This window comes from Rhipicephalus sanguineus, chromosome 4 (assembly GCF_013339695.2).
Source record: "Rhipicephalus sanguineus isolate Rsan-2018 chromosome 4, BIME_Rsan_1.4, whole genome shotgun sequence".
NCBI classification, from domain to species: Eukaryota; Metazoa; Arthropoda; class Arachnida; order Ixodida; family Ixodidae; genus Rhipicephalus; species Rhipicephalus sanguineus.
In genome coordinates this window covers 165,297,511-165,369,599 of record NC_051179.1, presented here as the reverse complement: position 1 = coordinate 165,369,599, position 72,089 = coordinate 165,297,511, and the positions used below count along the sequence as shown (strand labels likewise).

The following is a 72,089-nucleotide window of genomic DNA, read 5'->3' as shown; positions in this document are numbered from 1 at the left end:
CTTTATCAACTTTAGCCTATTTCGACAGCTCCTTATGCACAGCGCGCGTCTAAGATGAGTTGTTGTCATCGACACACTGCACTGGGCCTAATTTCTTAGTGTTGGAAAAAATCATTTGTTTTTCCATGAATTTTATGTACCTACACTGCTGGTTATTTTGCTTTACTGTGGTGACATACCACACGACGTGAGATTTGCAACGGCAGCTTCCTACTTTTGTGTTCGCTTGTCGGATAATGCTGCACGCCTCTGTCATTGTGTCTTGTGAATATTGAAATGGGTAGAAAATAATCTGTCTATTAGAGGGGCTATGTCATCCTAGATGTTCTCGAGTATGGTATTTTGAGCCACAAAGGCCGATGTTTCGCTGAGCATCACGGGAAAGAAGATATGGTAGTATCGAAACCGTTGCTCCTTTAGAAATCAACCTGAACTGTTGCCCAACCTCATACAGCCCCTTCTGTAGCAATGAACACCCGCTGTTGCCAAAATGGTTGGGGCAGGCACCACTAACTGAAGCTTTCGAAGAAACAATGGATAGTGCTGCTAATCTGCGCGAGAAACAACACTGGGCATCTCATATGGGTAAGTGCACCGGCTCGAAATCCCACGGTGGCAAGCTGCTACTCGTTTGTGTAGGCTTTCTTGCAGTCACGAGATAGGGAGCTTCAAAACATACAGGAATCACGCAGCTGACGTTTTTTTATTAGCGGGTCTTAGCAAGTTACGGTAATACCATAAGGAAATACGGTACAGTTTTACCGTACCGCTCCTCCTTTCTCGCTCGTTACGCTTTTACCGCTGAGAGTTCCAGTGACAGGCTCCTCGTTGACAGTGCGTCCGCGGGGAGGCAACAATGAGGCGTCGCATTACACAGTAAGCTTCTAAAAAAAGCATTTCTGGTGTTGGCGTGCCTTCACTGGAATTAGGAGCGGGAGAAGCACTACGAGCCAGAAAGGAGGAGCGCTACGGTATTACTGTAACTTGCCAGAAGACCCTACTGATTGCGGCATGTGAATACCAGTGATCTTTTGCGGGGTGGCCATTCAGGGCTAAATCTGGATACCTTCAATTGACGACCCCATCTGGTGAAAAAAAAAAAGATAAGGTTTCTCCTTGGCGACCTTCTGGCTGCTTTAAACTTCTATTTTGGTGCATTTAGTAGGCATTATTTATTATTTGCAGATAAACTACACTGTTTTCAAAATTTCTGCCGTTTTGCCGACGCGCGCATCTCCGCCGTTTGCCCCCCACCCCTCCTCTCTTTCCGCCAGCCGGCAGGTAAACTTCTGTAAGTACACAACGCAACGGGCTGCGCGCCTCCAAAGGTTCGGTGAAGAGGCATATCATGCATGATGGCAAACGCACGGTTAGCACGCTACTCACGCTGCCCGCCATTTCTGCTGAGGCTCAGGGCAAGCCTCTAATGCTGATGCGGAGAGCATGTTCTGATGTGAACTTGACAAAAGCAGAGATGCGCAAGAAATGAAGCTGGACTCTTCATTTGAGCCTGATTTCACCCCTGAAGGCGGGACTGATTGCATGGTAACACTGCTTATCTATTTCGCTCATGCGTCTTCAAGAATAGACTACTTCAACGTTTATTTTCTACTGACTTGTTTTTTTGAATGTTCGAAATATACTCTGCCTCTGGCAAGAAGTCTATCTATTCAAAAATACTAATATAGGCGCACTGCACTTATTATAATTCATTTATTCGCAGCTTACTCGTGGCTCACGAGACCATGCGAGAGGGAGAAAAAATTGTATTATTTCTATGCTTAGCATATTCAAGTAGATATACATTGTCTATTGTTCAATAATAAGAACTCTATTGATAATACCGCTGCTGTTGTGCTTTATTACAAACTTGGCTATGAAAAGATGGCGTGGCTACCCTTGGCTACAGGCTGTCCACCTAACATGGGTGGACAGCTTAAATGTCCACCCATGTTTAAAAAGGGAGAATAAAGATAGATATTAAGTCGATGCGGGTTGTTAGCCTTCGAGAAATCTCGTAGTGCTGGTTTTGTGCAAAGGAGATGTGTAGTTCGAAACGACCTCACCTTTTCGTTGTCCGCATACCCGTTCGTGCAATTCAAACCGCCCGACTCCTAGGATGACCCTCTGACGTACCACTCGCCATGCCTGCAGTGCCCGACAGCCGGCGTTGCGGCTTAGCGGAGCAAGTAGTTTTAACGGGGCACAAGCCCGGGGAAAACGGAACTTCCGTTCTTCTCTAATACAACTTCCGGGGTTTTATTTATTTTTTATTTTTTTGATGAATCATGCTGAAGTACAAATATTCCGTTTTAACCCGTGTTGTGATGAAATGCAATGTTCTTTTTTTGCCACGAGTTTTTTCCATCAGCTTCAGTACTTCGGAATAATTGTAGTGAGCCATACTACGTCGTCGGACTTGTGTTCCAGAATGTCGCACTGGTGGCGCAAATTGTGTACTACATTTATTTTAATTGCTTGGTTCCTAAAGCGCTGTTGCGCATCATACTGACGTTTTAGATGTTTCCCAGGCAGTGGCCGTTCACTCTAACATACAATTTTATTTGCTTTTAGGGTGAAAGGTGAATTACAGGCTCATCAAGAACTACCCAGGTGAAAATGATTTCCATTCCCAGCTGGGTTATGAAACAGGAAATTTTTCCAGGCTGGAAATTTTCGAGCTGGGAATGGGAACATTCCCAGCTGGAAATGGTGGCTGGAAATGGAAAAATTTCCAGCTGGAAATAATTTCCAGGTTTCATAACCCAGCTGGGAATGGAAATCATTTCCAGCTGAAAATGCTTTCCTAATTGCACTAATATTCCCAGCTACCACTTGAAAAATTGGAATAATGTATTGCAGCTAGCATGTCGAGCTCGAAGTGAAGCACCCCAGGTTTCTTTGCTCAAGTAAAAAAGCGGCCTAAGCTCTACAGCTGTGAAAATACGTTCAGGGAAATTAATAAAAGCACTATTCGCATAACAATGCAGACAAACCTAACATCTACCTTATCTGTATGTTCGTTTAGCACCTTCACCGACATCTTTGGTCAGCTCCGGTATGCAGCAAGAGAAGTCACGTATGAAAACAGAACCCTTTTATTTGACTAGTCAGGCCTGGACGTGCGGCTGCCAGCCCTGAATACGCACACTACTTTTCGAAACGCAGCTTTTTCTTGACATCTTGGATTTTTTCACTTAGTGTGCGAAGCACCTTTGTGACACAGCAGCCGTGTCCACCTTGTTCAGTTGGCCCCAGTGGGACAAGCATGCTACAAAGAAAAAAAATCTCTAAGCACACTCCAAGCACATAAGCCTCTCATGGGAAATACTGACCATATACCACGTCCAGCTTCTCAGGAGAAAGCTGTTTGCATGGCAGCCCACCTTCCCCTTGCTTCGTGGGGGCCATCTTTCCACTGATGGAGCGTTGTGCCAGAACTTCTATGCCCCAAATGAGCTGCGCCGCTTCTCGTACCAAAATAGTTGGCTTCTTATTTGAAAAAAGCTTTGCAGCTTGTACTGATGTCGTGTACACCTCGTTGCAGAGGTGGATCTGAAGAACAAAATATTTAAAAAATAGACACACATACAGGCATATGCAAACAGCAGTCTAAAGCACACTACATTTTCAGCATAGTCTTTGAAGGCTGCTTACACGCCCACCAGAAGTTTCCGAGAATGGCGGTGGGGCAGCAGGCTTCACGCTTTCAGAATCTGTTAATAAAAATATTCAAAACTTGTAATACAGAAATATAAATCTGGAGATAAAGAGGAGGCAAGCAAGTGCCTTAGGCCCAAAGTGAAAATAAAGTTGGTATAAATATTTACCTGCGGTATGCTCAGGAGCTCTGTCCTGCCGCCCGAGTTCTGTGCATGGCGCAGCAATGGCAGTGTCTATGGCTGCGTACATTTGTGAAACACAAAGGTGCAAGAAGTTTAACAAAAAAATGAGCTGTTTACAAGTGAACAATGTGGACTAGAATGGATTTTTCGTACTCAATGCATACATTTGCAATCGACAAGAAAGGTGCCGATACTGTTTATGCAACAAAAGCAGCTATATTTATTCTATGTCACCCCAACTCTGACACATTACATCCAAGGCAGTATAACAAGATCCACTTTAGATCATTTCGCAGTGCATATGGCCTGCTTTAAAACAAATGGAAATATCGCAATGCATCAAAAGTGTTTCCTCGAAATTATTGCACACTGTATTATGTGCAGAATGCTCTTTTAAGGCCATATAGAAAACCATTCACATTTACAGCTTCACCGTGGTATAAGACTTTTGTGAAGTATGCTATTGCAAGAAAAGCACAATGCAATCCGTCTATTGACCAAGCAATGTTATACTTACATTTGCTGCTCTCTTCATCACTACAATGAATGAGCCGTGGCACTGGAGAAAGTGCTGGTGAGCAGTTCGCTGCTCCTGAAAATATTGCAGCCACATTATTAGACATCAGTACATATGTGTCAATCAAGTATCTTTTTTGCTACATATTCTTCATCCAACAATTGGACATTGTAATACATGCTTACCTGGTTCATCCTTCTTTGCTTGCAGTGTTTCTTGAACTGTAAGGAGAAAGGTGCAACTGATATTCAACTACACAAATGTTAAACCTATTTTATACATCTGCAAAAAGACATGCGGGGTAAAAATCAAAATATATGGATGTCGACTCACATTGTGTCAGCTGGCCCACAATTTGACTTCTTAAAAAATTTATCTCCTCCTTCAGTGATGCAGTGAGCTTTCGCTCAGCCATGCATTGGCTTCGCCAGAAAGGTGCTTCCTGTTTGGCGCTCTTCAGTTTGCTGGCAGGTACAACGCTGTCGTCAGAGCCGGAGCTCGACTCTGTGTGCTTCCAGTTGCTAGATTTCTGTGCATTGAAAAGAGTACGAGCATACCAGGATAGAGTCCCTAATAGCTCACATTTAAATTACTGATTTCACACATATGTAAATTAAATAGAGAAGGAAAAAGGTCCATAATGCACACACACACGTGTCACTTCACATTGCAGCACACAATTTAAAATGTAAAAGAACAATATAGACAGAGCACACAGCAAAGGTAAAAACCAATTCACACCATCTTGCCTGGAGCTGCCGCAGGCTTCCTGGAGCCTTCTCGCGGGAGCTTCTGGTCACGGGGCAAGTCTCCCTCAACTGGACCATTAATTTTGTCTTTGGGAATCTGCAAAGTTCACAGCACTGCAATACATAGAGGCACAGCTAGAATGCCAGGAAAGGGCTTGTACACTACCTTTGCAGCATCGGCAACATTTTGAGACATGTGTTTGGAGTACTTTGCCAATATTTTATTGTATTGCTCCTTTTTTGTTGCCGCTACCGTCTGCTTTTGTTTATGCAGCTCCTGCAACAAAATATGCATAAGTACTTAGACCATGAAGTGTAATGTGAATCGTGTTATTACTCAAAAATTGAATTTTGAAGTTTTGCTTTATTTACCCGTCTTGCTGTTTTTGTTTTTGTCTGCGTCTGCTCCTCCTCCTCAGATTCTACATCTGAAGGATTCAACTTCGGAATCTGAGGCCGTTTGAGGGCCAATTGCTGCTGCACTTCTTTCTTTGATGCTGTAATGTAATTAATACGAATGCGCTATTACATTGGTTTCGTGGAAATTTAATTTTGTCAAACTAACGAAAATAGCATTAACATTAATGTAAACTTGCAGTTTGAAAAAGAGCCGCTATTATCAAACACATTAAATAATGATGCTGTAGTGGGCGTCACTGCTGCCATTCCTCTATAATGTTGCATTCAAACATCACTTAAAGCCAAATGTAAATTCAGAACCTTGAGGATGGCACTAACCTTAGAGATCAAGTGAAGCACATACATTTTAACAAACTTTGATGAAACTCTCAATCCGAAGTACGGTCTAATTCACTGGTGCGTAATATACATCCTGTCTAGATTTTTTAAAAATTTCACGTGTTCAAAGCAAAACACGTTTTTTACTTCAGATGAATCTATCAGCCAAGGTATAGCGCATATATTCTTAACAGAGAAAATTTTGTCGGTTCGGCAGGTCAATTTCACCAATTACTGTTGCGAAATAGCAATATGACTTCATTCCGAAGCGTACGTGACTGCATGCACTCGGGACATCGACACTAAATTTCGAAAATCATGACGATATCATCATTAAACGGGTACGTCAGTTTTACCTCAGAACACGCTAAAAAATGAAAAACGTCAGTGTCAAACCGCGTGAATAAACTTCAAGAATGAAATAACTATGGGTCGCGTGAGCATGTGAATGTATCGGAAGATGAACCATATAAAACCCACAACGTCGATCGACTTCCAATATTCAACCACCCTTCTTAGCAAAGCCAAATCTGTAATTGTCAGAAAGCTGAACACTATATAATTTGCACTGTAGTGCTATGCCTGTGAGCACTGAATTATAGTGTACTGAAAATCACGTGCGCGCCATCCTACCCAATTAGGCTAAAAAATATGCGTTGAACGTACTGAAAACTAACAAATCTTACATAACCACTCAATAACACAAGGTACTCACCGGCAAGCTTTAGAATTTGTATCACGTATTCACCACTGTTATCCTCATTGGCCTCATCGTGCCAGTGGGCCGTATACGTCGTTCTGTTGTCGAAGTCATTTACGTCCTTAGGGTTAAAATTGAGGATGTCCTTTGCTGGCATTGTGTACAATGAGCTGTTGCCGATTTCTTCCACAAAACGCACGTACGCGTACATGATTTCTTTAAATGTGTCGCGGCATCAACTGGGAAAATGCGGGCAGCCGCTACCATCCACCGCACGAGCAACCACAGGACAGAGACAGAGCCAACAAAGAAAATTTAAGCGACAAGTGACGACAGGGAGGACAGTTGGAAAACTCGCGCGAGGAGGCGGCCTGCATATAGGTCGCCCATTCCCGGTGTCGCTGGCATCGCTTTACGACTACGTCACGTGACCCTCTTCACGGCGCAGCCGGCGTCGCGAGGGCGCAAAACGATCGCAGCGCCCCCACCTTTTGGGAGACAGCGATCGGCCACGTCGCTTCCGTGGCGATCTCGTGCAGTTTTCCAACTGCTTGGACAGGGCTGACGACAGATACCACGTGCCTCATGGCTGCTCATGTGCGCGTCAAAATATAGTTTGCTTATATTAACGATGTTACACTTGAACAAGAGCAAACAAGCGCATTTAAAAAAACTTTTGTCTGCAGTATGCTTGAATAATTCTCCCGATAATTAAGTAAATCTTTAAAAGCAGTATTTAAAACAGCGCGGCCGCGGAGTAATATTTTTTTTGTTGCAGCACCAGCTGTTGTTGAACACATACCACACATACCACTGGCCACTCTCACTCGACCTCTTCGTCTGTGTTTGTGTGTGTGGCTCGTGCTATCGGTGCAGACATTGTGCAATGGGTCCACCTAAAAGGCGGAAAATGTATTTGGATCCTGGATCGAGCGATGAAATTCTAAGAACGACAATGTTGCGTCTTCACAATTCAACATGCGATAGTTCGCAGATGTCTCGTCAAACAGTCGCGAACGATGCTACGCCGGCGCCTTCATCGGGAACTTCGCAACGCGAATTGTGATCGCCAGACTCATCTAGTGACGACGACTGCGACGCAGCGCGCATTCCTCAAGCGGAGGCATCTCCGGACGTGGACTGCGACGAAGATTCGCGCGAATATTAGATGTGAGCATCTTATAGCGGAGTTCAATCCGGTGGTGGTGGTGTACTGCGCATGCGCAAGCCCTCTCCACACACCGCCTCCCCCCTTCCATCTCCCTCTCCCACCCCCTCTCCACTTCTCATTTCCCCTCGCCCTCCTCTCTCCCCTCTCCCATTTCCCTCCCCATCTCCACTTCCCCTCTCTCACCCTTCCATCTCTCCCCTCCCCCTCTCCCCTCCCCTCCACCACTTCCCCTCTCCCATTTGCCTCCCTCCCCTCCCCTCTCCATTCCCCCTCTGAAACACGGGCTCTACATGCCGAAACGCTGCTTCGCATCGCCTCAGGTACTCTTTAGCGGGAGATGGTGTGATTTTTTTTCCTTTGAAATGAAGGATGATGAGCCATCGAATGGACCTCCTCCTGGCGCCTGTGAAGATGAGAATGTGCCTGACTCTGGAACAAATGGCATGTTTTTTGAAGAATTGTCCAAACCATTTAACGATGAGGGCACGCTGACCAAGGGCGATGCGTACATGATGATATTGGACCTCGCCGTAAAGTACGGCCTCTCTTGGACAGTAATTGAGGCCATCCAGAAAACGTACGACAGCCTGTCGGGGGAAAAAAGCCTTTCCGGAAAGCAAATAACATACCTGTTTAGGAAGCTTTGTGGTGTTGATGTAAAAGACATCACGTTTCACTTTCATTGTCCACGTTGCAAATCACTACTTGCCGAGACTAATGGTGATTTAGAGGAGCGACGAAGAATTCAGGTTGAATGTCAGTCATGCCACTCGAAGTACGTTGGACGTGGCCTGATGCATTCGGGTAGCTTCTTTGTGAGCCTCCCCATCGAAAAACAGCTCGAGTCTGTTCTTTCTAACCAGACGACCAGTGCTGCTGTGATGGCCAGCTTGTCAAGGAATTCGGAAAGCACTTCGATGAGCGACATCACCGACGGCTCACAGTATCGGGCTTCGACGAACAAAGTTGGCATGGCTGCGCACGACTTGACAGTGACTGTAAATAGCGATGGCAGTCCCATTTTCAAGTCGTCTAAGTACAGTATATGGCCAGTCCAGATAACCCTTGATCAATTGCCACCATTACTGCGTTGGAAGAATGTCATGATGCCGCTACTGTGGTATGGGAATGAGCACCCCAACATGACGCTCTTACTCGAAGCTTTTGTTGTTCAGCTGCAGAAACTCAACGCAAGGGGCATAAGTTGGACATTCAACAACACCCAGATATGCTTTAACGTAAGTAAAGACGTCCACTGCAGGAATAACTGTTCTGTAGATATATTAGCTTGCCTATATATTTGTTCATCTTGCAGGTGTACTGCATCTGCTGCTGTGCAGACTCACCAGCAAGAGCGGCTATGCAGCACATGATACAGTTCAATGGCTATTACGGCTGCAGCTGGTGCTACCATCCGGGCAACAATATAGAGGGTAAGTTTGCATACAGGTGCAGTGTTCTCTAATGCCACATACATTAATTCTGCAGATCAGCATATTTTGTCTTGGTCATTACGTACAAGTTCTATCTGTCCAAATGAGTATTTTGAACATCGAATTCAATCATCACTTCTATTGAATGTGCATGTCACCTCATAATTTTCTTTTTTTATTCAATAGGCACCGTAAAGTACTGTGTAAGCGAGCCATATTCTGACCGCACAGATCAAGAAGTTGTGGATGACATGGTAGCTGCCTGCCGCAGTGGTTCCACGGTTCACGGAGTTAAGGGCCCGTCTCTTTTAATTAAGCTGCCTGGATTTAGCCCTGTATGGTCCTGGTGCCCGGACTATATGCACTGTGTATTGCTCGGTGTTAACAGACAAATAACTGAGCTATGGTTTTCAGTGTGTGGTGCAGGCTATTATTGTGGGAGACCTTCTACCATGGCTGTCATTAATGCTAGGCTTTGCTCCATCAAAATTCCCGAGTGCATCAGCCGTCAGCCAAGAGCACTGACCGTTCGTAAGTATTGGAAAGCTTCATAGTGGCAGTATTGGTTGCTGTACTACAGTGTGCCATGGCTCACTGATGTACTGCCTAATGACTACCTGAAACATTGGGGACTTCTTGTAGAAGGAATATATCTGCTCCTAAATGACGTGGTGTCACCCTCATACATTAAACGCAGTGCTCAGCTTCTCATAGAGTTTGTGGTTGGTGTTGAGTACCTCTACGGTAAAAAGAATATGACATATAACATGCACCGAGTTACTTCACATCCCAAAGTCGGTAGTCCTCTTTGGCCATCTGTGGGCACACTCTTGTTTCAGTATTGAAACAAACATGGGCAAGCTGCTGCGACTTGTTACCTTTTCTAATGGAGTAGCCCTGCAAATTGCCACGCGGCTGCTGCTGCACAGCAGTCTATTTGATCTCAAGGCATCCGCAACTGACTATGCATTGTCATTGATGGAAGAGAAGCCTAAAAAAATCTCGGACAAAATTGTATCCTCTGTAGAAAGGGTGAAGCAGTACACAGTAGTATACTTCATGCACACTCACAGTTTCAGGGGCACGAAGCAATTGAATATAGGCGTGTAATTAGTGGTGCCATCATCACTTCAGAGAAGTACTCGAGGCACACAAGGATCAATAGCACAGCCCTGATCTTGCCTGATGGTACTTATGCTAAAGCAAAAAGGATATTTCGCTCAAGAGGAGTCTGGCGAGCACTTCTACATTCTTTCAAATGTGTACTCAGTCACTGCTTTGACGCCGACTGAACACATAAAGATTGCAAGGCAAGGAGAGGAAAGATTGTTTGAGATTGATAAGCGTGCCCTCCCTTGTGTATATTTTGCTTTCAGCAGTCATGAATTCTTTTGTAAATTCGTGAACAGTTATGAATGGTCGTAGTTAAACCGACCTAGGAAGAGAAATTCTGCCTTGAGAGTTAACGTGCAACGAAAGTTAGTGCTTAGTGCTTTTTAAATATTGTTTTCTGTTCTTCTCTGAATACGTACGCTGCCATACCATAAAAGATAAAAACAATTAAAGGTGTCTTTATGCTTCAATAATCCACACCTGAATCATCTGTAAATATAGGGCTCTGGTATTGCAAATACATTGCACGGAATATATTAAAGCACCTAGAAAACCTTGGGTAAACTTTAGGCAGTGACAGAACCGAGCCAATTCTTAGGGCTCTTAAAAAGTGTGAGAGAGCTTCATTAAAAGGGGCTGCACTTTAATAATAGAAAAGGAATTTTGGCCATAGACTGAAAGTTGTAAAGCTTTATCGAGGGATGGTATACTGCGAGAATTATTCAATTTGATTCATTATTGCTGGGAGGGTGGATAAACGGAAATGTTCTGTCCCTGGGCTGCCTGAAGATGAGTATTACTGCTGACATCTGCAAGCTTTCACTTTGTTCTTCAGTTTGTTACATATACTGTTGGCGAATTTTGAAGTGGTCATGGAATGATTTATATACTGTGTACTGGTATGAACACGAAGAGTAATTAGCAATAGAAAAATTTTGATTAGTATAGGGTATTATGTAGTTATATTTTCCACAAGGTTTCATTTTTATTGGTCCAGCACCAACTTGAAGTATTCTAAAGCACAACGAGTTTGTACTGCTAGTGTAATATATGTTTATATAGAATACTTTTTCAGATGTCATTTTCCTCGTTGTGTGATTAAGGGCTTTTCTTATTTTGAATGATATCTCACAGTCAGTTTCTTAGTTTTCTTTTTCATTTTTCAAGGAGAACACACTAACAGAACTGAGAAAAGACAACAGACAGGAAGGGCGCTCTTTGACAATGTAAAGTCTGCCTTTGGTACTACGAACTTTATCGTTTGCACAGGGTTGTCCAAATGGATGAATGTGAACAGGTCCTCTGTTGCGAGTGCCTTTAGGCGACGCGAAATTATTACACTGGTATTCCTCTTCCACCTTTCCCTTCGTGCAGCAATGGCTCGGACAAAGTGACTTGTGATTTATTGTGGTGAAAACGTTATACCCGTCCCCTTTTCATGACTTGACTGCCTTGCAGAGAGCGCCCTTATTGAAGTTCTCTTCCACAGCTGAAGCAGCTGTTCCATTGCACGTCATCTTTGGGAGAACAGTGAACTTCTTTAGTGCTTACATTAGTACTAGGTCAGACTTGCTGGTGCCTTTATGCTTAAACGTTTGGACAGTCTAGTGCAAACTTATTTGGGAGCGCTGAGAGAAAACTCCGCTTTGTCAGAGTTGCTTGTCTCCCTGCACCACTCATGCATTCCCCTTTGCAAGATTTCAGTGACACTTCCCCAACATTTTGCTACTCTGAAACAGTTTCTTCTTGGTATATATACTCATGCGAATGTTCCCAGGGTCTTTTACTATATATTTGTGCTTTACGGTAAAACATTTCTCCAATGTGTGTTGATTTTGTTCAAGAAATGTTGTGCAACTCATTCATCATGATTTCTATATCCTGCAGAGCTGTAAATAGACTGGCCATTGTAACATACCCATTTGTCAGATGACGTAGATTGACAATGCTTTTATTCTGCTTGTAGGTAGGACAAAACAATGTGAAACTGAATAAAATTTTGTTCTGAAATCGCACATGCATTTTCTTAATCTCAAGGTATATAATCTGCATTTATATGGTAATTCTGCACTGAAATGCATGCACTTGATTAAATTAAATTTCTTTGTCATTCCATTAAGTTTAATTTTCATATAGCCATGCACATAAGCAAAATGTCAAGCTTAAATTATGAATGCACCAATTGTTAAATACAATCTTACACTCCGCGTATGCAGAGCTTTCCTTGCGGAACTGTGTGCACTACAGTACTCCCCGCTAAAACAGGAAAATTTTCTGTTGATTGAGCTGCTTATTTTGAAGCTGAAACTGAGAAATTTTCTGGCTGCAAATGACTTCCCAGCAGGAAATGATTTTCCACTTGGGAATAATTTCCATTCCCAGCTGGAAACTTAATTTCCAGTTGGGAATAATTTCCATTTTCCTATGGGAATGATTTTCCAGTTGGGAATCATTTCCATTACCAGCCGGAAATATCATTCCCAGCTGGGAATCGTTTCCATTCCCAGCCGGAAATACCATTCCCCGCTGGGAAATTAACTTCCCAGCTGGGAAATTCGATTTCCAGCTGGAAATTCGATTTCCAGCTGGAAATTAACTTTCCAGCTGGAAATCGAAAATTCCCAGTCTGGAGAGCTATTACCAGCTGAAAACCTGGCTGGAAAACCTATTTCCAGCTGGAAATTCAGATCCCATTTTCACGTGGGTAATTGAACCGAGTGCATTTTATTCGCACTGGCCTCTGGTTAGTCGCGCAATGTTATTTTGATTTCCGCCTTAACTAAATCATCAGTTATGCTTAACTACCCAACTTTTCATTATTGGCCGGCGAGCAATAGTATGAGTACGGAGTTGTGCAGCACCGTCCAGAACCACCGACTGAATTGTTTCCTCTATGATGCGCCTCGCGTAGTCCTTTTATAATAATAACTGTTTGGTTTTTACGTCCCAAAACCACAATACCATTATGAGGGACGCCCTGGTGGAGAGCTCCGCGAATTTCGAACACTTGGGGCTGTTTAACGTGCAAGCACACAGGCCTCCAGCTTTTCGCCTCCATCGAAAAGCGGCCGCCCCTGCCGGGATTCGATCCCGCGACCTTCGGGTCAGCAGTCGAACACCATAACTGAATGCGTTGGGGGGCTAGTTGGTAAGAATCCATAGTGCTTTTTAGCGCAAAAAAAAACGACACCACAACTTCCTTCTTGTGGTGTCGTTTTTTTTTTGCGCTAAAAAATCAATATGAGCACTATAACCACTAGACCACCGCGGCGGGTCGTATTCCTTCTTGTTGCCGCGTTTCAAAGAAATGCCACGAAATACGAAAAAAAAAATAAAGCAGGTTAGCACTAGTGGTGCCAAGCCTGAAGCAAGTGCGGAGCTAGGCATGCTTCTTTGTTTCTCTTCGATTTTTCTTTCTTTCCTCCTCTCTTTCTTTCTTTCCCTCTTTTGCAATTTTTTCTTACTTTTCTCTTCTCTTTACTTCTGCTTATTTATATTTTCTGCCTATCTTTCCCTTCTTCTCTCTTTCTATTTCTTGCTTGCTCTTTTTTTCTATTTTTATTCGTGATTTTGCCTGCATTACGCCTAGCGACGACAGCATACGACAGCCCAGGCCCCTAAAGTGCTCCTCACTTAATATAATTATCAAGGCGCTCGAAGAACAAGATGAAGAAGATTTATCCTTGGCGCGAGCGCGCGCTTAATATCCTACAGATGGCTGTGCTATACGTGGTTTTGTATGCGTTACGCCAAGCGATGACAGCATACGACAGCCCGGGCCCCTAATGTCCGCCGCAAGTAAAACAAAAACAAATAATAAACGCCAGGCCTGCGCGGTAAGTGCAGCACAGTCACAGCGAAAGCTGAAAGAGCGGCATTTCTAGAGACCGTTATAAACTATTTTGGGGCGACTAATACAAGTACAACAGCAAGGTACCCACAACGCCATAAATCATAATTTTTGTCAAGTTGGGAAGCACCCACTACGCCACTACTCGTCATGCTGCGGAGAAGTGAAGTACCAGCTACACATCTGTAAGGAATTATGTGCAGTTTTTTGAGGCGACCGCGGCTGACGATGAAGAATTATGGCTGAGCCCTTTGTTGTGAGTTGGAAGCTTTAAACGACCCAGTAGTTACGTAATTCGCATTGTGTGATGCGCGGTCGTTATTTCACTCTCCCACCACGCTATATGACATACGTTAACGTGATAAAGAGAGAGAGAGAAGGAAGCAACTTTATTGATATCCTGAGGAAATTCATCATGGGAGCCTTACTGGGCTTCCTTGGCAACCAATAGAAGTGTACTTGCCAGAAACCCACTAGACTATAAATCATCATAATTTTTGTGAAGAAGGAAAGCAGCCACTATGCCATTTTTCGTCATCCAGCGGTGAACCGCGGTACCCGCTAAACGCCTTTAAGGCGTTATGTGCACTTTGCTGATGCTGTGCCTTGATGACGATGAAAAATTATGTCAGAGCTCTTTCTAATGGGTTAGAAGCATTCAACAATCCACTCGTTGCGATTCGCATTGTGTGACGTCTGGTTGTTACTTTTCTATCCACGCCATATTACATATGTTAATGTGGTTCCTTCCCCACACATGAAGCATGCATATGGTTTTCTTGCAAAGCGGTCTCAAGCACTGGCATGACTGTGGTAGAATAGTGGGCTCCCAAGTAGAAGGGCCTAGGTGCGAACCCCTTTCCATGTTGGATACTTTTTTCTTATTTCGTTGTTTTTTCGTAATTCGCGTGATAGCGGTTACGTACACCTGTGGCGGCAGCGGCGGACAACTACGGCGCCAAAAACGATCGTTCTTGTGATCTCATAACAGCTTTCACTGTAAAAAAAGCCACGCGACTCAGCGCTGGCGCACTGTTCTCATGCTGCTCTGAAGCTTAGAATCGATGAAGAGGCGTGTCGCCTACAGCGTAACTGTGGCCACGGCGAAATAGCAGAGTGTTTTGATGGTGGCCGCTATCGGGGCCTTCAACTTTTATGGATGACAGCGCAAAGGCATGCTGCTGGCTGAGCGCTGCCGAGGCGATAGAGCGCGCATGAAACGCTGCAGGCGACCGGATTCACCGAACGCAGGTTTGAGGGCAGCACAATAGCAGTGGACCAGCACTCAGTCGGGTGGCTTTTGTAGCGTTAGCTACACTGGCCTAGCTGAGCCAGTTTTGCGTGGCTCCTCAAGTGCCGTGATGTGCATGCACGAGGATCAGTCATGTCACGCACCGGAGCCGGCACCTCCCGCGCACTCCGCCGCCGCCGCGCGCGACTCGCCGCCGCCGGTCTGCGCTTTCCAGAGGAGTGACGTCGTAGCCGTGGCAGACGTATTGGCGCCGGCGCGCGCGCAGCTGTTCGCCTTCGCTGTGCAGTCGCCCTCTCACACTGCGCTGGAGCCGCTCGCTTGATTTCGCCTCTGACTGGCGTTTGCCCGTGTGGTATGGCCATCGAGAAGGAGGGCGCAAATGCTGCTCAGTGGCGCAGAAGGATGGAGAAGCTCAACTCATCGGATCCCGAAGTAGTTGCCTGGAAAAATAAATATACATGTGCCACATAATACATTTACCGTGTGTGTGTCATTGGAGCAACAGTAAGCATGATAACCAAGCAAGTTAATCCTAGACAATCACGCAAGCTAAGAATAATTAGCTGAACCTTTGCTAATGCTACGTTATGCTGGCATAGCCGATTTAAGCCACTGCAACAATTTCTTATATAAGTCGCGGGCTTTTTTCAACGCGAAAAAAAAAAGGAATAGGTGAGGTTTACCCTGGAGGGAACAATTCAAGGGGTAGCTTTTGAAGGTGCTCTACAGCTCGACGTTCACGCTTTTTAGTCCTCAGCCAACAATGTCGAATGTTGGGGAATTCAACATAAATAATCACTAGCTAAGGGGAAAATTAAAAAAAGTCACCGTTTCGCCGCAAGGGCGAAGCAATGAATGCGATAGCAAGAAACTAATGCTATACGAAGTGAGGCTCGCCAATCGATACTCTCAGTTTGAACAGCACTCCTGTTTGCAAAGGCGGCCGAAGCAGCGAAGGAAACTATAGCGCGCTTCAAGTGTGACGCTTGATAGTGAGCTGTGACACTTGATAGTTCGCGCTCATCTTCTCTTTGTTCGTTTAGCGGCGTCCCTTGAGCTCGAGTGACTTTCGTACTCTCCGTAACATGAGCGCGGACGTCACGGTGAAAGCTTGAAACATCCCTTTTCCCCTCAGCACGAGAGAACCGCGGGAGCAGACAGCGCAAGGGCAAGGTTCTCCCTGCGCAATTATAAGAAGCGAGCGAGCGAGCGAGCGAGCGAGCCGACGACTTTTAAATGCGCCCGTCGCGCTCCTAGCGCCATCTCGCTGGTAATGAATAAACGCTCATAAGCGCCTACCGTCTCTGAGTCCGTCCCACGGTAAAGGGTGTGTATATAACGCTCGACGTTAGCTACGTGGAGGATCTGCGTTTCGTGGCGTAGTGTTTAGCGCCACTCGCTGCGGAGGAAGAGGTCCCTGGTTCGATTCCCCGCTTCGGAAGCATTTTTCTGGATTATTTTTTTGGGGGGGGGGTTTATATTTATACAAACTTATACATATACGCTGCATGACGGCGGCGACGGCGACGGCAAAATTCAGCCGAGACTGTCCATATAATCGCTATCGCAATAAAAAAATGCCTTACTTAGGCCTGTGCGAATAGTACGCATTTGGTCCAATTCGCTTCCCACGCGCCTTTCATTTCGAAAGTCGTGGCCCAAGTTACTTGGTACAAGCCTGTAACCAACCTCTAACGTTTCGCGTCCATCCAGAATCACTTGTAACTAATTGGTCATGCTTAAATCAAAACATTCAATGCGCATATAGGGTCCAATAAATTAAGGTGCTGTATCTGACTTTTCTCTGAAACTGTTTCTTTTCCAGATAGTGTATTGACGAAACTACAAAGATATCACCTAACTTTGCGCTGCGTTCATTTACGCTGCTAATAATTGTTGGTGTTTAACATCCCAAAACCACAATACGATTAAGAGGGACGCCATTTAGGCTGCTGAAAGAAGTCGAAATATCACTGCCTCTGTCGGCAGTATGTGTGTCCTTTTTTCTCCTGGCTATCCTTACTCTCAGATGTGCAGTTATCTTCAGTACGAAAATTTCGGTGATATTTAGTTTGCAAAAAAAAAAAAAACGTTTGGCTCAGCCCACGCTTGTGATTATTTATTCACAAAATGGGTTTCACACTGCGCCGCAGAAAAAAGCAGCTCATGTGGCTGCGACCTCTTTGCCGTTAGTATAGCTTTCTGAAAAAAAAGAGAAAAAGAAATATCTCTCCTGCACTGCGTTAGTAATGGCTGCGCGTCACGCGGCAGCTGTCTGTTGCCCTATAATCCCTTGTACGTGTATGCTGGAGTTCGTTCTCCGCAGCTGGCGCCTGGGACAGACAGCCTCAATTCGTGAACGTTGTCTGCTTTTTCTATTCGCATAGGTGTGGCGCAGTGCTGCTCTGACTGCGCTTAACTTCGGCCCAGAAAGGGGGTATTTCAGCCCCGATTGAAAAGTATAGAAATTGAATGCTCTACTGAACACAGTATATTTAAGTCTTTCTGGCCTGACATTAGAACGAGATAGTCTCTCTCTCTCTCTCTCGTATAAAAATTTCTGCTCATCCCACGCGTTGTGGGAATCGGTATCATGCGAAGCAGTCAGCGAATACTTCGATACTGTACTTTATGGCTTTGAGCCAAGCGTTCCGGGGTGGATCAACGTGTATTTGTAAGTGTAGTAGCTAGGTGCAAATGGTGGGCTTACAGGCACGTCGACAACACTGGCGTTAAAGGGTAACTTATGATGCGACGTAACGTCAGCCCTCTCGTTAGAGTACATAAGTCAGTAATATCGGAACTAAGTGCACTTCATGGTGCAGTGACGTGAATATCACACGTAACTTTCGTTAATGTATTCCACCGGAATCGAGCAATGTTTTAACATAGCTTGCTGAATCATAGGAATACAAATGTAATGTTTATCAGACTGATATAAAAGCGGCGCCAACACTGGAACCACAGATGCCAATCTGATATGACGCCTGTATCGTAGGAGTACATATGTAGTGTTTACTGCTTTCTTGTAAAATGAGACAGCACCACAAACACAACTGACATTGCACCGACATAGCGCGTGCGTAGGGTGTCTTTCCAACGCAGTTTATAGACGTGGCGTGGCCCTGTGGTAGAATACCTGATTGCCACACAGAATGTCTGGGTTCGATTCCTGCTGGGATTTTAATTCTTATTATTTCCAATCGTCGGGTCAACGCTGTCGATGTCGGTTGTTTTTAACGCTCTCTCCTTTAAATTACCGAGCACAAGAGGGCTGCAACCTTTCACGAATACTGGATGCTTTTTTTTAAGCAATCCAGATTTTTAAATAAAAATGCTATGGCAGTCACGCTCCAGTCGTTTTCGCACACGTACTCTGTGTCGCGACGCAAATACTTTGACGCAAGTAAAGTAACATTCACGAAACTTTTCAAAGAAGATTCATTAACAACCTTAATAATTGACTTGAGGGCATTCATTTAAATTACAAAGTTGTAGTGCGTACCAATTTATGACATTGCCATATTTTTTTTAGATATCACGAAAGTTGCACGTAATTCGATATATGCATCATCGAGCTTTGAGGGCGAAATCGAAACTGATTGCGCCCTGCGCGCAAAACACGCGGCCTCTCTGTTACGCAGGACCATCAAGTCAGTGAAACTGGGCTAACGTTTTTCATCTGGTGTAGCGAGGAATGACCCAGGGCGATTTCAGGGGCGCCTGGAGCAGTGTGTGTATGTGAGTGATTGCGAGCGGTTGTGAGGGAACGACGTCCTTATATAATTTGAGTAGCGTATACATAGTTGACTTACCAGGCATATTCACTATACTGGCGTCTTAAAGGGCTAGTAAACAGGCTCTGAATATTTGTTTACACCCCTCAAACAAGCTCGCTAATTCGTACAGTAGACCACGGCGATTCCATCTTCCGAATATTACAGCGCTGCGCGCCGCGCAGATCCTTCATTTCGGAAAACAATTCCTGGGCCTATCCAATCCTCCTCGTATGCGTAGTGGTGAAATCTTGCCCATGGGAAACATTACGCACCACTGAGCTTATGGATCTGTCATTTGCACTACGAAACAGCGCCTTGGCCCTGCGGTGATGCAGTTTTGGCCGCGCAGTCCGCATTTTCCATAGAGTTTCATACAATAACCTCGATAGGAAACTGGCGCTGCGATCGTTCAACCACCATGGGAATGATGGAAAGTACAGGCGTCGGAATGGATTTCCTTAGCCAGCGAACTGTCTACGGATCTTTTTCTACAGTTTCAGTTTCGTTCTTTGCGAGGCGTGGGCAGTGGGGCGCGTTGCAAAGCACTCAAGCAGTGCCTTTGTTGTTCGAAGAGGCTGAAGACCGCTAGGTTTCTTGGTCTCCTGCCACGTTGTAGCTTTACAGGTTGTATTTGACAGTTTTAGCAAAGCGTCGTGCCCTCCCCGCTGCGCATAGATGTAGCGTCCCATGCCAGTGCAGGAAATCGCATAGAGTTGACGTTTTGTGACAAGCGCTACTGGTCAAAACTCTTCCAAATCGACTGCAAAACGACGTCGAAGCTAAGTAGACGCACCGTGAAGCTCCTCTGAATTGACTTCACAACAAAACGAGAGATGCGTTGGAGGCAGGCCACTTGGACAGACGCATCTGGCATCGCAGCAGATGATACGTGAAGTGTTTCTCACTCAGTACGCTACTGTTATTTCCTTAAAAAGGTAATGCGTACTTTCAAGGGAAAGACAAGTGCGTTTGTTTTAAGTGTTGTGAAGAAAATATTTCTATTATATTGTGATGCCAAATCTGGAACACAGTTGCAGAGCAATGCATACCCTGGTGGTTGGATTTGTCCAGGTTTCAATTCCATCTCACGGTCACGCAAACTTTCTGCAATAAGGTTTACGCACAAAATAATGAAGGACGTTTTAATCACAAATAACTTTATATCGCTTTGTTTTACGCACGGCAAACAAGCGTCGCGAATCTCAAGAACATAATCCATCCAAAGCAAATCCCAAGCCTGTACTTCCCATCATTCCCATGGTGGTTGAAGCGCCGCTCAAGGAACCCACGTAGACACTAGCGCCAGATTCCCCTCAAGGTATTATTGTAGGAAACTCTGGCATTTTCATTTTCCTGTGCTGCCCTCTGCCGTCTTGTAGAGCGCGCGACTACCGGGACAAGTGGTACTGCCAGAACGAAAGCCTCTGAGATGAAGAGGCCTCTCGCTACTTTACCGCTAGGGAAGGGTGCATACCTCACCAGTGCCCCGTACCGCGCTTCCTCCTCGCGCCACTACGACACGTGCGCACGCCTTACTTAATCGTTGGCTGCGCGCTGATGACGTAATCGCTGACGTCGTGTTACGTTATCAAAGTGGGCGTAGTCGAGACGGAGGGCTACGCCTACGCCTCTCCGCTGCGAGAGAAGGGCGGAAAGTACGAGCGAGAAACCGAAACTAGCCAACGCGGGTCGTTCTCTACCTTTCACCTTCCTTAATTCAGCACTTACTCGCAGAGTTCTTGCGGCAGCATGTTCACCTTGTACAAGTGCGCAGCACCATCCCACCCCAACGCCCCGCCCTGTTCTTGGCGACCCTTAATACAAGAAACCTATTGCATGCACTGAAGTCTACGACCTCTGTGAGCACCATGGAAGCACCGCCGAATGCTGCTGTATTCTCGCGATACTTCACACTCAGTTCACGTATACGAACAAAAAGATATCTTTTAATACAGTGACGAGTATTATAACTTCTGGTTGTTCGGGGTTGTGTGAGCGAGGCAGCCTTCGAATAACTCGCATAAAGCGGAAATATCTTGTTTAAGCAGTTATGTAATAAGTGCTTAAACAGCCTTCGAAAAGCCAATCATCATTTTTTTTTCTTTCCTGTTTCTTTGAGATTGTGGGGGAGTATATATATGCGGACTGGAATAAGAAAACTTATTTAGTTGCTAGTCAGTGCCGTGGTTGTGTCCCTTCTTCATCCCGTCTTTTAGAGCTGTTTTCTAATGTTCATCATGAACTAACCAGCCCAAATGCGTACCCTACTGCAGTTATCTCGCCCGTATTCGCAATACCCACGAACTATAGGTGGCGCGCCGTGCAATTCAAGATGGCGCCCGGAGGAGGTTCAACCCGTTTGTTAGCATAGGAACAGATCGGACGTGCCGTCGTATGGCCCGTGCCACTTTCACCGGATGAAGTCGTGAGCCGCACTGAAATGGATATGAGACCAGAATACTTTCCCAAACCCTGGAAAGTGCTAAGTACTCGCCACCTAATTATTTGCTGCGGTGTGAAAGGTTACATTTCAACTCCGTTACCGTGCATTAACGATGCTTTGCGAAATCTTGTGCGTGCTACAGAAAACTACATGAACTAGATTTGATGTATGAACTGAACGGCACTCCGAGGTAGTACGTACCGAGCCTAACTTGCGGATTTGCCGCAGTAGTAGGCCTCCAGCGAGTAGCGCTCTCGCTGCTGCACGGGACCACGTGTTTAACGTGATCATGGTTTGCAAACATACTACGCCGTCGCCATTACTTGCGCAGTCAGGAAAGCGGAGTTACTTCTTCAACGGAACACAAGCATTTAACATCCCGTTCAGTAGCGCATGTGTAACAGCCATGCTCAGACTCTAGCCGTGTGCAATTTACTTCACTCTCATGTTGCAGGTTCGATCAGCACGATCGAAACATGAATATTGTCACGGGGTCGTGACGTCGACTAAGGTAGCAGTCAGCGTGTCCGAGATGAAACTTTATTTGGCCGAACTTGTGGCCGGGAAACTGAAAGTCAAGCGACAGCAGTACACACCGTACACTGATAGCGGCGAACAGAGCGTCGGCTGTCGATAAAACTGCTCATGGCTGGGACGTGGCATCTTTTATACATCACGCATCGAACTTTCCAGTCTTATCAGTGGTGGATGCGCAAGCTCTGGAATAATCTAGACTATCGGCGTCCTGCGAGCAATCTTAACAAAGTGATCTACTACAATCGCGAAGCTTCTCGAACCCTGCTGCGTGGTCAGCGTCGAGCCTTGGTAACCGTCCTTGCTTGTCCAAACCCGAATACATCAGAAATAACACAAGAAGCGGGCGTGACAATATCGAAAAGAATGCACACGTATGCTTTTCGCATCGTCGAAGAAATCGACGTTGCGAAAAATTCGTCGAAAAACAATGCCGTTCGGAAGGTACCGGTAAGGTACAGGAGAAGTTAGCCCAAAGGCGTGTATTGTGGCCGTCACTGCACGTTTCATCGCTCTAACCATTTCCCTTCGCTGGTCGAGCTCGAGCGTGTTGGCGCAGCATGTGGCGCTCCACAATATCCGCAGTAACTGCGCTACATGCAATGCACAAGAAAAACTATGTTTTTATTGTCATCTCGCTCAATGATATTATACATTGAATACAATCAAAGTGACTTACGAGCGTGAAAGAACATTAACGCACGAGGGGACGTGAAGTGCAACTCGCTCCTCGTGAGTTAGCAGCTGATCGTTCATCGTAGCTCACTCTCGGTGCTTGCACAGCCTCCTACGTCCAGTGAAAAATCTTCGTCGTCAAGATGGTTTCTTTCAACATCACTGCTGAAAGCAATTTGAAGAATTTTCTCCGCCGAACGACTTCGATCACTTCGCGTCACCATGTTTACAATTGGAGAGACGTCTGGGCGCAGAGCACATTTCGCCCTTAAACCGGTCAACAAGCAAATCGCTTGCAGTGTGCTGCCACCTGTCAACAAACGTACAAAAAAACAAGCGGTGCAGCGCTGGCTGGGAAATCAACACTGGTGAAGGACGGTGTTGAGAGCATTCTCTCCACAAAAGGCGTGGAGCGGACGCGTCCTCGAAAACTGAAACGTCGCTGGCACGATTCATAACAGCGCTTTCCTGGCAAAGGATAGACGCCTTATAATGTATTACCAACTTGAGATTGCTCACTTATAGAAGAGCACATCGCGAGCCCGTGCTACCTCCCGCGTGCAATGTTATGAAAATTCATGCGCCACAAAAACACCGAAGAATGCTCTGTGCAAGTAAAACAGCGTGGGTTTCAACTGAATATGTCAGACGATAACATTTAACTAACATACGTGGATACAGAATACCTCGCGAAGCTGAAATGTATACGCTGTGGGCTACCATTGAAAGTGCCAGTGCTGGGCAGTATCGAAGATACATGTATCTTAGATACTATCTTAGATACACTTTGGGTATCTTGTATCTGTATCGCGATACGTCTCGAAAGACGAGTATCTGTATCTGTATTTCCGATACATTCGATAATGTATCGTGTATTTTAAGATACAAGATACTTCTATCGCAACACAGCCGTGCGAAACAATAATCGCTAGCCAAACTTCGCTTCTCAAGGTGGTACTGGTGCCACTAAGCGATCTGAATAAGTCTAAGGGCAGTGACGTTATTTTTACGCCAGATTCGTCCAGTGAGGGTAGATCAGGAAGACAAGCACGCGGACGTCTACGCCCCAGCCCACGTACCTTTTGTTTTCTCGATTTCTTTTCTTTTTAGTTGCTCCAATGCCGCTACACTTGCTCATAGCCACTGTCCTGCGTCGCGTACTCCACTGCGTGCGGCGTCTATCGCGCAAATTCTGATGTTGTTACAGTGTCGTTATTGCAGATTCTTTTGCGCCTTGATCAGTAACGAAATGTGATGCGTGCAAGAATGGGGTTGCTTTGCGTCGCATGGATTTTACATATTAGCGATTTAAAAGATCTCGAGGATATAAGTTTGACTTGCATGCAATGAATTAACTTATATGCAAATAAGATCCTAACAACTTTAGCACCACAGGTACTGATGCTAGACCTAATAGAGCAAGCGTTTAGCTAACAGAAAATATCTTGGCGTACGGTATTTTTCACTTCTACCTGCATTTATTCAAAGAATTCATGAAATCATAATTTGATTATGAGCACAAGGCACAAGTGATTTCTTAAGCTGTAATTTTGCGTCACATACATTACCTAGGTCACTGCACGGTTTTTCCGGTCTGGTCACTGCAGTATGTCTTTTGTAACGCGCTCCCCAAAAAAAAAGATTGCTGGTTTTATTCTTCTGTCTGCTTTATTTCAACTACTGTTTACACATTTACACGTTGCCAAGGCGATTTTGAAAACAAATATATTATTATGTGGGCGTGCCTTGAGTATACAGTACAAAATATTCTACTTACCGCTTAAGAAAATAGCGAAATTGAGTTTGCATTATAAAAATGGAAGAGCCATCTTAAAGATGTTAGGAAGGGGATTCGAGAAACGTTGTTTTACTCATGAGCGTCCCAACGAGCCGTTTCAGGCTATTTTCCATAGGCACTGAATATCACATTGTCCCAACCAAGCCCTTAGCCGGGGGGGGGCGGGGGGCGGCTAAGGGCTTGGTTGAGACCCCCCCCCCCCCCGAAATTTTGGTGAAGTAGGTGGTTATACCGAAATAAATAATGAAATAGGTGTTTTGCTCAAATAGTCAAGGTTTTCAGCAAGTGCCACCTCCCCCCCCCCCCCCGAAAAAATTTTTCGCTACGGGCCTGGTCTCAACAGGTAAGTTGACGATACTTCGTGATCATAACTGTTAAGGGCGCCGTCTGTATCGTGTTTCTGTACTCATTCAATGTAAATGTTTGATAAACAACCACCTCTCTATTTAGTTATATTTGTTTTCCAGCTTTAGGCCTTCTTAAATATTTTTCTTATTACTAATCGCTACGTAAGGAGGCTATAAGCGGCAATAGCGCGAATAGCGGCGGTGTCCTGCGATGCTTCGTGCAGCTACGCAATACGTCTGAGACATTTATGTGTTGCACATATTCTCTCGTTCAAGAAAAATTGCTAAAAATTTGCACGTTAGTGAGTATATCAACAAAGAATCCCTTACGCCAGTAGCTAAGTGGAACATGGAAATTCATTGCAGGTTTACGTCATCTACATATACAACAGGGCTCTCAAACTCAGCTTATAGCCGGCGGGCCGCAGTCGCGAAATTTAGCTCCAAAGGTCCGGGGACAGTGAAGATGGTGGGGTCGGAGAGAGTTTGAACAAAATGACCTTGCCACTTGAAAGCAGGGTGTCGGAACGGAACGAAAACCGAAAACGAAAAACGAAAAAAAAAACGATATTTTGGACCGGAACGAAAACGTAACCGAAACTTTATCTATTATTTCGTTCCGGAGTGAAAACGAAATTTTTTCAATCGTATTTCGGTTCACGAGAAAACTTCGCAATCCGGAGCAACTGAACTCGTGCAATGTGAGCATATCTCAGGGTACGGTATTCGCGCGTACCTCAGGCTGGAATTCCGAAGCAAAGATATGTTGAAATTGTGCGAAAAACGAAAACAGTGGCAACCAGAGATGTTTATATTAACGCAAGTGGATTTTTGCGCGCCTGTCACCAGGCCAACGTAGAGAGGACATTGTCGGCGCTGAAGTTTGTTACAGCGAAAGCTGTTATGAGATCACAACAGCTGATTTTGGCGCCATAGTGGTCCACCGCCGCCGGTGTCCGTGACCGCTATCGCGTGATATAAAAAAATAAACGAGAAACAAATTTCTAGGATCGGATGGCATTTCAACTCGCGCCCTCTGCGTGGCAGTCGGGTCTTCTACCACAGTGCCACGCTGGTGCTTCTATGCTTGCGAGGAGCGCTTGACAAGCGTGAGTGCTGACGAGCAGTGCGGCCCAGTGTTCCCTATTCGATGCAAAGGAACAAGGTGCCCGAGCGGTGCACTGTTCCAACTAATACCAGCTGATCTAGAGGGTCTTATTCCTCATTAACCAAATCTTATTTTTCTCCATATTCACAACCGCTCCAGACGCGTGGCAAAACTGCTTAGTCTTCTTGAATATTAGTTTTGTCAGCATAAAAATAAGCTACGTCGTCATTTTAGCATTAAGACATTTAAGCATAAACAATAATAAAACACCACCATTCGTTCAAACATGCTGACCATGCAAATACTATAGGTAGCGGGAGAACTGCCCCTATGACAATTAGTAGGGTGGTTGTACTGCACGAGATATGTAACCAAGCTACTATCCCTCGACCTTGGTAACCTGTTTTGCGTGCTCTTGCAGTTCTTAATGCATCTGATGACATCAGCTTTATGGGGCGTTCATTCTTAACTCAATAAAAGTATCAAGATGCCTTTCCTACGTGGAAGAATTACATTGATGGAATTGAACTGCCTGGCCATTCCCGGAGTGCGAATGGGCTAAGTTTTGTCATTCCGAGGAATTGAAAGGAATCGAATTGCGGGAAGTTATAATTCCCCGCAATCGAATTGAAATAGAATGGAGGCGCCCATTCCGCCACACTGCTTCCCCCCCACTGCAGTGCTCAGCCATAATTCTTTATCATCTTCAGTCACAGAGCAAAGTGCACATAATGCCTTACATATGTGTAGCGTGTACCACGAGACTCCGAAGAATGACGAAAAATGGCATAGTGGGAACTCCTCTACTTCAGAAGAATTGGGATGATTTATGGCGTAGTGGGTACCTTGCATGTGTACTTGTATTATTGCCCCAAGAGACTCCCCAGCGGGCTCTACAAAGTCCGCTCTTCCAGCTTTCGTTGTGACTGTGCTGCGTGTTCCGCGCAGGCCTGGCGATCTCTTTATCAGAACAGCGGTCTCGCACATCAGAGAGTACACTCAATGACGTGCTGCTTCTGAGATCGTGCTCACTCCCTTGACACAAAGCACTGAGCCCACTAAAAAATTCGTATTTGTCTTTTGAGAAAATAAATACTATGACTTTGAAATTAATACTGGTTTGTGCTAGTTGGTAAGAATTCGTGCTACAGTGACTTCCGCTCCTCTGCAGAAAGTGTTTTACTCTTGTCCCACTTTCTTAAAAGAAGGGCAAGAAACTACATCACAAATCCAATGTTTTTTATGATTACCTTAACTTCAAATTTGTGCATAAAAAAACAGTCACGAACCGTTACGGAACGTTTTTTTTTTCGTTTCGGAACAGAAACGGAACGGAACTTTTTGCGGTGGAACGAAACTAAAACCGAAACAAAAAACATTTCGTTCCGACACCCTGCTTGAAAGGAGGCCTTTGACATATCTCATATATAGGTCATTTCTGAAGGGGATTTTGAGTCTGGATTCCAGAAACAACGATACGGATGTACATAACGAGCGAAATCTGGACGCGGATTGAAATATAGAGTTTTTGTTCCACGGTTATGTTTCAGCACATGGTGACCACGTGTTCCTCACGAAAGAAATGCTTGAGACCACTAATGTCTGTGTAGCTCACTAACATACTTATTTAGAAAACAAAAACAAATGGAACGGAGACGGTCATGTGTGCCCGCCGGGCCGCTAGCGAACGGTCGCAAGCCCCGTATACACCATGCGTTCCCCGCGCCACTCCCCCCTCCTCCCCCCCCCCCCTTAAGGAAGAAAAAAAGTCGCTATTAGAGTTGTTGCTGCTGTGCACCTGTCCGGATATACGGTATTGTGCAAACTGTCTTTTACGACAAGGTAAAAGTCCACACCGGTATTTGCGCCGTCGTGCGAAAGCTTCTTATTGACGTTATTGTGATTACATGGCAACCCGCTAGCTTGTCGGCAAGTTGAGCAGCGACTCCCATCAATTGCAAAAATGACAGGCAAGAACCGCTGTCAGCGAAGTGTATAAAGAGTTGTCCTGTGAACAAGCTAAACAAGCCCCAATAAGTTGTTTTAGAAGGAAACTAATGTACTTTGAGCAAGAAGGGCAAAACTTTTGAGATACTAACAGACATTTCATGCAAGTGAAACTAAATAGGTCACAGTTCAGAAATTTTCAAGGAGACATCTTTGTGTATAGGCGTTTGCTGCTACATTGTATGGATCTATAATAACAAATTGAGAAGTATCGAAGTATCTTAAGATACAATTGCCAAGTATCGTATCGGATACAATTAGTGCGGCAGTATCTTGTATCTGTATCTCCAATACTTTTTGCCTGAGTATCTTGTATCGTATCGCGATACAATTTCAAAGTATCTTTGCCCAGCCCTGGAAAGTGCGAGTTGCCACGTATTTTCACGAAAACTTGGCGTCTCGCAAGAACAGATCAGATTTCTCGTGTCACGGAGGGCCCGGTTTTTTCACTGTCAGGGAATATGCAAAGTTGTAGTGTTCTTGTCTTGCCAGCTTGTTAACACTGTGGCTAGCACAGTCGAACAAGGGAGCGACTGCGCAGTGCTGCCACTTTGTCATCTACTAAACCTATCACTAGAACGTTATCACTAGAACGACATAACGTCTTCGCTGACTAACTTCTCATTGACTGACTCTCCGTCGCCGCGCGCTTGCATTGCCTCTATCGGCTCGCGCCTGTGTTCGGGAAGAGGGAAGGTGCGTATAATTCGTCTGTGCGTAGCACAGCGAAAGCTAGGGAAAGGGCGAGATCCTCTCACCGATTCGTCTGCGGAATCAGACGGCGCCGCTGGCGCTGCTTTGCTTTCTCGAATATCCCGATCTTTCGCGTGCGTTGGCTGTGTCGGTCGCGTCTTCTGCGGAGAGGGTAAAGGGCGCGCTCTCGGCGCCTTTTTATACTTGTTTTTTCGATTGCGCGCGCTCTGTCGCGCACGAACCGTCGGCGCCAGGCTTTCATGCCCTCGTTCGAAATCGGCGACGTGCGCTTAGTTAAGCGCTCGTTCTTGACAAACATCGTGCATAAGTCCACTTTCGTAAAGGCCCGCGCCTTTCCTGCAGCTGCCAGTGCAGAATTAGTTGGCTGGCACCCGCTCGAAGGCAAAATAGCAGCCGCGAACTTCATCCATCTCCTCACACGAAAGCTGTGCAAAGCGCTGTCTGCTCGGCTTCCCGCACGTACTGTCGGCGGTGCCCGCTAGGTGGCTATCAGTGGCGCCTCTATAGGTGGTCCACAAGGCGTATAGCAGCATATAAATGTTACGCGCTTTCTTGTTCTCGGAGCTCCCATGATAGAAGTTGCGAAACTCTCCACAGGATAGGTGTATCATAGTTCAAATAATCCAGTGGCCGAAATCGACGAGGTCTGCTGATTCTGGTGTCATCTGTACGCGGAAACAAACTAATAAATGGTATTTTTGTGTGTCGTGGTGCGCAAGCATTCAAGCGTTGCCGCTTTGGTGAAGCGAGCAGTGTGTCTACGCTTGCGGCTTGCATTTTGCAGATGACAGCAGTAGAACTCTTTGACCTTTCTTGAGAGCACTTCTGATCCTTGTCGCAACAACTCGTGCACTGACAACTCGCGCAATGACAGCTAAGACTGCATCGATCGTAGATATGGGGTGTGTTCTCTGTCGACGCTCCCAGGGGCATGTCAATTTGCAGTAATGCGCAAATTAGTTCTTCGGCATGTCCGCGTTTCGGAACGGAGCCCCAAAACTGGTATGATTGAACAACTCTGGTTCTATACTACTTCTGCTACTCTTAGTCACCGCAGATCAGCTGCAGCCATGATGGTATCTGCACTGCCTGCAGCGATTGAGCACATCCTGAGTCTGGGTCTGAGTCGTTATTTTAGACATGCATGCACAAGCACATGGCTGAGGAAAAGAGAAAAAAAACGCTCAACAGCGGCTGCAAGATGCTCCCTACCCCCGCATGTACGAAGACACAGAACAGAAATACCATAGACTAATGATGTTGCACAAAAAACTCAGAAAGAGCAACAAAAACACGCGGTGCACCATAAAATGAGCATTCAAACCAATACAATGTATGTCAGGATATATTCAATACAAGTTACACCCCACCAAAAAACCCAAAAAACAACAACTAACAAACTAATATAGTTGCATGGCGATGCACATTAAACGAAATAAGTTTCGAAGAGAAATATAAGAAAGCTCAAGGATAGATGTGCGAGATAAGCCATACTATTTAATCAGAGAAGGCAAGGTATAGTTTAGTATTTGAAAACCGTAGTTAGCACGTGTATGAAGGACAGACCAGTACTCGCGGTGTCTTGTAGAGTAGTAGTGAATGTTGGTGTGGAGGTTGGTGACATCAGATAAAAATAATATGCCGCGTTCACTCTGTGATTTCTACAGTGGTAAAGGGTCATGATGGTACATGTTGTATAAGCGCACGATACGACAGTTTATAAACAGTGGTTCAAAGTGCATTCTCTAATACACGTCAGCAATCGCTCTAAGCGGCAAACAGTACGTGGTACAATGTAAGCTCTGTTTTTATTGCGAATAGATGCTGACGTTTTCTCAAAATGCCAACTATACGAGCAAGCTTACTTTGAAGATGCCCTGTGTGAGCATTCCAAAACATGAATTCATTGAAATAGACTGCTCGCATTTTAACGGTGCTGGTAATTTCTACGGCGTTTCCTCCTAAGCGAAGAGTTTGATTTTTTTCTCTGAAAAATGTGGCATTACTTTTATTAGAGTTAATAAGGTTGAGAATTTTTAAGAGAGCAACTTATGTAACCCGATATTGGCATGTTTCAATTATTCTTCAGCATTAGTACCTGATAAAAATAAGCTGCTGTCTTTTGTGTATATAACATATTGAATACCAGTGTCGATTTCTATCCGGTCATTAATAAATATAAGGAACAGGACAGGACCAAGCAGGCTACCTTGAGGAACGCCATGTGTGACTGTGTCGCACGACAAGTGGTAGTTGTCGATAGCAACATACTGAATACGATCGCGCAAGTAACTGGATATTAGATAGAACAAAATGCTTTCCACATCATAAGGAGGAAGTTTTAAAAGAAGGCTTTTATGGTTAATTCTGTCAAACGATTTCGACAGATCTAAAAATATTCCTAAGTCATTCGCTTGTTTTCTGAATTATGACGGTATTCGTAGAACGTAGCCCGGTGAACCACGTGCATGGTGAACCACAGCGCAACTACCGAGGCGAAGACGAAAAGAATAAGGACCAACAAGCACCTTGTTCTTTCTTCTTAAAGTGGCGCTGTTGTTCATCATACTGATTAATAGCCCGTATTTTTCAAACATTTTTACATGCGCACATAAATAACTTGCATAACCCCGTATTCAAAAAATTGGTAATACGGATATGTGCGAATAGTTACCGAAGATTTCCTTAGCACCGCCTTTATGAAGAAGGATCACTTTGCCATTTTTTTTTTCATTTATGACGGGAAAATACGGAGGGACAAGGTATAAATAATAATCGTAGACAGGCAAGCTCAGTTTAGGGCTACCTTCTACGAATATCGAGTGACGTTGCACTCTCTAAAAAACGTAACGTCTGCGCAGAAAAGCTTGACGAGGCCATCACAGGTGTAATATACTAAACGTGTGAACGTCATAACAACGTTGTACTGAAGCTGTTGGCCTACTGTTGTAGGTGAGGCAGCTACCATGCTTCATGTGTTCACAGAGTTGATCAATATTCCATCCTCCAAAAACAGGTTTTCAGAAGGAGATGGTGTGACTCTCTGTTGTGACTGATGTGTCTTCACTGACATTCAGCATGTATAAATTCCTATTGTGCGAGGTCATTCTAAGCCGTCGTACACGTAAATGCCACCATCAACAAAGACCCAGTGGAACATGTTTCGATCGAAATAAAATCTTTCAGGGTTACATTTAGAGCCGCTTACTGGGTATCACCACTAAGGTGTGTTTCCATGTTTACAAAGAACGTTTTTCTTTGCATGGCTGCTGATCGCCACAATGTCGACGGTCATCATCAGTTAAGTAACGCTGGAATTTTCGTGTTCTTTAAAGACAGAGCAATGTGATTACCATCACGAAAGGCGCCTCCAACTAGAGCATTTAAAAGCTCTAGCACATTTTTTCCTGCAAGATAGGCAGTATGGGTATCGTCAAGAGAACATGCTGTATAAATGCTTCGTTCTGTTCTTTGTTTCCCCGCTGTACTGTTCTGTTACCACAGTGCAAGCACATGCACCGGTGTTACTGCAAGCTGAAGACAATACGCATCCTACGCATTCCAGTAAAGAGACCGATTCACAATCCATAAACAAAAGTGTAGGTAAGGTAGACCTAGTTAATGTGGCAGTAATTGTGCTTCTTATAGGTTACTCTGCGAACAAGGCCCAGGAACCTTCATATTCTATTCTAAAAAACAGTTTGCATTTGTTGCTGTACGGCATCACAACTGCCCCTAAACATTGCTGGACCAGAATAGTGGAAGGTGAGCAAGACGGATGCCCATGGCAGCTGTTTCTCCTTTCTCTTTTTTTTTCTCTCTTTCTTACTGTCTATGCAAAGATGTATCGCAGACAGAGCAGCCGGTTGGTCGTTTATATTGTTTGGATCACTATAAACCGAGGCTCACATATATATTCCCGGAGAAAAGTAGGTTCCCTGTTCTTGAGGCTCCCGAGGCTGCATGCGCAGTAGCACAAGAATGAACTCGCTCGCAATACTTATCTTGTGCTGACATCTTATGTGTTATCGTATCAAGTTAAAACAAACGTAAGTTCTCGGAAACTGCTTTTATGCTTCGAAACTTATTTCGCAGAACTCAGCTGTTCGAGTAATGTGGCTATGCAGATATTCTCACATGTCTTTGCCTCGTCTATTCACCTGAGTTCCCCTCATCAACCTCCCCACCTATGCTCCGTTCATTTTCCAAGTCTTTTCGGTTACTGCAATCGCACAGTAAGGATATATACACAAAAACTAAGCAGACGGTCAATGGCCCAGTGGCAGTTGGTTAAAAAAGTGATGCAGCAATGCAAGCGTTGTCACTTAATATGAAACAAGTCTAAACCAAAAACAAAATTGCGGAAAGAGGTTAAAATGTGCATCGCTATCATCAGCTTAGTTTAATGTGAATAGTTGCGAACATTCAAGCGACCCTGATGAAGATAGTTCCACTCTCGAAACTGTTGGTTCAGTAATTTATTTTGTTCAATAGAAGTCGGACCTTTTCACCAAAGTATAATCACCAAAAGCTTCTTTTTTCCACGGAGATCGTCGGAGCAATCTCCCAGTAATACGACAGTGCAAAAAAATCACAGCATATCCACGGAGTGAATGATCATAAGTGGGCGAAGCTGCGGAGGTTCATCGGTAAACCGTGAATCTTCCGTGAATTCTGCCCAGTACATCATCACCGACGTGAGATCGGGCGCGTATATACTAAAGGTTCGATGAGTTATGACGACTTGCAGGTTACTTTAATTTTACATGTACGCTGTGAATTTTCATTGTTTAGACAACCATTGCTTTAGAAAACATCTGGCGTCTTTCTTTAAGCAGCTGGTGTCTTTTTCATTTGGTTTAGAAGCATCTGGGTTCTTTCGTTTTGCTTTTAGAAAACATCTGGCGTCTTTTCGTTGGTTTATTTCATCAATCAACGGCGTTTTGAACAAAATTTTTATGTTTAATCACGCACAGGAGAAAATCTCACCAGGCACTACCTTGGAGGTAAACAATGGCTGCCTAATCGGAATGAGAGACAGACGAAGTCGGCTTTTAGATAACACTTGCACTTCTACTTCTACTAACGTTTCCTACTGGAACATGCCAATGGCTGCTAATGGGGAATGAGAGACAGAAGAATTCGGCTTTTAGTTAAGGCGCACGCTGCGAATTTTTTATTGTTGAACAACGCACAGGAGAAATCTCCCACCGGCACCACATTGGAGGTCAAGATCTGGTACTAGCGTTACGACTGGTTACGCACTACGACTACGGCAACTACGAGGGACGAACGGGTGCCGCCTTAAGGAGCTTCGCCCCTAAAAACTAATCTAATACGTAAACACAACGTGTAATAATGTATTTTCTTGAAGATGAGACGCGGAGACGATGACTTGACTCTGCGCTGGCGAAGTCCTCTTCACAGCGGCCGGGCATCACGCGTGAACCCGAAATAAATGCAACTCCGTCGCAGTGTGCTAATATAGAATAAGTGAAGCAATGACACTTATTCTGCCGCTATCGATTGTTATCAAAATCTCTGGTGTTCCCCTTTGTGGTGCGACACCGATGCTGTCATGTTCACCAAAACCGAATCACTTGCTTTTACAGCGAAAGCTGTTATGAGATCATTTCACCGGCCGTTTTTGGTGCCGTAGTTGTCCGCCGCCGCGCCTGCCGCCGCCGCCGCTGCCGCCGCCGCCGGTGTCCGTAACCAGTATCGCTCGAAATAAAAAAAAAAACTAAATAAGAAAAAAATTCCAGGATGGAACGAGGTTCGAACCTGGGCCCTCTGCGTGGGAGCCCAGTATTCAACCTCTGAGCCATGCCGGTTGATCTGAAACTGCTTTGCGAAAAGGTCCTATACAGGCTTCATGTCGGGAAAGGAACCACATTAGCATATGCAATATAGCGTGGTAAAAGAGTAGAATAAACATTAAGCGTCGCACAACGCGAATTCTGTAACCAGGCGTCACACAATGCGAATTGCGCAGCGAGTAGGTTGTTGAATGCTTCACACCCATTACAAAGAGCTCTGCCATAATTCTTCATCGTCATCACGCACAGCATCAACAAAGTGCGCATAATGCCTTACATGCGTTTAGCAGGTACCACGGCTGTCTGTAGAATGACGAAAAATGGCACAGTGCCTACTGCCCTACTTCTCAAAAATTACAATGATTTATAGCGTAGTGGGTTCCTCGCAAGTGTACTTCTGTTGGTTGCCAAGGAAGCCGATAAGGCTCCCATGATCCATTTCCTCAGGGTCTCAATAAGTCAATTCTCTCCCTCTCTCGCTCTACGTTTCTCCGGTTAACGTATGTTATAAAGCGTGGTGGGACAGTTAAATAACGACCGGGCGTCACACAATATGCATACGTAACTAGTGGGTCGCTTAGAGCTTCCAACCCATTACAAAGGGCGCAACCATAATTGTTCATCGTCATCAACCGCCGCATCAACAAACTGCACATAATCGCTTACATATGGTACCTCGCTTCTCCGCAAACAACGAATAATGTCGTGCTGGGTGCTTCCCAACTTCCCAAAAATTACGCTTCTTGGCGTAGTGGGTACGTTGCTAATGTACCTGTATTAGTAGCCACAGGAGAGTTTATAACGGGCTCTAGAAATGCCGCTCTTCCAGCTTTCGCTGTGACTGTGCTGCGCTTTCCGCGCAGGCCTGGCGTTTTTTTTTTTATTCGCTACGAGGAACGCGCAACCGCGGCACGCCGCAAAATCGAAACCGCTACGGTCTAAAATCGCATGAAAGCCAGGTGACATTACGACACGTCCGCTTATAGTGTTTAGGCTCTCTGATTTTTCTCTTCTGCGACATCGCACACGCATATGTCGGAAGATTCGAGCAAGACCAAGTACGGCGTCATGAACTTCGGTAGCCGCTATGCACAGGTCCAATATCAGCCTTTTCTTTTAACACGAAAGTGTTTTATGCCGGGGTCCACCAAGACTTCAGTGACGTATTTCCGTCACGGGAAGGACGTAGAAAAAATATACGCGATCAGATGGCAAAGAAAAAGAGTACCGTCAACCGGCATCGAACCCACGACCGCACCTTCAGCAACAACAGATGCCCGGCACGCTATCCACTGCGCCACGGTCACAGACTCTAGAGGCTTTACAAACGCGTCTTTTATATCTACCCTCTCTCCCGGTCGGCGGGGTGGTGTTGCTCTCTGGGAGCAGTAAAAAATCACAGCATATCCACGGAGTAAATGATGATGAGTGGGCGAAGCTGCGGAGGTTCATCGGTAAACCGTGAATCTTCCGTGAATTCTGTCCAGTACATCATCACCGACGTGAGATCGGGCGCGTTTATACTAAAGGTTCGATGAGGTATGACGACTTGCAGCTCACTTTAATTTTACATGTAGGCTGTGAATTTTCATTGTTTATAAAACCATTGCTTTAGAAAACATCTGGCGTCTTTCGTTAAGCAGCTGGCGTCTTTTCGTTTTGCTTTAGAAACATCTGGCGTTTTTTCGTTTTGCTTTTACAAAACATCTGGCGTCTTTCGTTGGTTTATTTCATCAATCAACGGCGTTTTGAACAAAATTTTTATTGTTTAATCACGCACAGGAGAAATCTCACCAGGCACTACCTTGGAGGTAAACAATGGCTGCTAATGGGAATGAGAGGCAGAAGAAGTCGGCTTTTAGCTAACACTTACACTACTACTTGTACTAACGTTTCCTACTGGAACATGCCAATGGCAGCTAATGGGGAATGAGAGACAGAAGATTTCTGCTTTTAGTTAACGCGCATGCTGCGAAGTTTTTATTGTTCAACAACGCACAGGAAAAAATCTCCCACCGGCACCACCTTGGAGGTCAAAGCTTAAGGACTGGTTACGCACTACGACTACTACGACTACGACTACGAGGGACGAACGGGTCCCGCCTTAAGGAGCTTTGCCCCTAATAAATTCGTCATTACTGTGGCCTCCGCGATTAGCACCTGCAACGCGTTACACGTCCCTCCCATTCGGCGCGTTTTCAATTGAAGTTCAATTTTGTCGATGCCTTAACACACCGCGAGGTGGTGACCTTAGCCAAGCGTCGTAAAAGCGTCGGCCTCGCTCATAGCTCTGCGACGCGCGCCTGCCTCTCATAGCTGTTACACCCCGTTCCCCGCTCACGCGCTCGCCCCTAGAAAAATCGCGGCCGGTCTACCGGGGTGGCACGACGCGCTTTGCGTTTCCCTCTTGTCCGGCCGTGGTGTTCAATCACATTTTAACATGCCGCTGGATGGCGATCAAGTTCTGCGTCCAATATGCGACGCTCTTCTGGCTATCACACCTAGTTCTCTGATTACGCTTTCACCGCTAACTACTACAAGTACCACAAGGGTTTGTTTAATCATTTAGCAGGGACGTTAGTCGTCGGGATGGAGATGTACCACCAATCATCAATGTGGGCACATCTACGTTAAACGGTGTTATAGCTACCAGACATCAATATACATTGTGCAAGCTCTCTTGTATCAATGTACAGTAAACATTCTGTTACTTCTGTAAGGGCACGCTTTAATTTCGTGTTATTCCGATTCCTATGACGGAGGGATCAACCATGTTTTTTTTTTTTTTTTTGAAGTTGGCTTTATTCCTGAACATCCGCATAATATGTTCTCTATCTCGCTGATAGAGATCGCTTGTATCTACAATCTTGTTGGCAACGTGCGTTTCCTGAAGTATCGCCAACAAGATAAGTAACAGCTCGTCGTGTAGTGCTGCTGCCTCTACGGCTAGCATGATTACTACTTAAGACGCGGCGGTAACAGAAACGTCATATCGGGCGCTGACGCACCACATGCGCGGCCCGGCATATTCGAATACATATACAGTCGAACTCTCTCATAACAATAGCGGTTTTAGCAGTATATCCGTTATAAGATCTAGAACCTGCTGCAGCGCAAACTTTTGCATAATTTCTATGGCGATATCACCCGCGTACTTCAAGGCCGGCACGCCGCTTTACCGGTTATAACAATACATTTTGGCTGCTGAGTGTCCGTGCCGAAAGGTAATGCAACGAGAAATGTTTGGAAAGAAATAAAACAAAAACAGAAATTGAAGCTGCTGCACCTCCGCCCACCACCCCAACGGCCACCGCACACGCGTACAACCGACATATGCCGTAGTGTTCTCGGTATCCCCAGCCATGCGCTCCTCTCCCATCACCCTTCCACCCTTCTGAAAATCAATTGGCTACTCCGCTTCATGCCGAGGTATATATATAATATATATATATATATATATATATATTATATATATATATATATATATATATATATATATATATATATATATATATATATATTAATTGTACTGAATATGAATGACAGACGCTCGCTGTTACGGAAGACGACGACGCCGATCGGTGGCCGTGGGTTGTCGCTCGCGCACGCGGCTCGCCAGTAGCCAGACCTGCCTGATAAAGAGCCTTCGCAAAGCACGTCTGACCTTTTCCTTGACCGTACAACACCCCTATTTTCAAGTGGTGGAGGTGCGGGGTTCCCGTCAACCTGGAACTTCGCAATCGGACGCTACCATCGCCTTTCACCATGGACTGCTCCTGGCCCTTCGCAAGCTTGCCGCAACCACGACAGTCTTCTGTACGGGTGTGCCTCGGCAACGCGACCACCCGTCTTTCGCTGGAACGGACGAGCACGACGTGGAGGATTGGATCGTCGAGTATGAAATAGTAAGCGCTTCCAACAAATGGGACGACTGCGACAAGCTAACGAACGTGCGCTTTTACCTCGCTGATGTGGCCAGCCTCTGGTTTAAAAAACCATGAGGGTGAAATCACCACTGGTCGACGTTTAAGACAACCATCGCGGCGGTCTTCGGTCGTCCCGCCGTGCGCCGGCTTCGCGCGGAACAGCGTCTGCGTAGTCGAGTCCAGCGCAGGGACGAGACCTTTACAAGCTACATCGAGGATGTCTTGTCTCTTTGCAGCGCGTCGACCCATCTCCTCGCCGAAATCGACAAAATCAAACACAATCATGAAAGGAGTGGACGACGATACGTTCCAGATGCTCGTCGCTCGAATCCTCAGACTGTCGCTGACGTGGTCCAGCTCTGTCAGTCATATGACGAGTTGCGAAAGCAGCGCGTCTCGACGCGCCGTGCCAGCCGAAGATCTAGCTGAGGTTTCCGCCCTTTTCAACGACGTCGCCGCTGACCATGCCGTTTTACTGCCGCATATAAAGCAGTTCATCCGCGAGGAAGTTGCGCGTCAACTTTCCCTTGTCACCCGAACACCTGAGCCAGTAACATCATTAGACCCACGTCTACGCCAGGTCATTGAGACACAAGTAGCGCAGGCACTACCGCCATCGCCGCCTACCAACTACAACCGCTGACGTACGCTGCCGTCGTTTCCAGACCACCAGCCCCACCTGTTTTCTGGCACCTACCGGGACACCGGGTACTTCTGCACTACGACGCCGCCCACACGCATGGCACCCCTTCCTACCTCGACCACCGGACCTTCTGCCGTTAGCCCATGGCGTACCTTCGACAATCGGCCGATATGTTTTGCGTGCGGTTTTGTGGGGCATATAGCACGCTACTGTCGCCGTCGCAACCTGCAGCCTCAGGACGGTGGGGAATTCCCACAAATCAAGCTGCTCAGTTTCCCCCACGACCTTCTTCTCCTCTCGCCGACTCGTTTTTCCCCGCACGACGCCCTTTCGACCCCCGCCGGACATCATCGCCCCGTCGCCGATCCGTTTCCCCGATGCATCGCCCGCCCTAGCCCCGCACGAGAGGAAAACTGACAGCCGCAGTTTCCGGAGGCAAGAACTGCGTTGTCGTCGAACTTTTCAAGACCTCCTCTTTATTCCCGCCCAACGAAATCGATATAGAAGTAGAAGGTGTCGCCGTACGTGCACTTGTCGGACACAGGCGCTGTCGTTTCTGTAATTAGTGAAAAACTGTGCCGCAATTTGAGAAAAGTCACAACGCCTCTTACCAATCTTGCCCTGCGTCCGGCGACCCTCGCATTACATATCACCGACGGCTCAGTGCACAGCTCGCGTTGTTATTCAAGATGTTGGTATGCCGTCAAGTTTGTCGTTCTTCCTCGCTCATCCTACGACGTCATACTAGGATGGATTTCCTTTCTGCCCATCAGGCCCTCGTCGGACTGCGCTCGTGGCTGAACTGACATTGACGACTCCGTGCCCCGACCTCGACGACCGCAGTGCGCCTAAAGTATTTGCCGCAGCCGACGTCCACATCGCGCCTTTGTCCGCCGTTCTAGTGCCTGTGTTTTCGCCTGCTGCCACTAATTCGACCCTATTGTTTCAACCACTCTATAGCTATTGCGCGCCGTCGAACCTTCCTCCTCCCATTTGCCGTCATCGCCTTTCCATGGTTCGCGGCCCTTTACGCGTGCAACGTCTCTGCTTGCCCGTATATCCTACTACGTGGCGAGTGTCTGGGGACCCTCGAGACCTTGGATTGCATTTCGAAGGACCCAATTCTTCCAGACAAGCCATCGCTACCGACTGTGCCATTACACCTGCAACTGACACCGAAGTTCCTATGGACGTGTTTCGCAAATCTATCGGACTCCCACCTCAGCCTGGGCAGCAGGAACAGCTGGTCAAGCTCCTCCAGCGTTTTCGAGCCTCCTTCGACCACGACCAGCGTTCCTTAGGTCGAGCGTCAGCTGTTGTTCACCGTATTGATACCGGTCAACAGGCACCATTGCGGCAGCGTCCATACCGCGTGTCAACTGCCGAACGCCGTGTCATCAGTGACCAGGTCGATGACATGCTCAAACGTGGCATAGTCCAACCATCCAGCAGTCCCTGGGCCTCTCCAGTTGTGCTGGTGAAAAAGAAGGACGGATCCATCAGATTCTGCGTGGATTACCGGCGTCTCAACCGAATATATATGCCAGAATATATATATATATATATATATATATATATATATATATATATATAATATATATTATATATATATATATATTCTACGTTTGTTAGGCTGGCTGTTCTATTCTAGCTGCCCGCTTCGTCTTCTTGTTCGCCATCGTGCGTGTGCCCAAGCCCGTTGCCGCTCGTCGTCTTTGCACTCGGCCTCTATGCGCATGGTGTATTTCTGAAGGTAAAACACATTGCGGCGCTTCAGTTTTTTCTTCCACGGACACAATACTTAATCCGCGACACATGCACGGGCCAAGCTGCTTCTCTTCCTCTTGTGTTCGCCGTGTTCTCCGCCCAGGCGTTCGGTAATAGTGAAGGTAATTTGAACTTCGCGCATAGTTTTCTTTGAAGAGGACGGTATACGTGGTTGCATTTACACTTGATCGCCGATTTTGACATTGCGGTGGCCGACGGCGGCAGCGCTCGAGATGTCGCTTTTGCGCTCTGCTGTGCAAGCACCATGTTCTTGCGCCTCTGTGTTCGTATGTAGCGGCAATGTGTCCCTCGCGCAATAGATTGCCAAACTTGCACAGAGGTGTCCATGGAGAGTGTAGCGCCAAGTTTTCGTAGCTGGCCGTAGAGGTGTTGAGAGGTTCTTGTTGAACGCTTTGATGCCGAGTTAACTGGGCAAGCAGCTGCTTTGAGATGTTTTATCCAATCGGCCTCAGCGGGCTCGTTGTTGTTGGATTGCATCCCAATGGCTTGAATCCATGCTGGTGAAGTCTTGCGTTGCCTTTTCCCAGGAAAGATTTAATGACCAGATTGAGCACCTACAGGTAAATGCGTTTCTCAGCTGAAATTCCACAGCGGTGCCCAAGACCATCCTCCAGAAACTGAAGAGGAAAAAAGACAGCTCAGCGTGTTCCTGGAGCTAAAAGGCCTGAATTGGTGCGGTAGGTGCACAAAGTGTCGAACAAAAAAAAACACGGCAGAGCAGTAGAATATACCTATCGTTTTCTCTGCGCCGCATAAATTGGCCGGGTCTCGCCCACGCATGTTGTGACCGCCGAGGAAACCGGCATGACGAAAGGAAAATGCACTGCGTTACCTCACATGCGCAGCCTTTGTGTGCGAGATTTCGCTCATTTGTGGAAAGGCTTATGTCGGATAAACTGGTCGATGTGTCAGTGATCGGGCACGGTGACAGAAGCGATATGTTTTTGATAATGCATCATTTAATTTTTCAACGCGGGAGTGCAACGCTCGAAGGTGTTGCACAACCCGCTGAGGTGTCTCGCGGAGAAGATGTAAGAGATATAGATCACATTTGTGAAGCATCGTGTTGCGTGTTCGTAGCGCCGTGGGTAGAGCACCCGGTTCATATCTCCGAGGACCGAGAACCGTCGGTTCGATACCCAGGTCATCCCCGCCAACGAAACTTTTAGGAGCTGTCTCGCCAGGTTTTCAAGCTGGGGCAAAGTCCCGCGCCGTAAGCGTAACCTTAGTTCCAGAGGCGACCGCTACAGGCGCAGCTCGCGCGAAGAGAAGTCTTCTTCCTCTTGTTCTTCGAGTGCCTTGATGATGCTATTAACGCACGGAAAACCATACATAGCATAGTGAACTGTAGCATGCGACGCTCGCTCCTCTCTGGCAGTGCGTTTCGATTCTAATAACATGAACGAAGAAGAAAAAGTTGCGGAGCGGAGGCCTCGAAAGGCAGCAGCATCAAGGGCTCGCCGCCAAGACCCTGCGGTGAGAGCTCGCGAGGCCGCAGAGAGAAGTTAGCGTCGTGCGCACCCCGAGATACAAGCCCGCGATGCCGAAGCAGCACGGAAGCGGCGGCAAGAGAACCTCGAAGAGGTACGGGCGTGGGATGCAACGGCCAAGCGCCGAAAGCGGTCGCTACCTGAAGTTGGTGGCGTCGACGCACGCTTGCAGCGCGATTTCCTCGACCGCACGTTCGGCCACAGCTGCATGGTCTGCGAACGCTTGTGGTTCGACAACAACGCTACTATAACAACGTGCGACGTCTTTATATGACAGCAGAGGAATTGTACGGAGCATTCACGGTTTACCCGATTATCTCCGAGCCAGCTCATCAATCATTATGCACTTCGTGGATATGGGGTGATTTTTTTCCTTCTAGTTTTCTTTGTTATCTGTTCGTATGCATTTTACCAACATTATTTTTGTAGCGAAAATGATATCAGTGATGTCTTGGTGGGCCCCGCCATGAAACACTTTCTTGTTTAAGAAAAAAAAAACACATTGCTGTTGGTGGGGCAAGAACCCAGAACATTCGAATCAAGCGTAACTGCAAGCACGGCTAATTTCAAATCATGCGTAATTCAAAGGTTCTGAGTTCAATCCCCATCAACGGCAATGTGCTTTAACAGGGGAGCTGTTTAAGCTTGGCAAACGCCCTGTTCTCCTCAACAGAGTAACTATCGTCGTCATGAACGGCCTTGCGCGTGCAACGCCATAACTCGACCGGCGCGCGCTACCTTCGTCCTGTTCTTCATCTTCTACTTCGCTCCCCTAACACGTGTGCCCGGCGCTCGTATTCCCACTGCGGCGATTTGTCCGGCGTGGGATGCAATAACTCGGCTGTGCGAGAGAACGAGTACAGAGAGTGAGAGAAAGAAAGAAAGAGAGATAGAAAGGCACAGAGAGAAACACAGATAAAGAAATGGAAGGAGGCGAAAAACGTACAGAGACAGACACAGAAATAGACATAGAAAGGCAGGGATTCAAAGAAAGAGACAAAAGGGAAGACGAAGCGAGAAATAGTGAGAGAGAAAGAAAGGGAAGAAACAGGAAAACGATAGAGCCATAAAGAAATAGATAGAAAGCGAAAAAAATACAGGGAAGAAAAGACAAAGAAACAGAAGCAACAGAGAGAGAGAGAGAGAGAGGGATATAAAGACAGGAAGATAGTCAGAGAAAAATAAAGACGAGAAAGGCCGGTCAGATCCGCTTCTGGTTCCAGCCTTGCGCCACTAATGCATGCTGCGACAAATTTTTTTGTCCACTTTAATTAGCTTCCACTTCTGTCGTGATTACTAATCTGCAGTTAAAAAAAATTGTGGGCGGTTTGCACTAAGTCATGCGAAGTCTGGCACAACAAAGCACGGACCCGTCGTCGCTCGTACTCTCCGTCGACCGACGTGTACAGCTTCAATATGCGCGGTTTCTTCCTTGGGAGTACGCAGCCAGACTATGCACTATGGAGCGGAGGTTGCGCGCGATGTCTCCGTCGGTGGGCGTGGCCTACCTACTGCGCATGCGTGGCTTGGCCATGCGGGGCAGTACCTGCTCGCTAGACGACGCGATGCTTGTTTTCTCTTTCTTTCTATATTTTCTTTCTTTACTTCTTTCTCTCTGTTTCGTTGTTTTCTCTGTTTCTTTTTTCTGCGTTTCTTTCTTTCTATTTCTCTCTTTCTTATTCTTTCTGTGCTACGTTTTACTCTCTCCCCTCCTCCTTTTGCTCCTCTTCAATAACCATCTGTCCTCCTCACGCTCACTTCTTTTTCCGACCCCCTTGCTACACTATACTATACAAGGATATGCTATGCTCTGCTAGCGTGCTTGGATAGCCGAGCGGTTAGCACGCTCGCCTTCGCATCGAGGATAGGCAGGTTCAAATCCCGCTTCGTGAAAAATTTTTTTTCGGGAAGAGTCTTCTCTTTCTCTTCCTTTATGTTTTTCTTTCCATCCCTCTATTTAGTTCTTCCTTTATTTCTCTCTCTCTCTCCCTGTACTCGTTCTCACGTAGCCGCACAGTGGCACATACCCGTTAAGATGCTGATAGTTTTCTGCGATCAGCTCACAAGGAATGATTTGCTAAACATCTTCGATGTTAAACTACATATAATGAGCCCTATGCTTTCATTGGTTTGAGTGTCTGTTGAATTCAGTAGGTTGTAGCTTTGTAATAGTACGTGTGCGTCTTCACTTTAATACAGAAGCTCTGATGTCGTAAGGATAAGGCGGCATTCGGGAACTGCTGGTTCATTATTTCTCATACCTACCCACATTGTGCAGACCCACCATGGGGGAGGAAATGAGCCTACAAATTTTTATGGAGACTTTACGGATTATATGCGCAAAGTGCAACACCAGGCTCGCAAGCAACACAACTATTACAGAAGACTCCACGGCGTTCCTGACCTGAAAGAGAGCGAAGAGGTAAGTTTGCCTAGTGGAGGCGACATCAAGTGGCCTTTACTAGCATGTAGAAGTTGAGTGTGACCATGATCAGATTCAAAGGAATATTCCACAGTGATGTCGACATCATATCAGCTCTGTTCTGTGTAGAAAATCATGTATTGTCTAGTGAAAGAAAATAATAAGAACAGACATGAAGACGTGAACCTCACAAATTTTCTCCGTGCCTCATTTCATCGATCCGTTATCCCTTACTGCCAAATATAAGCAGTTAAAAACGCAGAAGCCCTTGCCCGATCTTGAAAATGGGGACAAGCGAAGCTTTGCGTGCGCGTGCCTCACGGTGCTCCTTCTCTTTCTTTCCTTCATTCTTTCTCTCTCTCTTTATTTCCTTCCATCACGCTTACTTTCTTTCCTCCTGTCTTTCTTTCTCTCCCCTTTCTTTCTTTCCATCGCATTGCACAATGTTCCCTCCAAAGTGTTTCCCTCCTCCGTTGCGGGAATTGGACCGTCATTCGCGTGTTTAGCAGCAGGCCAGTTAAGTTGCTACAGGCAAGAAGTACGGTCACGCGTTCATATTCAGGCAACAATGAAGTGTGACAATGTGGAGTGAGGAGACCCGTCGATAGCACATGGGACTGTCGTATCAGAAACGACTGATGGCCGACAAACCCACGATTCAGAGAGGGTCAATTAATGGAAAACGGCGCATACAAGTACGCATATGACCGGCACCCCTTCGAGGGCCGCGTTCCTTCTGACACCTGTGAAAGCAGGACACCCTGAGAGCATTCAAGAGGCTGAGTTTCACCATGCCGCGCTTCGCCACCTTGGAGTGGGCTGAAGAGAAGAACAGAAATGGCTTCTTAGCTCTGGGGTCGTGTGCCCAGCATACATGATAGGCCGTGAAGTACAGTCGGACATATAGAAACCTGCTTTCACAGGTGTGAGAACAGTTTGCGTGTCAGGTGGACCGCCTTGAGAAGGCTGGTTATCCACAGCATGTCCTTGCTTCTGTTGCTGGTCAGCTTCTCAAAGATACCAAGCGCTCTCACCGTAATGAAACCCGAGACAAGGGTGAGAATAGACCTAAGGTGGCAGTGGTCCCCTACTTACACCAAAAGCTAGTGAATGCGAGCCAGTTGGTAAGAACTTACATTAAGTTTCGCACAACCTTAATAAGATAAGGCAGGGCGCTGGCGTGGAAGTTGTCTTTTCCGCGCCCCGGAAGCTGGATAAACTGCGCATGCTAGCGTCCTCCGCTAACAAAAGAAAAGACGGCTGCCAGATCAATGACAGGGATTCGTTCGTACAGTGTGCCGACAACGTGGTGTACGTCATCCCACTGTCATGCGGGAAGAAGTTATGTCGGCCAAATGTCAAGATGCCTCAATATACGCCTACGTGAAGACCGGTGGAATGTGCGGAGCGGCAACTCCGGACATTTGAGCGCGCATTGTAAGGGGTGTAGGTGCCTGCCTGCCTACAATCAAACTGAGGTACTGTACAAAAACAAAAATGTGCTCACTAGAGAAATCGTAGAGGCTGCTCGCATTGCAAGTTTGAGGGAGGAATGCATTAGCATGCCTTCCATTGACTTGCAGAAAAAAGAAGTCGATTATCTTTCGCATGCGCATGCTCATGCAAGATAAAGTCGTCTGGACTTTATTTTTATTTATTTCGTCATTGCAATATGCGCAATTTATCACTACATATATGTGCCTTTTCTGAATAAAAAATCAGTCGAAAGTCAGCGCTTGTCCGCGTCAGCTCTGTTTTCGTGCATTCGTGTTTATTCCCGCGCTGTTGAAATTTCCTTCACGATGCCAATAGTCGTCCGATCCGATGAGGGCACTTATCTCTTCTGGTTGCCATGTATTCGGTTGAAATCTGTCAGCTGCGTTGTACCCCCCTTCGACAAGCTGCTGCAAAATGTTGGAGCCGAGTGGTGGACTTGTTACAGCGCATATTTCAGGAATGGTTAATGGTTCAAAGATTATCGCTGATTCGTCGAACTGGTTGCGGAGTCGCACAATTCCACTCTGGATGCTGATACGTCGTTGTGACTTGGACACTCCCAAGGGGACGAGGGAGAACTCTTATTTACCTATGACCGTGCACTTAAGAATCTTTGCCACGTCTGCACGAATGTATGTGCGCTGACTGCCGCTGTCCAACAGTATCCGCACATGGAGTCGTCGATCTCCGGACTCTGCCCAAACTCGGCCTGTCTGCAACAATACAGAAGCAGATTCGACGCGACTACTCTGGGCGGCTGTGACGGTTTGCATGTTTGGCGGCGGTGGTTCATGAAACGACGGGGATCCAGCGTTTGGCTGCGGATCTTCGGCTGGACTCGATAACTCGCAGAGAATCGGAGAATCGTCAGGTGGCGCCGTTGGCAGATACCACTCTTGAGGGTGATGAATTTCCTGCACACTCTGGCGATGTGACTGCGTGTTCCACTGCGGAAGCAGCAATTGGCGTACTGAAGCCTTGCCCGGTTCTCCACAGCCGATACGTTGGCGTTGCAGACAGCGATCATATGATCCTTTCTCTGACATAGCGGGCACGCTGCTCTGACAGGCAAGGTACACCCAGTTAGGGCTGACGCTGATGGTACATGTTCCACGCCACGCATTTCTTCAGATGTGTGGGTCCTGGGTTCGTCTTGCAGTACACGACGCGATTGCAGCCGGCTCTCCTCGCGGATTTCCATTTGGATGCGGAGGGAGGTTAATATCTCCTTGGCTAGCCGCGTTCTGTCTAAAGGAGTTTCAGCGCTGCTGGATGCGCACTTCGTTTCCTTGGTGTTCTGCCTGTACATGATGGCGAAATCATATAAGGGCACTGTTTAACACCACGGTATACTGGTCTGGTGAAGCTCCAAGTTCTTCCAAGGCACTGACGTGGAACTGGACGTTGTCGTGAAGAATACGGAGCTTCAGGACCTCCGATGGGCTTTTCACGGGGCTTAGCGTGAGGAGATGATCGACATGCTCGTTCACAAGCAGATCCCGGCGTCCAAAGCGATCCGTGAGAATTTTGATCGCGAGGTCGTAGTTTTGCTCGGCTAAGCGGATGCCTTCCATATCCCGCTTAACGCTGCCAGTTAAGCAAATGACGGTGTACTTAAACTTTTCAATGCGCGGCAGCTAGGTTGTCATGTGGTAGTGGCGTCGAAATGGTCCCAAAAAGACTGCGATCCGCGCAGGCTGCCATCACAAGTTGGTATCTGGAGCTTCGGTAGTTGAACTGAACGCTGACGGTGCTCGCTCACCTGGCTTGCTGCGTCACCGGAGTGCGGAGATCCGAGGTTGCTTGGCCCGGGTTCAGTTACTCGAGCTTGCGTTGTGACTGTCCTCTCACGTTCTTGTAGCCGCACCCTGGCGCATGACACTGCGTAGAGAATCTTCGTTATATTCGTGCGCCGTTTCTACTTCTTCGTCTAGTTTTTCTTCGTCCGTGGTCGCAAGGATGACGTCGTCGCGCCTCGATAGTGCTGCCTCCTTGCCTTGAGGTAGTCCATGCGACCGTTAATCTGAGAAGTGTCGGGGTCCGGTTGCTGCATCAGGTCCGTTAAAAGTGTCAGCGCTCTCGTGACGCCAGCCCTGAGTGCACCACGCTTCTTGCGCAGCTGGTCTGAATTCGCCATGGCCGTGACGTGTAGGCGTCTCTCGAGGGGCAGTCCCTGGTTTCGCGCACGAAGAAATGTTTTATTGCCAACGTTGCGGCCGGGGACCGGCCTTCGTCGGGGCATACATGTGTGCCTCTATGCACGTATGCACAGATGAAAGTCCCCGGCCGAAACGTTGACTATAAAGCATAGTTTTTCGTTTGTTCGACCGCTTGTGTGCGTGCGCGCGCTTGTGTGTGTGTGTGTGTTTGTGTGTGTGTGTGTGTGTGTGTGTGTGTGTGTGTGTGTGTGTGTGTGTGTGTGTGTGTGTGTGTGTGTGTGTGTGTGTGTGTGTGTGTGTGTGTGTGTGTGTGTGTGTGTGTGTGCGCACACATTCTAGTTGATGCGTGCATGGCTATATATGACCTTAGTTTTTTCTCTTCCCAGTTGAACAGGTATGCTCAAGCGTGGGCTGAACGGTTAGCCAAGACGGGACAGTTCAAGCATAGGAGTAAGTCGCCTTACGGTGAGAACATCTATATGAGCTACAATAGCAACCCTAACTTCAAGCTTAACGGTGAGTCAGTTATCTATGTCTTGTTCTTATAGAATTAAAAAAAATTAAATGTTTGCCTCTGATGAAAAATTCACTAATATAACTTTAGTGACATTATATGTCGCTTGCACCGAAATATTTTATTTTGCGAAACGTGTTCCATGTGTTTCAAAGACTTCCTGTGTCGTATGTGTCCGCACTGCATGAATGTGTCCGTTGTCTACAGCACACCGGTGGAACGGATAATACCAGGTAGCAAACAATAACCTAGTGGTGGGGAGGTAATGCAGAGTCAAACACAAAAACAAATTTGTCCTATTTGCTGAGAAAGTTTTCTAGAGGACTTCCCCTAACTTGCAGCAAACAATAAACATTAAACGATCAAGCAGGTATGATAGAACGGCTTCGCAAGCACCGACATGCACATCAACAAATGTCGGTAGCTGGTAATCGTGTTGCCATTAGCAAGCGATGGCGACTCGCACTTATATTCCTCGACGAAAGGAAGATAGCACGCGGCGTTAAAAAGGATGTGAAAAATATAAAAAAAGCCCTTACATTATCGCAGCAGAAGGCCAACGTATTAGCGCACACTTATTGTAGCTTACATAATTAGAAATTGGATTCCTTTAGGACACTGCACTGTAGCCTCTATTCTGTGTAACTGGTTTAGTCGAGCATCGGAAAGGATGTATTGTCAATATCTACGCCTTTCTCATTTTGCCTGCTCTTCAATTTCTTGTACTCTCCCACCTCATGGTAGCTTTAGTATAAGACGTCGCCCGATACCAAAAAAAAAGCATCCAACACGAGGCAATACTATGACTGTGGTCTTCCGACACTGTGCTTCCAGTCTGCGTTATTGAAGTCGTGCCAACACACTTTGGACTACAACTTGAAGTTACAGATTTGTTGCAGCCGGCTTCCCTCTGGCGGTCTTCACCAGTGTGTTTCCTTTGCTCCGAATCCCGATGCCGTGCAGAAGAAAAGACCATTGGTTCTGCCTTACATGTTCAAGATTGCCCAAGTTTGAAAAAAAAAAGGTTACGAACAGGCATGACGTTCCAATGGTTTTCTCGGCAATGAACAAGCTCTCGAAGCTTTGTACCGGCATTTCTCCGCAAAAAGCAAGCCTTGGTGCGGAAAGAAGCACGCCAGATCCGTTCTTCGTTGCATGGTGGGCGTTGTTTCCTAAATTCCGCTGAGCAGTAACAAATCGTGCAGAGACCTGACCACCCGCTGCGTTAATGATAACCTAAGGCGGAATGTATCCTCAATTAAGATTGGTGTGGCTTCACATTTGCCCTATCCTGTCTTATCTCATTTTTAACATAGCAAATAGTTCTTTCCGAGTCGATAGCAGAAAACTAACATCATCTTAACGGGTATGTGCCACTGTGCGGCTACCTGAGAACGAGTACAGAGAGAGACAGAAAGAAAGAAAGAAACAAAGACGGAAAGAAAGATATGACGACAGAAAATATTGCCGATAAAAAGATGCCTTATCAGGTGGGATTCGAACCCGCGTACCCTAGACCCAAAGGCAAGCGTCCTAACCACTCGGCTATCCAGGCAGCCTAGCAAAGACTAGCATATCATAGCATTGTACAGTATAGTGTATCAAGGGAGTGGGACAGGGAAGTGGGCGTAAGGAGGAGAGATGTAATGGTGAAGAGGAGGGAAAGGAGAAGCGGAGAGAGTAAAGCGTAGCACAGCAAAATTGAGAGAGAGATAGAGAAAGAAAGACAGAAAGAAAAATAAAAGCAGAGAGAACATCAACGAAAGAGAGATAAAGAAGTAGAGAGAGGGAAACAACATAGAAGAAAGTTTCATAGAAAGAAAGAAACATAGTAAGTGTTGTCGGTATCCTCTGTGTGTCCCTGTTTTATTTTGCGCCTTCCCTTCTTTACTCTCAAGATAGAAAGAAAGAGGAAGCAAGCATCGCGTCATTTAGCGACCAGATACCGCACCACCTGGCCAAGCCGCGCATGCGCAGTACCTAGGCCTCGCCCACCGACGAAGACATCGCTAGCAACCTCCGCTTTATAGTAATATTAATAATTGCTCGGGTTTAACGTCCCAAAACTACGATATGGCTGTGAGAGACGCTGTAGTGGAGGGCTCCGGAAATTGCGACCACCTGGGGTTCTTTAACTTGTTTATCATTTAGGTACACAGACCTCAAGCATTTCCGCCTCCATTAGAAAATGCGACCGCAGTGGCCGGGATTCGCTTCCGTGACCTTCGGGTCAGCAGTCGAGCACCATAGCCACTAGGCCACCGCAGCGGGTGCATGGCCTGGGTGAACACTCCCGAGGAGGAAGCCGCGCATCTCGAAGCTAGACGAGCGGCGACGGGTCCGTGCTTCGCTATGCTAAGCTTTGCGCAACTTAGTGCAAGCTGCCCGCAATTTTTTAGGGGCGAAGCTCCTTAAGGCGGCACCCGTTCGTCCCTCGTAGTCGTAGTAGTGCGTAACCAGTCGTAACGCTAGTACCAGATCTTGACCTCCAAGGTGGTGCCGGTGGGAGATTTTTCCTGTCCGTTGTTGAACAATAAAAAATTCGCAGCGTGCGCGTAACTAAAACCCGAATTCTTCTGTGTCTCATTCCCCGTTAGCAGCCATTGGCATGTTCCAGTAGGAAACGTTAGTAGAAGTAGAAGTGTAAGTGTTAGCTGAAAGCCGACTTCTTCTGTCTCTCATTCCCATTAGCAGCCATTGTTTACCTCCAAGGTAGTGCCTGGTGAGATTTCTCCTGTGCGTGATTAAACAATAAAAATTTTGTTCAAAACGCCGTTACTTGATGAAATAAACCAACGAAAAACGTCAGATGTTTTCTAAAAGCAAAACGAAAGAACGCCAGATGTTTCTAAAGCAAAACGGAAAGATGCCAGCTGCTTAACGAAAGACGCCAGATGTTTTCTAAAGCAATGGTTTTCTAAACAATGAAAATTCACAGCGTACATGCAAAATTAAAGTGAGCTGCAAGTCGTCATAACTCTCATCGAACCTTTAGTATAAACGCGCCCGATCTCACGTCGGTGATGATGTACTGGGCAGAATTCACGGTAGATTCACGGTTTACCGATGAACCTCCGCAGCTTCGCCCACTCATCATCATTCACTCCGTGGATATGCTGTGATTTTTTGTCTTGTTGTCAGTTTGCGCCGTAAATATTTCGTTAAGCAATGCCTGTTCCTCATTTGTTCCTGTGCCGACGGTTTTCGGGTTCGAAGGCTTATGTGCGCGCTCAAGATGATGTTCTGCTGGGCCAGTTCGTGCAACATACTGGAAAAGCATGAGCGGAAAAACAGCAAGAACAGAAAGGAATTGACAGGAGAGACGCTCAACTTACAGCGGTCGTTTATTATTACAGTTGAAACCCGCAATAACGAAATCGGCGGGGAAAGCAGAAAATTTCGCTCTTGCGGGAATTTCGTTGGCGCGAGAATGCAGCAGAAACGACATGAAACTTACAAAAAACACATTTTATTTCCAAAAGTCAGTAAGCTTGCTTTGGCAGGCCTTACCATGCAGCATTTTCATGCATCGCGATCGGGAATCTCGTTTTCCAGGGCACAAAGTTCTCCCCATGCACTGGTCAGTGACGGCGGCACCGCGCTGTCACCAGAACCATCATCAAGTGCGCCTACAGGCGAACCTTCTTCCGGCTCTGCTGGTTCAGCGCGGAATCGTGGACAGCGAGCTGCACGCAACGCCGAATCCTTCGAGAATTTCAATTTTTTTCCAGCCCTTTTCCACCTCACTGATGATTGCAACCTTATCTTCCAGCGTCATGAACTTCTGCTTTTTCGTTGGAGGCGGCATCTTCGCAGGAAGCGAAATCGGACGAAGCAGTCGCAACACACAGGTTCACGTTGCACCAAGCGACCAAACAGACGCTCCACAAATGGCTCTACACACGCGACCATGTCCGCGCAAAGCCGACAAAGCCAAGCACAGAGCCAAGCCAACGAACGAAACTCCATGAGCAATATGGATTTGGCTACGTAGTCCGCGATAACGAGAAGGTGTTTCGGGAAGCCATCATCATCATGATTGTTGCCAGCTTTGTTTGTTTTTTTGTAAACAATGATGACGGCTGCTTCTCAAGTGCGCTGTAGCGATAGTTTTGCACAATTTAAGTGTAGCATGACTGCATATCAGCAGCTTTAGAATGTAGTTGATGTTGCGAGAGTAGATTATTTGCGCACTCGTGTTTCAAAAATTTCGTTAATGAGGGACTTCGGTATGAATATCTTTCGTAGTCGCGAGTGACGAAATGCATTGACTCCTATGGACGGTCGCCGGTGCTCCGGAAATATTTCGTTGCGGTGACAATTTCGTTCCCTAGGGATTTCGTTATTGCGGGTTTCAAGTGTAATAGCAATATCTGTGGTTTCACGTGGCAAAACCAAGATATGATTATGGGGCACGCCGTAGTGGGCAGCTCCGGAAATATTGAAAGTCTGGTGTTCTTTAACGTGCACTGACATCTCACAGTACACGGGAGTCAAGCATTTCGCCTCCATCGGTTGTTTATTGCCAATTATTTCACAAATGTACGGATTCGCGCATGTGCAGCCAAACTTATCGCGTTGGTCCAACATGGCTGACAATAAAACTTGTCGATCACAACTGATTACTGCCCACTACTTTACAATTTAAAAAGCCTATTTATTTATCTGTCCGCGCTACTGAGGCAGCACTGATGCACGTGATTGAGTACACACTAACCTTTCCAGCTTCAGCAGTCTCCCTGGCCAATTTGTGTTCAGACTTGCTAAGTACATCTGTGCTACTAAACTAAAAATTGCAGCGCGTTGTTTGCAGTGCAAAGTGAAGTACTTTCCAATAAACATCACTTTTAAGTTGAGCGTCCTGTCACGACAATTCCTTACTGTTTTTGTTTTTACTAAGTTCATGCTTGTACAATGTGCGTGTGTGCGTAGGTGTCATTTGTATTAAAGCAAAATAACAATGAATGAATCAATATTTCAATGCACTGCATAGCCAGTGCTTTAAAAGATGCCATAATATACCCATCCTAACTTAGATATGGCACGTGCTTGCCTGATCATTGCTTTTCACCATTATCGTGATGTGTGATGTTATACTACTCCTTTTTTTATTGCAGGAAAGGCTCCCGTTGATTCATGGTACAGCGAGATCCAGTACCACAACTATAACAACAACAATTTCAATCCAAAAACAGGGCACTTCACACAAGTCATCTGGAGAGGCAGCCGCTGGCTAGGCACTGGCGTCGCGAAGTCACCAGACGGCAAAATATTTGTCGTGTCCAATTACAAGCCGCGTGGAAACATGATGGGTCACTTTAGGGAAAACGTTCCGAGGCCCTCATCTGGTGGAGGAACGCAACAACGAAAACTTGGCTAAATGAAATTGCAAAGACGTCAAATGTAGCAAAGGGAGACGTCACTGAAGGACCGTGGTTTTGGTAATAATGATTCGAACATGTAAATTAGCATTTGCTGTAAATGTGTCTACTGTTTGGATGAAACGTTTCGTGTCATTTTACTCTGTCTGGCGTCGTCGAACACTCGCCTTATAGCAGACATACTATATATTGGAATCGCACAGTGTGTCGCTTCCCCTCACAGCGAAGGGAAAGGCTGCAGTGTCAAACCAAGAGACAGGTTCGTTGAATGATCTAAGACGTTGTATTGCGCACCCTTCCATTCCAGCCATGGGAAGTACATAGGCCACACGTGCCGGTGTACCAACCAGACACATACGGGCGTATATATGACCGACATAATCTGGAACCTTCGCCGCTGCTACAAAAATTGAAATAAGGATATAAACGTAAATATTCTAATCAACAAAAAAGAATAAGAAGCGGCATAACAAAAATATCACGCCTGCGCGGACATGCAGCACAGTCCCGGTTAAAGCTAGAGGAGCGGCTTTTCCAGAGCCCCTTGTAAACACTCTTGGGCGACTGCAGCAAGTACAACCTCAAGGTACCCACTACGCCATAAAACATCATAACTTTGCTATCTATGGCCACTATGTCATCATTCATCATGTTGCTGAGAAAAGAGATACCCACTGTGCGTCTTTAAGATACTATGTGCACTTTGTTTGTTGATGCTGTGGCTGATGACGACGCAGAATTATGGCTGAGCCCTTTTGTAATGGGCGGGTAGGTTTAAACCGTTTTGTCGTTATGCAATTAGAATTACGTGACGCCTAGTGTTATTTTTAATCTTCTATTGCGCTATATTACATTTATTGACGTGATTCCGTGCCCGAGATTATGCCGGTACAGAGTCTTTTTACGAAGGAGTTCCAAGCACCATTATTGCTTTGTGGTGGAATACTCGACTGCCACGCTGCCTTGCAGTTGCTAATACTTCTTCGGAAAAGGCATTTCCAGTATAGCTGAGTAGGAGGTAAAGTAGCCAACGCTAACGATCCTGGGAAGCGCTGGTTTAATTAGCCTGGCAACGTGTCGAGCAGCGCAAGGCTGTGGGGGCAAATACAGACAATCTGGATTTTCCTGTTGTATAATGAACGCCCTTGCTGTGACTCGAAGATTATCGCCATGTCATGGCAAGCGCGCTTAAGTATAGTCCGGGGCAAATATAGGTGCTTGAAATGACGTTGCCTTCTATACAATCTTGTTCATAAGAAAGAGCAAGAATATGCATTTCCTCATTATTAAAGACGATAGTCTTTCTTGGGATACTTAAAAGCAGAAATTTTGGTCTGTCTTTCTGTTTGTCGGCACGTCCCTCGATTCAGCCACTCGACCAAAGTTGAACCACTTGTCCAAGGGCCAGCCATCTTGAACGGCTGACTAGGTTCATACTTGTGTACATTGTTGATCAAAAAACAAACATTACGTATATCTGAGGCGCAACCTCACTAGGTAAGTATTAGGTGGTGTGTTCCTTTAATAGAAAATGCATACATACGTAATTCTAAAGACCCTAGTTACTTAAGCTGCGCTGTAAATGCGACTGCGCTGAAACTTGCCTTCCTCCGTGCCCTCCGCACGAGCTCATTGTTGTGTATCGGTTTCGGTTCTGTATTGCACTGTACGAATTCCATGGGGCGCCGCTCTGGCATTCCTGTTTTACCCAGGCGAAGTGTAAATAAAAGAGTGTGTGGAGAGTACTCGTTGAGTGCGGACGTTTCTTCTGCTTCAGTGCTTCGCGCCAAACCGCGTGTTCGGGCTGGCTGGCGTCCCCGCCGGTCGCGTTGGTCACCGCCGAGCTTCGCCTGCTGCTGCGCCGGGACTACCAGCCCGCAACACAGCACTCATGTTTCCTGACGTATTGCCAGATGGCGTCCATATCTCACGCAGCGCCCCTTCTATCGCCTTTAGACGACATTTGCAGCGAAGCACGCAGATACGCGACCAATTTTTAAAATAAGCTTTTTGATGTTTCCTTTATTCAGTGAAAACGCATTCGATTAACGGCAGTAGTGACAAGCTGTCAGTGATTACAAATAAATAATCAAACGCTATTCTTTACGTACAGGTATGGTCGCCTGTGGCTTTACTTAAAACCGCATACCGCCCCTAGCGATAGCGAGGATGGGCCTTCGTAGGGAAACTCGAAGCCAGTCAGTGAATTCGAGGCTCTGTGAAGGTGGGTGAACAGCGGAGCTAACGAACGCCCTCCCGTCTCTGCTCACGACGCCGTTCTACATAGGGGAGACCCACGCCGTGGGAGGCGCTGCGGAGCTGGGCGCTGTCAGTCAATGTGGGGAGAAAACTTGGCCGCGTATCTGCGTGCTTCGCTGCAAATGTCGTCTACAGACGATAGAAGAGGCGCTGCGTGAGGTATGAACGCCATCTGGCAATACGTCGGGAAACATGAGTGCTGTGTTGCGGGCTGGTAGTCCACGGGCAGCAGCGGGCGAAGACCGGCGGTGACCAACGCGACCGGCGGGGACGCCAGCCAGCCCGAACACGCGGCTTGGCGCGGAAGCGCTGAAGCAGAAGAAACGTTCGCACTCAACGAGTACTCTCCACACACTCTTTACACGTCGCCTGGGTAAAACAGGAATGCCAGAGCGGCGCCCCATGGCATTCGTACAGTGCAATACAGAACCGAAACCGAAACAGAACAATGAGCTCGTGCAGAGGGCACGGAGGAAGGCAAGTTTCACCGCAGTCGCATTTTCAGCGCAGCTTAAGAAACTAGGGTCTTTAGAATTACGCATGTATGCATTTTCTAATACGCCCTTACGTGTTCTGATACGTCCGATCGTGTCTCCCTGCGTACGGCAGGGAGACACGATCTCTCCAATGTTATTCACCGCGTGTTTACAGGAGGTTTTCAGGTCCCTAGATTGGGAAGAGTTAGGGATAAGAGTTAATGGAGAGTATCTCAGTAACCTACCATTCGCTGATGACATTGCATTGATGAGTAACGCGGGAGACGAATTACAGCTCATGATTACTGAACTAGATACGGAAAGTAGAAGAGTAGGTCTGAAAATTAATATTCATAAAACTAAAGTAATGCGGAACAATCTTGGCAGAGAACAGCGCTTTGCGATAGGTGGCGAGACACTGGAAGTTGTAAATGAGTACGTCTACTTAGGACAGGTAGTAACCGCGGAGCCGAACCATGAGAGTGAAATACCTAGAAGAATAAGGATGGGATGGGGCTCATTCGGCAAGCATTATCAAATCATGAATGGTAATCTACCACTATCCCTCAAGAGGAAGGTATATAACAGCGGCATCTTACCGGTACTTACCTACGGAGCAGAAACCTGTAGACTTACAAAGAGGGTTCAACTTAAACTGAGGACGACGCAGCGAGCGATGGAAAGGAAAATGATACGTGTAACCTTAAGAGACAGGAAGAGAGCAGACTGGGTCAGGGAACAAACGGGGGTTAAGGACATCATAGTTGAAATCAAGAAGAAGAAATGGGTATGGGCCGGCCACGTAGCACGTCGGCAGGATAACCGGTGGTCATTAAGGGTAACTGACTGGATTCCAAGGGATGGCAAACGCGTGAGGGGGAGACAAAAAATTAGGTGGGTAGATGAGATTAAGAAGTTTGCAGGTATAACGTGGCAGCAGAAAGCACAGGACCGGGTTGATTGGCGGAACATGGGAGAGGCCTTTGCCCTGCAGTGGGCGTAGACAGGCTGATGATGATGATGATGATGTTGGGCCTCAGATATGCGTAACGTTTGCTTTTTGATCGACACTGTACACAAGTATGAACGTAGTCAGCCGTTCAAGATGGCTGGCCCTTGGGCAAGTGGTTCAACTTTGGCCGAGTGGCTGAATTGAATGACATACCGACAAACAGAAAGACAGACTTCAAAGTGTCCGAGGTAACTGTTTCGTTCAAGTGACCAGATCAGTTCCGGAGCCACGTCGAGTTGACGTCGACCCCCCGCCCCCCCGCCCCTCCCGGGGTGCAAACCTTCGCCCCAGAAAATCCCGTGGCCGCCCCCCCCCCCCCTGCGCGCGCGCACAACCGCACCTGGGTTTGGGGCCCTCCAGCCCGGAGACCCCCCCCCCATGCCAGGACAAGCAAGGATCCCGGACCACACCAGCTGCCCCGGAGCCCCCTAACGCGACCCCTGGTGCCACCAGCTGCTGCGGGGCCCCCTGCCTCGGCTGAGCCGCCTCGTGTACGAGTGTGCAGAGTGATCTGCACGTGACTAGTTCCACCAGCCACGCCCCCCGGTCCCGCCGGCTACCTGCCAGCGCGACACGCAGCAACGCCCACCAGTCGTGACTAACCAAAGCAACCTCCCGGTGAGGGAGAACTGTTTTTTGTTTAACGCCCCCGATGGGGGGGACGTCTCTATAGACGATCTATTAGACGCAGTTGTGGAGACGACTGGCGACGACAGCGTGCTCGTCTTGCAACACATGGGGGGCTCAAAGTTCCTCGTGTGCACTAGAAATGCAAACCAGGCTACGAGGTTAATGGTAGCGGAGGGCTTCAAGGTGCACCGCGAGCACGTTGCAGTCGAGGCCGTCGGCCCCGCGGTACCTTTTGTTAACGTCTACCGGTTTCCGGCTTATTTGCCAGACGACGTCCTGGTCAACGCCCTCGGGCAATATGGCAAAGTTAAAAGTGTCTCCTTTGCAACTGTTTCAAACCGGCAAAATAAATTAAACGGGGTCAGAGTTGTGAGTATGGAGATGTGTAAGCCAGTTCCCAATTTCACGACCATCGCAGGCCAGCGTGTCATGTGCGAGTATCGCGGGATGCGCCGCGTATGCGCTAGGTGCAGCGAACCGGGGCACATGGCCACGGCCTGCTGGGCGGCTTATTGCAAGCGATGCGGGGGTATTCGGTCACGACACCGAAGGGTGCACCGAGGAATGCAAACGGTGCGGCGGGCGACATGGCATGCGCGAGTGTTTTCGCAAGCGCTCATACGTCGCTGCAGAGCGAGGCTTCCCGTCAGAGATCAGAAACATCACCATTACGAGTCAGCCTAGTACCTCCCGATTGCCTACGGGGGCAGCCTTGACGTCGGGGCTCCAAGTGTTGATGCCAAGGTCACGCCCCCCCCCACGCCAACGAACGTCCCGGATCACTGGGAGCATGAGGAACTTCGCGAGAGGGAACACGCCCGCGGCGCCTCCACGTCCCCCGCACCCATGGCAGTACCCCCCGAAGTTGTCGACGAAATGAGCAACACAAGCTCTGAGGGTGACCAGGGAGAGTCGAGCGGGCTCGAATCCGGCTCCCCGGAATCGTCGAGCGACTCGTGGGACCCATCACAGACGGAAAGTGCGGAACAAGAAGTACCTGGAACCCTACAGAGCCCTGTCACCGACGAGCCTGCGTTTCCGGGACTCGATGCGGAGAACTTCCCGCCGCTGTTATCTGAGCCCACTTCCCCCCTAACCCGGAGGAGTTGCCCATCGTGAGGTGCGGCCGTTATGTGTTACCCGATCCCGAACATGGGCCGCCAGACCCGAGCTCCTCCGCCGAGAAGCAACCACCAGGCTCAACTTTATCCGCCCCTACTCCCGCTAACGCCCCTGCAGCACAGCCCGGGCCCGTTAGACGCGACCGGTCGCGTTCAATGTCTCCGTTAAGAGGAGGAAATGAGCCAGCTGGAGCGGAGCCGAGCCACCCTTCGAGCCGCGACAACAAACACCGCCGGCCTAAAATGCATGTTTCTAGCAGCGACAGTGACGCCCCTCCCACCGCGAAGTCACAGAAACTGGATACGCCTCCTTCGGGGAAAGGGCACACGCCGCCAAGTGCTGGCGGTAAACGTAACTGACACATCGACTACGTAACGCGGCTGGCTTTTCGCCCCCCTCCCTCTGGATGCCTCATCCTGCCCCCTCCCTGCTCCTCGGCTGCCAGTTGCGGCTTCCCCCCCCCCCCCCCTCCGTTACCCGTGAGGCGAGCTAGTGTCTACATGCTTTCCCTGCTGCCTGTCGCCCCGCCTGCGCCTTAATCCTTGGTCCCCCCCCCCGGCCCCCCCACGTCACGAGGCACCAAGCCATGTCGTTCCTCAAGTTCGCCACTTGGAACGTCCGCGGCTTTCGAGACAGAGCCAAACAGCGAGACGTCCTCGTCTTTGCCCAGGCGCAGGGTATCGATGTCTTGTTCATTCAGGAAACCAACTTTCGGACCCCGCTGGACGTCTCAAGGTTCCGTGGCGAGTTCCAAGTGGACGCTTTCTTTTCTTTGACAACTGCCAGGGCCTGCGGCGTGGGGGTCTTCTTCGTAACGGGCCGCTTCCGACAGAAGGCATTCTGCACCTTCGACGCAAACGGCAGGATGCTAATGCTCGACATGTACGTTAACGGGAAACGGTTCCGCTTCGTCAATGTTTACGCCCCGGTAACGAGGACGAACACCAACAACTTTTTCCAGGATTTACATCAATCCCTCTCAGAGCCCCTCCCGCACGTGCTACTGGGAGATTTCAATTGCGTGATCGACTCGCAGCGGGACGTGAGGGGCCCTGGCCGAGGCAGTACAACTTACCAGGCCAAAGAACTCGTAAAGGTATTGCGCCACCTTTGCCTGTCTGATGTCTGGCTTCAAGTCCACGGCGATCTCTTTGTCCCGACACGCTCCTCTCAGATTTCATCGAGTAGAATAGATCGGACGTATCTGCCCGACTTTCTCCTCCCCTCGGTAGTAGCGTGCGAGGTCCTTTCCCCCTCGGCCGACCTTGCAGGTAGATCAGACCACCTACCACTCGCTACTACGCTGAGCGGTTTCCCCGGACCCTGCAGTGATGGCCAAGGCTGGCGTCTTGACTCGGCGCTGCTGCAAGACGACGACAGCATCAAGCATATCAGAGAGCGGCTACAGGAGTCTGTGACGAACGCCCAGGACATGACCCCGCTTTCCTGTGAGGCACTGAAAGAGGAGTGGAGGAGGATTCTCCAAGAAGAAGGCAGGGCCAGAAAGCACCGCATAACCACCAAGATGAACGAGATTTTACGCAGAATCCGCATTGTTAAGGGGGCGGAGTCGCTCACGGCTTGCACACGAAGCTACCTCAACTCCCTCGAGGTCGAATACGCCCGCTTACTACAACGGCGTGCGCTGAGACCACCTAAGGAGCGGGACAAGCCAGCCATTCCCATTGCCGCGGACCCCAACGAAGCGAACTGGAACGGCAGCGTACGTATCACTCGGGTGAAGCGCCCGGGCGGCTCATCTGCAACCGATCTGGACGGAATCAGCTTAGTTTTTCGCGACTACTTCGCTGCCCTATTCCGGGACACTGACCTCGACCGCGGTACAGACGAAAAACAGCTAATAGAAGAGGTCTGCCGGAACCTCGTACGACTGGAGGGGGAGGAGAGAGCTTCGCTTGGCGGCGAGGCGACAGCCGAGGAAGTGTCAGTTGCCATCACGAGCATGCCTCCAAATTCCGCCCCTGGCACAGACGGAAACACCGCGAACTTTTACGCAACGTTTTTGGACGTTCTAGAGGGCACGCTGCTGGCAATGGTAAACATGGTGGTCGCGCGACATGCGAAACCAAAGTCTTTTGGTGAAGGGAGGATCGTCCTCTTACTGAAAGAGACAGCCCCGCAGGAGGAGCCGTCGGCGTGGCGCCCCATTACATTATTGAATGTTGACTACAAGATAGTAGCCTCCCTACTAAACAACCGCCTTAAGCTCCCCCTGCCGTCCATCGTCGTGCCTCGTCAGTCCTGCGCGGTCCCGGGCCGCTCCATGTTTGCCAACTTAACGGTGACAAGAGACGCATTCGAGTACATGACATTGAAATCCCTGCCAGGACACTTCGTTTCTCTGGACCAGGCGAAGGCCTTTGATCGCGTCAGACACAGGTATATGTTCGAGGTGCTACGCCAATTCGGCCTTCCGGAGTGCTTCGTCGACCTCGTCTCTAAGCTCTACAGCGATTTAACATGCCACGTCGTCGTAAACGGTACCCCAACACCTAACTTCGACTATGAGCGAGGAATTCGTCAAGGGTGCCCACTAGGACCCACCCTCTCATTCTCTCACGCGAGCCGTTGCTGGCTAACATCGAGAGAAACGAGAGCAGTAGAGGCTTTCCACTGACGGGGGAGGCCGTGGTCAAAGTCCTCGCCTACGCGGGCGATGTTTCGTTGTTTGTCAGGGACCCGGCAAGTCTACAGGCATTTTGGACGACGTTTGCATCTTATGCTGAGGCCTTGGGTGCAGAATTGAACATGAGAAAAAGCAAGGCCCTACCGTTCGGCGCATTCGCCCGAGGAGCCTTAGGCAACCTTGAAGTCGTCGACGCCGTCAAGGTTCTTGGCATTTACTTTTGCTGCGGCGGAGTGGCGGAGACAACTTGGCAGCGGGCGCTGGAGCGGGCACAAGCGGCAATTACACGACTAAGCCTCGAAGACCTCACATTACGAGAAAAGGCCCTGGCAGTGAAGACTACCATCTGCGCCTTCGCCTACTACGCAAGCCGAATAGCCGTGATGCCAACCAAAATGGCGACCCAGCTGTCGAAAATGATCCGGTCCTTCCTCTGGGAAGGCAAACCTGCGCCAGTCCGACGCACCCTCTTACAACTTCCAGAGAGCGAGGGAGGCCTTCGGCCTCTCCCATGTTTTAACCACAAGCAAAGTGTTCGCCTTGAAAACTACAAGGGCCCTCTACCACGCAAGCGACTACGTGGGGAGAGGCTTAATGCGTTATTGGTGTAGCACAAACGCAGCCTTCCTGAACGCGGACCGACCCCTCGCCCCACTCGCGGAATCACCCTCGTCATTCTACAAGTCTGCCGCAAACACGATGCGAATGCTCGAAAAAGAGGCTCCGGATTGCGACGTTGACGAGGTCCCGCCGGCTCGCATTGCGGAAGAAATCGCGCGACATCAAATCACCCCAGACGAATGCAGGATGTCGCGCAACTGGAAAACAAAAGCGTCAAAGGACTGTCGAGGAATTCCCAGATCCGCGCACGACTTCGTGTGGCGGAATAAACTGGGACGTCCTCCCAACACGCCAACGGCTGCACAAGTTTGGCATCGTGCCTTCGCCTCGCTGCTCCAACTGCCGCGGCAATGAAACGTTGACGCACGCACTGTTTGATTGCCCCGCAGCCAAGCCGGTTTGGCGACTGGTTGCAAGGGATTTTAAAATCCGTTCTCTGCCGGAGCTCAAAAGAAACAGGGGCGCCTTCGCCAAACTGGTAGTCGCCTGCACCATATTCACAATCTGGAAAAGACGTTGTCTCGCCGAAGCGAGACGTAAACCGGTGCGAGCGGCCTTCCCGGCTGTGTCCCGAGTGCGTGGAATGCGGTGGCAGCACCTATCAGAGCAATTGGAGTCCAGCGGCGAAGAGAAATTTCTCCGCCGCTGGCACACAAGATTTTTCCTTTTGCAAGAAGGCAAGCTACGCCTACCCATTACCCCGTTTTAAAGGTTACTAGTGTGTTCTATGTAGAGTTGTTAATTTCGCTTGCTTTATTTTACTATAATTACATGATATATTACTTTTGTATAATGAGTAATGTAGACTGTATTTATGTACCTTGCATTGTTGTATTAGTGCATAATCTGTCACTACGGTGCACACTGATCTTTGTATAATGTTTGAGTTTCCGGGGCCCGGCACGGGCCACACGCACTCGAGCAAAAGTGTAAACGCGTATTAACGCTCCACGCGTGACCAGAAGAATTATTGTCGCAGAAGACTCATGTAAATAGTTCCTTTTTCTGAGAGCTTATAGGAAAAACAAACTTCTCTTTGAGACCGAAATTTCTTCGTTTAAGTATATGAAGAAAGACTATCGTCTTTAAAACTCGTTACTCGAGTGTTGACCCCTCCACTGTCCCCTTCAAGCTGCCTTGAAAACGCGTTGCTTTGCTCGCACGCTGCACGTGTTCTGCACGTATTTTTGAGAATTTCGCGTCGCGCGCGGTTAGGATGTACACGATTCTGTCCGCGTGGCAGCAATTTGGTGAATAGTCAGCGCCTGCTCAGCCATGTAACAGATGCGGAGCAAGTGATAACAGACGACGCCGTCCTCGTCAGAGCGAAGTGCATTTCGCAAGTGAAGGACGACGCTGTTTACGACGTGGAGTTAGCACAATGTTCTGTACGTTCATAATTATATACCTGTTTTATTTGGGTTGCTGTGTGTACTACACCCTCCCTATATTTGTTACTGGATGCATGGCTAAGGCCGCTTCTCGTGCTTTAGGTTAAGCGGCCCTGGCGCTGTGACTGCTATTAGTTGGGATACCTTAATTTACTAGCAACCATTCGAGTTATCGCGTGGTACGCAACACTCCAAAAAGAAACGGTCTATTTTGAGCTTCTTTCTTTCCCGCAACAATAATTGGCATCTATCTCGCGTGTCCTTCCTTGCATTATCGCCGTTCTCATAGCCGGTACTCCGAATTCACGAACAGCGTGCATACTATCAACTTGACATAGCACTGTTAATAGGAACATGACGAGCGCCCCGCTTTCAGAAAAACTTTTTTTGTGCAATCTGCGGGAGAAGAGCCAATTGCTGTCAAGGCATTTTATCTAGGTCACTATCGAAAGTGCACCGTGTTATACGGGCTGTACCTGCACACTCAGAAATAAGTAGTTTACTGTATCTGCGAAAAAAAACAATGGACGTGCCACAACGGCTAATGCTTTTTTTTTTCGTTTTCCGTAGTTGTGGTCGTGCCCACCAAGCGTGAGCTTCGGATCCATGCCTGTCGTCTGCTTTTTTCGTGCCATCTGTTTGGGAATCGGTACAATTTCACTGGTGGAGCCGACCCCTTCGTGTTTGCATGGCCATTGTGACAGTTGACGACGCAACAAGAGTTTCCCCCTTTCTGTCGGGGTGACATCACGGAACGAGGGGCGTTTCACGTGCTGCGCGCGCTTCGCAAATGCGTGAGAGCCAAAGGGAGCGGAAGGGTCGTAACGCTCTACAGTTGTACGCTTTTTCCTGCAGAGGAATGGCAAGCGCTGGCGCCGGCTGGCAAACTTGAGTAGGAGGTCCTTATAAGCGCGCTGCTCGTCTGACAATCCGCGACATGAGCGCGCTGCTCCTGACGATACGCGGCCGTCCCGTACTTACTACGGACGACCAGTACCAACGCAGCGCAGCGCAGCGACTCTAATGACGCGGTAAAACACGCACTGACTGGTTTTTCATCAAATTATTGCGTCAGTTCTTCCACTGCTCCCTGGAGGGCACCGGGCGTTTTATCAGTTTAATGCTTCAAATACACACTTGAAGCATTCAGCTGATAAAACTCCCGGTGCCCTCAAGGAGCGTTCGACGAACTAAGTTAGTACTTCGACTTTTCCCTAGAGGGCACAGGGGCTTTTCTGTAGTGTCATATATACAGATGCGCTGCACACACACACAAAAAATGTAACAAATGCGACACCGGGACGCAGGAAGAATGGAAGGTACGGCGCGTTGTAATACAGCGTCGTTACTGTGTGGCCACGACTGTGACGACATAGGAACGGCGGCTTCAGCCGAAGCGAGAAGATTTATTTATTTATTTATTTATTTATTTATTTATTTATTTATTTATTTATTTATTTATTTCAGTACCTTCAGGGCCCGAAGGCGTTACAGAAGGGAGTGGGTAAGAGTATACATAGTAATAAGAAAAATAAGAGTGAACAAAGAAAAATGCTGCTACGAGTAAACATCGCATTCAACAGCAGCCTTAAAAGCAGTGACATCGGTCAATTGAAGATGTGAAGTTTCGTGAAACCTACATTTCTCTGTCCCTCTTTCGCACGTGCTTGAAATGAATGAATAAATAAATAAATAAATAAATAAATAAATAAATAAATAAATAAATAAATAAATCCATGCTCTAGTTCCCAAGTAGCGCAAGGTTTCCAACTCTAACGCGAACAGCTGGAGCTGCTGATAGTAGAGCGCAGTTGGTACTTAGATCGATTGTAGCGCAAGAAACGACAGCTGTTGTGTCCTTCTCGGGTCTTGCGCACAATCGAATCGCAGAAGCGGTCGACGTTAGGTTTAATGTCAATAAAGTTTGACCTAAATTATGGGCTGCAAGCATGACACACATTGTGACGAGAGAGAGCGGCGGGCCAGAGAGAAATATACAGCAAGTTCCGCGCTTTGCAAACTGTCAGAGGGCTAAGCTTTCGGGTTTTCTTGATGGCGCTGTCTTATGGTAGTAGCCTCGCGCGCGCGCAGCTCAGGATTGTCTGGACGGCGTCGACGCTTGGCTTCGGCCTCTCGAGTGCGGACCTCCGAGTCTGCTCTGTATCGACGAGCCCTCTCTGGCGCCAGCTCTCGTTGACGCTCGCATTTGGCATATTACTCCTCAGGAGTATACGAGTAGGCAAGCCCATGTAGGCGAATGCAAGCTTCTCGAAGAACATACATCTCCGTTTCCAGGCGCCGTTGCGCGCTGCTCATCCACCGGGCGCCACTCCTTTCCCTTTCCCTCTAGCAAGTGCGTCAATCGTAGCGCGTCTGTTATCTCTCTCTCTCTCGCCGATTCTTTTCACTCGCCCCTCCAGGTGCGACGCTACCCTTTCCGTATCTGAGCTAAGCCGCAGTCTTGCCTCTCCGGTCACGTGACCTGCGTGACGCCTACTCTCTTTACTAATACCATAGTCCCTCAATACTTTTTTACTGGTCACAAAACTTCGGGCCAAGTTCGGTATAGGGAAAGAGCCTCGCGCCAGGGGGCGTTACTGCACACAAGGGGGCTTTGATCGCGTCCGCTTAAACGGCATTTGTGGTGCGTCAAGAGGTTTCCGCGGCGAAGACTCGCTCTGGTGGCTTGACGGACAGATTTCCGCGGGTTTTTTATATTCGCAATGCCCATAGACTGTCGCGCCACCGAGCGGAATTCAGGAGCGTCCTCTCGAGGAGGGTTAGTAGACGACAAAATGGCGGCACTATGCAGTCGCTCTCTTGTTCGGCTGTGCTAGCCTCAGTGTTAACGCGTTGGCAAGAAAGGAATACTACGACTTTGCATGTTCCCTGCATCAGTGAACAAACCGGGCCCTCCGTGACACGAGAAATCTGATTCAATCTTGCGAGACGCGAAGTTTTCGTGAAAATACGTGGCAACTCGCGCTTTCAATGCTAGCCCAGTGTACACATACTATCAGCTTCGCGAGGCTTTCTGTAGCCACGTAGGTTAGTTAAATGTTATCGTCTGACATATTCAGTTGAAGCTCACCCTGTTTTACTTGCATATATAATTGGTCAGTGTTTCTTGTAGTGCATGAGTCCCATAACACTGTACGCGGGAGGGAGGTCGCGCGGGCTCGCGATGTGCTCATGTATAACTGAGCGATCTCAAGTTGGCGATACATTAAAATAGGGCCTCTATCCTTTGTCAACAAAGCGCTGTTACGAATCGTGCGAGCAACCTTTCAATCATTCGAGGACGCGTCTGCTCGACGCCTTTCGTGGAGAGAACGCTTTCCACGCCGTCCTTCACCAGTGTGTTGGGTTTCATAGCCACCGCTGCGCCGCTTGTTTTTGTACGTTTGTTGATAGGTGGCAGCACACTGCAAGCGATTTGCTTGTTGACCGGTCTGAGAGCTAAACGTTCTCCGCGCCCAGACGTCTCTCTAATTGTAAACGTGGTGAAGCGGAGTGGTCGAAGTCGTTCGGCGGAGGAAATTCTTCAGATTGCTTTCAGCAGTGATGTTGAAAGAAACCATCTTGACGACGAGGATTTTTCACTGGGCGTAGAAGATTGTGAAAGCACCGAGAGTGACAGCGACGATGAACCACCAGCTGCTAACTCACGAGGAGCGAGTTGCACTTCACGTCCCCTCGTGCGTTAATGTTTTTTCACGCTCGTAAGTCACTGCGATTGTATTTAATCTATAATATCCTTGAGCGAGATCAAAATAAAAGCATAGTTCCTCTTATGCATTGCATGTATCACAATTATTGTGGATATTATGGAGCGCCGCATGCCGCCAACACGCTCGAGCTCGACCAGCGAAGCGAAATGGTGAGAGCGATGTAACGTTCAGTCACGGCCACAATCCACGCCTCTCGGCGAACTTCTTCGACGTTGCGAAAAGCATACGTGTGCATTCTTTTCGATATTCATGTTTCTTTCGTGCTGATCGAACCTGCAACATGCGAGTGAAGTACACACTGCTAGAGTCTCAGCATGGCTGTGACACAAGCGCTACTGAATGGAATGTTAAATGCTTGTGTTCCGTTGAAGACGTAACTCCGCGTTTCCGACTGCGCAAGTAATGACGACGGGGTATTATCACAGAACACTTTTATGTTTGCAAGCCATCATCACGCGCAGCAGCGATGGCGCTACTCGTTGGCGGCCTACTACTGCGGCAAATCCGTCAGGCAGGCTCGGTACGTACTACCTCGGAGTGCCGTTCAGTTCATATGTCAATTCAAGTTCATACAGGTTTATGTAGCACGCACAGGATTTCGCAAAGCATCGTTATGCACGGTAACGGAGCTGAAATATAACCTTTCACTTCGCAGCAAATAATTAGGTGGCGAGTACTTAGCACTTTCCATGGTTTGGGAAAGTATTTTAGTCTCATATCCATTTCAGCGCAGCTCATGACTTCATCCGGTGAAAGTGGCACGGTCCGTACGTCCGCACGTCCTATCTGTTCCTATGCTAACAAACGGGTTGACCCTCCTCCTGGCGCCATCTTGAAAAGCACGGCGCGCCACCTATAGTTCGTGGGCATTGCGAATACTGATCACCCATCGCGTATAGGCAGCGTACTCGTACCTGCGCGTAGCGGCCATAAATGTCATTTCGGGTGCGGCAGTGTTCTATTTCGATCGTGGCGAAATCGGCGTGCAGCCATGCCCTGCACGCTGATTCAGCAAGGACTGCTTGGTCACGCCTTTTTGACGGTTTTTATTTTCCTCGAGTCTGTAGCCGACGTCAGAGGAAGAACCGCGACCAACATTGCCAGTACACAGCCGTACACACGGCGCCGTTCCGAAGCGCTGCACACAGCCTCCTCTGTTTGGCAAGCTTTGACCTCAGCCTTTTTTACCGTCGGCATACTTTCTGCACAACAACGGGAAAAACACAAAGGTTTACGAAATTAATCAAGTTTGTTGAACTTGAGTTATAATCAGCATGCCGAACAACACAGAAGAGCAAGCCGCGTAAAACTGCAATATTTACCGTCATTTACTGCATCCAGTTCGTCGGAGACGTCCACGCGGATTCTCTGCGCAGCATTTTCCCCACTGGAATCCTCCGAAGACTCCTGACGACGCCTGACCGGCTGCCTGTGTGGCAAGTGCCGAGGTGCCGGCTTCTTTTTGGACAAGTAAGCCGGGAGACCTTCAAATAATCGAGGTATAACGCCGGCACTCAGCTTCGCTCTTTCGCACGGCAACCTAACAACGGTGCCTTTTACAACGCATTCGTCTTCGCGAATAATGTCCTCGTTATACAAATGTTTTTCGCATACTCGAACGTTTGGTGAACTGAACGAGAATGTTCCCAGTTTCTTTGCGTAGTATCGCCCGCTTCCACTGCTCACGGCTTTCGGAGTCGCTGGGGAACACAAACAACGATACTTTTTCAGGGTTTCTCTATAACCAGAGCGACAGTGCGGCACACAGCATGCCGTTGTCATCGTTCGTGAAGCTGTCGCTAACTTTTTGTCGCATACGAAAATGGTCACAGGCACACACAGCACCGCACACACGCGATAAAACGACGCAAACAAAGCGAACACAGCACGCCATCGCCGCGCCGGGCCTCGACGAGCGCCTTGTTCGCCGGAGCGACCGTGTGGCACGCAGGACGTTTTCTGCATCGTTCGTCACGCTGCCGCTAACTATTCGTCACGTTTGAATACGGTAAGACGCACAGAAAGCACCGCACGCCCGCGATACAGCACGATGCACAAAAACAAACACACCACGCCGTCGCCTCGCTGACTGCTTCAACGAGTGCCGCGAATGCCCCCTTAACACTGGTGGCGCCGCCCCGCGGTCAGAGTTGGCGACACACAAAGCTCTCCCATAGAGTGACGGAGAAGTTTCGTGACCAGTAAAAAGTATTGAGGGACTATGCTAATACTTCTACTGCGACGACGACGACGAACACGATGGCAAAAGGTAGACTAAGACAGCTTCCCTGCAAAACATGGAAGAGGCACAATGGTAGTTGAAGACAAATAAAGTCACGCCATATCCACGAAGCGAATGATTGAGGAGCTGGCTCGGAGACATTTGTGTAAACCGTGAATGCTCCGTACAATTCTTCTGCTGTCATGGACGTCACACGTTGTTATAGTAGCGATCGTAGTCAGTAGAGTTACTGTATATGCTACCTTTAGGTAGCAGAGTTGCGCATCTGTCTTCCATTGCCGCTAGCAACCATGCATTGCAGAGAAGCTGCCGCTTGGGTCAATTTTTTTTATTTCTCGACGCCGCCGCTGCAGCGAACTGAATTAACACTAGCCATCGACAGCCAATGTTTATCGCCGGTCTTCGACACGCCAGGCGGGCTAACCGGCGACACGGTAGGCATGTCGCCTGCAAAAACGAAGTGCGACTTCACCGCATAGCTGTGGTTGCTAGCCGGACCTATGCGCTACTCTGCTACCTAAAGGCAGCATATACAGTGACTCTAGTAGTCAGGTTGTTGTGGAACCACAAGCGGTCGCAGACCTTGCAGCTGTGGCCGAACGTGTGGTCGAGGCTCTCGAAGGACAAGAGGAAGAAGACTTCTCTTTCGCGCGAGCGTGCGCATGCTACATTTGGCTATGCTATATGTGGTTTTGCTGTGTTGATATTATCATGAAGGCGCTCGAAGAACAACAGGAAGAATACTTCTGTTTCGCGCGAGCTGCGCCTGCAGCGGTCGCCTCTGGAACTAAAGTTACGCTTACGGCGCGGGACTTTGCCCCAGCTTAGGAACCTTGCGAGCCAGCTCCTAAAAGAAGAACGCGTGTGGCTACCGGGGTGTACGTGTTGGTAATCAGTGACACATCCATCAATGCAGGCCGCTTCGGTAGGTCGTGAATGATTTGAAGGGGCATAATGCAGTAGGCTTTAAGGGCGAAGCATCTGAGGGTCTCGCCTTGTCGGCGTGTCATCTCGTCGTCACGGTCCATCATAAACGGGTATGTACCACAAAAGTTGGGTAAATTCGACAACTTGCCACCGGTCTATAGAATGCATATTGTGAGTTAAAGGTTCGTCGTTACTGCCTAAACATGATGTTTGGCTTAGCAGCGGTTTCAGAATCCCCAACGAAATTAAAGCAAGGCGCTAAAGTTTTTTATCTAAAAACAGAGGCACAAACGCGCATCTCTACGGCAAAGCCATATATTTGAAACACCGCTTCTTGAAACATATCTGCAAAGGGATGGCGAACTAGAGGACCGGTGGCGAGTAAAGCAGTAAAGATTTTGCTCTGGGAAACACCGGCGCACACGGCATGCTACGACCCTCCCCAGGTTACACGTTAGTGGAGCGGAACCACCCTTCTCTACATGCTTATTTCCGCCCCAATTTTTTCATCATGTTTTACGCACAAGTTCAATCGATGTTTAAGCATTCAAATCTAGGGTTACGAATGCAGCTCATGTAAACCAACAATCTTTCAGGGGCATTGCCCGGGAGGCGAATA

The 72,089-nt window shown here is 47.7% G+C and overlaps 1 protein-coding gene across 1 annotated transcript; it reads left to right on the top strand.

Annotated features, from left to right (window-relative positions):
- Positions 1 to 32,691: 32,691 nt before the first annotated feature.
- On the top strand, positions 32,692 to 54,535 carry LOC119390878 (Golgi-associated plant pathogenesis-related protein 1). Its single transcript, XM_037658584.2, has 4 exons — positions 32,692 to 32,822; positions 44,718 to 44,861; positions 48,904 to 49,033; positions 54,149 to 54,535. The coding sequence occupies exons 2-4, from the start codon at positions 44,775 to 44,777 to the stop codon at positions 54,409 to 54,411; spliced, it is 480 nt and encodes a 159-aa protein (XP_037514512.1). The 5' UTR covers positions 32,692 to 32,822; positions 44,718 to 44,774; the 3' UTR covers positions 54,412 to 54,535.
- The last annotated feature ends 17,554 nt before the right edge of the window (positions 54,536 to 72,089 follow it).

Coding starts and splice junctions, on each gene's coding strand:
- LOC119390878 (XM_037658584.2), top strand. CDS start 44,775: ATGCGCAAAGTGCAACACCAGGCTCGCAAGCAACACAACTATTACAGA. Junction 44,862..48,903: donor ACCTGAAAGAGAGCGAAGAG/GTAAGTTTGCCT, acceptor TTCTCTTCCCAG/TTGAACAGGTATGCTCAAGC. Junction 49,034..54,148: donor CCCTAACTTCAAGCTTAACG/GTGAGTCAGTTA, acceptor TTTTTATTGCAG/GAAAGGCTCCCGTTGATTCA.